The sequence below is a fragment of the Pseudophryne corroboree genome, chromosome 3 (assembly GCF_028390025.1).
Source record: "Pseudophryne corroboree isolate aPseCor3 chromosome 3, aPseCor3.hap2, whole genome shotgun sequence".
In the NCBI taxonomy this organism is placed as follows: Eukaryota; Metazoa; Chordata; class Amphibia; order Anura; family Myobatrachidae; genus Pseudophryne; species Pseudophryne corroboree.
The window spans coordinates 786,758,759-786,830,569 of NC_086446.1; the positions used below are offsets into that span (position 1 = coordinate 786,758,759).

General features: G+C 49.0%; 1 protein-coding gene across 2 annotated transcripts; it reads left to right on the forward strand.

Annotated features, from left to right (window-relative positions):
• Window positions 1–8,970: 8,970 nt before the first annotated feature.
• On the forward strand, window positions 8,971–38,335 carry SMNDC1 (survival motor neuron domain containing 1). Of its 2 annotated transcripts, none has more exons than XM_063962637.1 (6): window positions 8,971–9,079; window positions 10,559–10,678; window positions 11,677–11,819; window positions 13,672–13,833; window positions 14,604–14,757; window positions 36,685–38,335. In XM_063962637.1, exons 2-6 carry the CDS (start codon window positions 10,559–10,561, stop codon window positions 36,820–36,822), a joined length of 717 nt encoding a protein of 238 aa, XP_063818707.1. In that variant the 5' UTR covers window positions 8,971–9,079; the 3' UTR covers window positions 36,823–38,335. The 2 variants fall into 2 exon arrangements, with proteins under 2 accessions (XP_063818707.1, XP_063818708.1); XM_063962638.1 differs by lacking the exon at window positions 8,971–9,079 and adding an exon at window positions 9,101–9,252.
• The last annotated feature ends 33,476 nt before the right edge of the window (window positions 38,336–71,811 follow it).

The following is a 71,811-nucleotide window of genomic DNA, read 5'->3' on the forward strand; positions in this document are numbered from 1 at the left end:
GGGGGGGAGTGCTGTGTCTCTGTTGTACAGTATGTGCACAGGAGCTCCTGCTGTATGTGTGTGTAGGGGGTGATGTGTGCCCCAGCTGTGGGTGTGGATGGGGGTGATATGTGTCCCTGCTGTGGGTGTGGATGGGGGGGGGGGGCTGTGTGCCCCTGCAGTGGGTGTGGATGTATGTGTGTGGGTGTGTGACTGTGTGCCCCTGCTGTGTGAGTGATTTGTGATGGCCTCCACATGCCCCTGGGCCCCCACATACCCGACTGCTGTCCATAGCGCCCAGCCACCGCCGCCGATCTGTGTCTCCCCCCCCCCCTACCTCCCGCAGGCACCAGGTCAGAATGAGCCCCCCTCCCGCAGGCACCAGGTCGGAATGAGCCCCCCTCCCGCGCAGGCACCAGGTCGGAATGAGCCCCCCTCCCGCAGGCACGAGGTCGGAATGAGCCCCCCTCCCGCAGGCACTAGGTCGGTATGAGCCCCCCTCCCGCGCAGGCACCAGGTCGGAATGAGCCCCCCTCCCGCAGGCACCAGGTCGGTATGAGGATGACAGCTGCTGCGTTGATGAGACTGAGGAGCGGGATACTGCGGGAGCTCTGCTCACACTTGCTCCGGCTATCTGTCTTTGTGCCGCGGCTCCTGTGTGACAGCCTCACACAAGAGCCGCAGCGCTAAGACAGATAGCCGGAGCAAGTGTGAGCAGAGCTCCCGCCGTGTCCCGCTCCTCAGTCTCATCAACGCAGCAGCTGTCATCCTCATACCGACCTGGTGCCTGCGGGGGGACGACGACACTGATCGGCGGCAAACGTGAGTGTGTGTGGGGGGGGGGGGAAGATGCAGTGACCTGATCCCACTGGATGCAGGATCAGTAGGAGACACACGGGGAAAGGAAACTAGACGCTACCGACACAGATGACACAGATTCTGGAGTCACTGTCGGAGACCGTTTCCGAAGCCCTGCCCACTGCCCAATCACATTGACAGGGGTGTGCTTTCATATGAGCTAAAAGCACACCCCTGTCAAAGCGGCACTGCTATTAGGTGCCGCTTCTGCTGCTTTTCTGAATGGGCTTTCACTGCCCAACGCTTGGCCCCGCCCCCCTCTTCCGGTCCTTTCACATAGACTGCGGGAGGCACCTACAGCGGTGCCTCCAAAGCACATTTAATACTGTTTCATAGATGGTAACAATAATTACAATAATATAAAGAGTAAACCAGATACTTATGACACAGAACAAGTGTCATAAGTATCTTCTTTGTATTATTTTACACATTACTGACAGGGGAGGCACTGCCTCCCCTGACTGCACGTCCCTGTTTTCTAGGAGCTCAGGAGAGCCCCTAGTGTGCAACCAGCTCGGCCGGGCACAGAATTCTAACTGAGGTCTGGAGGAGGGGCATAGAGGGAGGAACCAGTGCACACCAGGTAGTCCTAATTCTTTCTTAGATGTGCCCAGTCTCCTTCGGAGCCCGCTATTCCCCATGGTCCTTACGGAGTTCCCAGCATCCACTAGGACGTCAGAGAAATTTACCTCAGCTTTCTTCCCCTTAACATGTGTACCCTTGTGTCAGGGACAAATGAGTCATTAGTGATATGCAAATCCTCTTTTATTACAATAATCATATATTGAATACCTTTCAGCTATTTTGGCTGTAACTTTGCATTATCGTAGTCGACACTGGAGCCAAACTCCGTGTCGATATCAGTGTTTATTATTTTGGATAGTGAACATAGAGACACTCTGAAGGTCTCTGTGACATAGGGACAGACATGGGTAGATTTCCTGTCTGTTCTCTAATCTTTTGTGCAATAAATTCACCTCAGCACTTACACATATCCAAACAGGTGTCGGCGTTGTCGACGGAGACACCCTCTCACACACACATTTGCCCTATCTCCTCCTTAGGGGAGCCTTTTACCTCAGACATGTCGACACAAGCGTACCGACACACCACACACACAGGGGATGCTCTATTTGAAGACAGTTCCCCCACAAGGCCCTTTGGAGAGACAGAGAGAGAGTATGCCAGCACACACCCCAGCGCTATATGACCCAGGAATCACACAGTAACTTAGTGTTAACCCAGTAGCTGCTGTATATATTGCTTTTGCACCAAATTTATGTGCCCCCCCCCTCTCTTTTTACCCTCTTCTATTGCAGGGGAGAGCCTGGGGAGCTTCTCTCAGCGGATCTGTGGAGAGAAAATGGCGCTGGTGAGTGCTGAGGAAGAAAGCCCCGCCCCCTCAGCAGCGGGCTTCTGTCCCGTTTCTGTGTAAAAATAATGGCGGGGGCTCGTACATATATACAGTGCCTGACTGTATATATGTATAATTTTGTCAAAAGGTATCTTAATTGCTGCCCAGGGCGCCCCCCCCCCTGCGCCCTGCACCCTACAGTGACCGGAGTGTGTGGTGTGCTGTGGGCGCAATGGCGCACAGCTGCAGTGCTGTGCGCTACCTTAAGTGAAGACAGGAGTCTTCTGCCACCGATTTCGATGTCTTCATGCTTCTGCTGCTTCTGTTCTTCTGGCTCTGCGAGGGGGACGGCGGCGCGGCTCCGGGGACGGCGGCGCGGCTCCGGGAACGGACGATCAAGGTTAGGTTCCTGTGTTCGATCCCTCTGGAGCTAATGGTGTCCAGTAGCCTAAGAAGCGCTACCTAGCTGCCGTGAGTAGGTTTGCTTCTCTCCCCTCAGTCCCTCGTAGCAGAGAGTCTGTTACCAGCAGAAGCTCTCTGAAAATAAAAAACCTAACAAAATACTTTCTTTTCTAGCAAGCTCAGGAGAGCCCACTAGGAGCACCCAGCTCTGGCCGGGCACATATTCTAACTGAGGTCAGGAGGAGGGGCATAGAGGGAGGAGCCAGTGCACACCAGATAGTACTCAATCTTTCTTTAGAGTACCGCTATTCCCGATGGTCCTTACGGAGTCCCCAGCATCCACTAGGACGTTAGAGAAAATAAGATTTTACTTATCGATAAATCTATTTCTCGTAGTCCGTAGTGGATGCTGGGACTCCGTCAGGACCATGGGGATTAGCGGCTCCGCAGGAGACAGGGCACAAAAATAAAGCTTTAGGATCAGGTGGTGTGCACTGGCTCCTCCCCCTATGACCCTCCTCCAAGCCTCAGTTAGGATACTGTGCCCAGACGAGCGTACACAATAAGGAAGGATTTTGAATCCAGGGTAAGACTCATACCAGCCACACCAATCACACCGTACAACTTGTGATCTGAACCCAGTTAACAGTATGATAAACGTAGGAGCCTCTGAACAGACGGCTCACAACAATAACAACCCGAATTTTTTGTAACAATAACTATGTACAAGTATTGCAGACAATCCGCACTTGGGATGGGCGCCCAGCATCCACTACGGACTACGAGAAATAGATTTATCGGTAAGTAAAATCTTATTTTCTCTGACGTCCTAGTGGATGCTGGGACTCCGTCAGGACCATGGGGATTATACCAAAGCTCCCAAACGGGCGGGAGAGTGCGGATGACTCTGCAGCACCGAATGAGAGAACTCCAGGTCCTCTTTAGCCAGGGTATCAAATTTGTAGAATTTTACAAACGTGTTCTCCCCCGACCACGTAGCTGCTCGGCAGAGTTGTAATGCCGAGACCCCTCGGGCAGCCGCCCAGGATGAGCCCACCTTCCTTGTGGAATGGGCCTTGACAGATTTAGGCTGTGGTAGGCCTGCCACAGAATGTGCAAGTTGAATTGTGCTACAAATCCAACGAGCAATCGTCTGCTTAGAAGCAGGAGCACCCAGCTTGTTGGGTGCATACAGTATAAACAGCGAGTCAGATTTTCTGACTCCAGCCGTCCTTGAAATATATATTCTCAATGCCCGGACAACGTCCAGCAACTTGGAATCCTCCAAATCGCTAGTAGCCGCAGGCACCACAATAGGCTGGTTCAGATGAAACGCTGACACCACCTTAGGCAGAAAATGAGGACGCGTCCGCAGTTCTGCCCTGTCCGAATGGAAAATCAGATATGGGCTTTTATACGATAAAGCCGCCAATTCTGATACTCTCCTGGCTGAAGCCAGGGCCAGTAGCATGGTTACTTTCCACGTAAGATATTTCAAATCCACCGATTTGAGTGGCTCAAACCAATGGGATTTGAGAAATTCCAAAACTACATTAAGGTCCCACGGAGCCACAGGGGGCACAACCGGGGGCTGTATATGTAGTACTCCTTTAACAAAAGTCTGGACTTCAGGAACTGAAGCCAATTCTTTCTGGAAGAAAATCGACAGGGCCGAAATTTGAACCTTAATGGACCCCAATTTGAGGCCCATAGACAATCCTGTTTGCAGGAAATGTAGGAATCGACCCAGTTGAAATTCCTCCGTGGGGGCCTTCCTGGCCTCACACCACGCAACATATTTTCTCCAAATGCGGTGATAATGTTGTGCAGTCACCTCCTTCCTGGCTTTAACCAGTGTAGGAATGACCTCTTCCGGAATGCCTTTTTCCCTTAGAATTCGGCGTTCAACCGCCACGCCGTCAAACGCAGCCGCGGTAAGTCTTGGAATAGACACGGTCCCTGCTGAATCAGGTCCCGTCTTAGAGGTAGAGGCCACGGATTTTCCGTGAGCATCTCCTGAAGTTCCGGGTACCAAGTTCTTCTTGGCCAATCCGGAGCCACGAGTATCGTTCTTACTCCCCTTTGCCGTATAATTCTCAGTACTTTGGGTATGAGAGGCAGAGGAGGAAATACATACACTGACTGGAACACCCACGGTGTTACCAGAGCGTCCACAGCTATTGCCTGAGGGTCTCTTGACCTGGCGCAATACCTGTCCAGTTTTTTGTTGAGGCGAGACGCCATCATATCCACCTTTGGTTTTTCCCAACGGTTCACAATCATGTGGAAGACTTCTGGATGAAGTCCCCACTCTCCCGGGTGTAGATCGTGTCTGCTGAGGAAGTCTGCTTCCCAGTTGTCCACTCCCGGAATGAACACTGCTGACAGTGCTATCACATGATCTTCCGCCCAGCGAAGAATCCTTGCAGCTTCTGCCATTGCTCTCCTGCTTCTTGTGCCGCCCTGTCTGTTTACGTGGGCGACTGCCGTGATGTTGTCCGACTGGATCAACACCGGCTGACCCTGAAGCAGGGGTTTTGCCAGGCTTAGAGCATTGTAAATCGCTCTTAGCTCCAGTATATTTATGTGAAGAGACATCTCCAGGCTTGACCATACTCCCTGGAAGTTTCTTCCCTGTGTGACCGCTCCCCAGCCTCTCAGACTGGCATCCGTGGTCACCAGGACCCAGTCCTGTATGCCGAATCTGCGGCCTTCTAACAGATGAGCACTCTGCAACCACCACAGAAGAGACACCCTTGTCCGTGGCGATAAGGTTATCCGCTGATGCATCTGCAGATGCGATCCGGACCATTTGTCCAGCAGATCCCACTGAAAAGTTCGTGCGTGGAATCTGCCGAATGGCATTGCTTCGTAAGAAGCCACCATCTTTCCCAGGACTCTTGTGCATTGATGCACAGACACTTTTCCTGGTTTTAGGAGGTTCCTGACAAGTTCGGATAACTCCTTGGCTTTCTCCTCCGGAAGAAACACCTTTTTCTGAACCGTGTCCAGAATCATTCCCAGGAACAGCAGACGTGTTGTCGGGGTCAACTGAGATTTTGGAAAATTCAGAATCCACCCGTGTTGTTGCAGCACTACTTGGGTTAGTGCTACTTCGTCCTCCAGCTGTTCTCTGGACCTTGCCCTTATCAGGAGATCGTCCAAGTAAGGGATAATTAATACGCCTCTTCTTCGCAGAAGAATCATCATTTCGGCCATTACCTTGGTAAAGACCCGAGGTGCCGTGGACAATCCAAACGGCAGCGTCTGAAACTGATACAGTTTTGCACCACGAACCTGAGGTACCCTTGATGTGAAGGGCAAATTGGGACATGCAGGTAAGCATCTTTTATGTCCAGGGACACCATAAAGTCCCCTTCTTCCAGATTCGCTATCACTGCTCTGAGTGATTCCATCTTGAACTTGAATTTTTGTATGTACAGGTTCAAAGATTTCAGATTTAGAATAGGTCTTACCGAGCCGTCCGGCTTCGGTACCACAAATAGCGTGGAGTAATACCCCTTTCCCTGTTGTAGGAGGGGTACCTTGACTATCACCTGCTGAGAAAACAGCTTGTGAATGGCTTCCAATACCGTCGCCCTGTCTGAGGGAGACGTTGGCAAAGCAGACTTTAGGAACCGGCGAGGGGGAGACTTCTCGAATTCCAACCTGTAACCCTGAGATACTACCTGCAGGATCCAGGGGTCCACCTGTGAGCAAGCCCACTGCGCGCTGAAATTCTTGAGTCGACCCCCCATCGTTCCTGAGTCCGCTTGTAAAGCCCCAGCGTCATGCTGAGGGCTTTGCAGAACCCGCGGAGGGCTTCTGTTCCTGGGAAGGAGCTGCTTGCTGCCCTCTCTTACCCTTTCCTCTGCCTCGGGGCAGATATGACTGTCCTTTTGCTCGCTTGTTCTTATAGGACCGAAAGGACTGCGGCTGAAAAGACGGTGTCTTTTTCTGTTGGGAGGGGGTCTGAGGTAAAAAGGTGGATTTCCCGGCAGTTGCCGTGGCCACCAGATCCGATAGACCGACGCCAAATAATTCCTCCCCTTTATACGGCAATACTTCCATGTGCCGTTTGGAATCTGCATCACCTGACCACTGTCGTGTCCATAAACTTCTTCTGGCAGATATGGACATCGCACTTACTCTCGATGCCAGAGTGCAAATATCCCTCTGAGCATCTCGCATATAAAGAAAAGCATCCTTTAATTGCTCTAAAGTCTGTAAAATACTGTCCCTATCCAGGGTATCAATATTTTCAGTCAGGGAATCCGACCAGACCACCCCAGCACTGCACATCCAGGCTGAGGCGATGGCTGGTCGCAGTATAACACCAGTATGTGTGTATATACTTTTTAGGGTCGTTTCCAGCCTCCTATCAGCTGGATCCTTGAGGGCGGCCGTATCAGGAGACGGTAACGCCACTTGTTTTGATAAGCGTGTGAGCGCCTTATCCACCTTAGGGGGTGTTTCCCAGCGCGCCCTAACCTCTGGCGGGAAAGGGTATAATGCCAATAACTTTTTTGAAATTAGCACTTTTCTATCTGGGTTAACCCACGCTTCATCACATACATCATTCAATTCCTCTGATTCAGGAAAAACTACAGGTAGTTTTTTCACCCCCCACATAATACCCCTTTTTGTGGTACTTGTAGTATCAGAGATATGCAAAGCCTCCTTCATTGCCGTGATCATATAACGTGTGGCCCTACTGGAAAATACGTTTGTTTCTTCACCGTCGACACTAGATTCAGTGTCTGGGTCTGTGTCGACCGACTGAGGTAAAGGGCGTTTTACAGCCCCTGACGGTGTCTGAGACGCCTGGGCAGGTACTAACTGGTTTGCCGGCCGTCTCATGTCGTCAACTGATTTTTGTAATGTGCTGACATTATCACGTAATTCCATAAACAAAGCCATCCATTCCGGTGTCGACTCCCTGGGGGGTGACATCACCATTACCGGCAATTGCTCTGCCTCCACACCAACATCGTCCTCATACATGTCGACACACACGTACCGACACACAGCAGACACACAGGGAATGCTCTATTGAAGACAGGACCCCACTAGCCCTTTGGGGAGACAGAGGGAGAGTTTGCCAGCACACACCCAAGCGCTATAATATATATGGGAACAACCCTATATAAGTGTTGTATCCTTATAGCAGCTTAAATATAGTAATATCGCCAAAAAAAGTGCCCCCCCTCTCTGTTTTACCCTGTTTCTGTAGTGCAGTGCAGGGGAGAGTCCTGGGAGCCTTCCTCACAGCGGAGCTGAGCAGGAAAATGGCGCTGTGTGCTGAGGAGAATAAGCCCCGCCCCCTATTTCGGCGGGCTCTTCTCCGGAGTTTGTGAGATCTGGCAGGGGTTAAATACATCCATATAGCCTCAAGGGCTATATGTGATGTATTTTTAGCCATAAAAAGGTATTATACATTGCTGCCCAGGGCGCCCCCCCAGCGCCCTGCACCCTCCGTGACCGCTGTGTGAAGTGTGCTGACAACAATGGCGCACAGCTGCAGTGCTGTGCGCTACCTCAGGAAGACTGAAAAGTCTTCTGCCGCCTGCTTCTGGACCTCTTCCATCTTCGGCATCTGCAAGGGGGGTCGGCGGCGCGGCTCCGGGACCGGACTCCATGGCTGGGCCTGTGTTCGATCCCTCTGGAGCTAATGGTGTCCAGTAGCCTAAGAAGCCAATCCATCCTGCACGCAGGTGAGTTGACTTCTCTCCCCTAAGTCCCTCGATGCAGTGAGCCTGTTGCCAGCAGGACTCACTGAAAATAAAAAACCTAAAAACTTTTTCTAAGCAGCTCTTTGGGAGAGCCACCTAGATTGCACCCTGCTCGGACGGGCACAAAAACCTAACTGAGGCTTGGAGGAGGGTCATAGGGGGAGGAGCCAGTGCACACCACCTGATCCTAAAGCTTTATTTTTGTGCCCTGTCTCCTGCGGAGCCGCTAATCCCCATGGTCCTGACGGAGTCCCAGCATCCACTAGGACGTCAGAGAAAGGATGATAATAATAATGAGAGGGGGGGGGCGAGATATGATATTGGGCACTTGATCATTTTGGGACCGGGGACAGTCCAGGGACACGTGGTCCCTGAGCTCTCTGGGTCTGGGCCTGTATTACCCTAACCCCTGCAGTTACGCCAAGGATGGGGAACCTTCAGCCCTCCAGCTGTTGTTGAACTACACATACCAGCATGCCTTGCTACAGTTTTGCTATTTGGCCATGCTAAAACTGTCGCTGGGCATGCTGGGATGTGTAGTTCAACAACAGGTGGAGGGCCGAAGGTTCCTCCATCCCTGTACTACGCCATCGCACAGTCGCCATGACAACCGCACACGTGGCGTCACCCCCGACGCTGCCTCCGAAGTCACGCCCCCAGTATCGCGAGAGTACCCGGCTCAGGAGGAAGTCTCGCGAGAGGAGGCCGCCGCTGCCGGGAACGTGAGGGGAGCGAGGCTGTGAGCTCGGAGACGGTGAGTACGGGGAAAGCGGGGTGGTCCCGGGGTGCCTCCCGGTACCGGACACACGGGGAGGGCGTGGAGCGGTGCGGGGGAAACCTGAGGGGAGATGAGAGGACGAAGAGCGGCCTGAGGCCTAATTTCCGGCGAAGCCTCCAGCACAGGCCGTAACCGCGTCCCGGGCACTGGTGAGGCGACTGGCTAAACCCCCCCCCCCCCCCCCCCCCTACTGTACAGCCCTGTACCCCCATATAATGTCTCTTATATCCCTGTACCCCCATAGTGTGCCCCTCTGTATAACCTTATACCCCCCATAGTGTGCCCCTCTGTATAACCTTATACCCCCCCATAGTGTGCCCCTCTGTATAACCTTATACCCCCCCATAGTGTGCCCCTCTGTATAACCTTATACCCCCCCATAGTGTGCCCCTCTGTATAACCTTATACCCCCCCATAGTGTGCCCCTCTGTATAACCTTATACCCCCCCATAGTGTGCCCCTCTGTATAACCTTATACCACCCCATAGTGTGCCCCTCTGTATAACCTTATACCCCCCCATAGTGTGCCCCTCCGTATAACCTTATACCCCCCATAGTGTGCCCCTCCGTATAACCTTATCCCCCCATAGTGTGCCCTTCTGTATAACCTTATCCCCCCATAGTGTGCCCTTCTGTATAACCTTATCCCCCCATAGTGTGCCCTTCTGTATAACCTTATCCCCCCCCCCCCCCTAGTGTGCCCCTCGGTATAACCCTATACCCCCCCCCCCATAGTGTGCCCCTCTGTATAACCTTATACCTCTCCATAGTGTACCCCTCTGTATAACCTTACCCCCCCATAGTGTGCCCCTCTGTATAACCTTATGCCCTCCCATAGTGTGTCCCTCTGTATACCCTTATACCCCCCATAGTGTGCCCCTCAGTATAAGCTTATACCCCCCCATAGTGTGCCCCTCTGTATAACCCTATACCCCCATACTGTGCCCCTCTGTATATCTCTCTACCCCCATATGGCATGCCCCTGCGTATAACCTCATAATGTGCCTGTCTATATAAACCTGGCCCCCCCAGTAGTGTTCCCTTCTGTATAGTCCTATAACCCCACCACATGCATCATTCGTTGTAGGATCATCACTACATACTGTATTTGGCTCATGCAGGTTTCTGTGAGGTTTTGCAGCATTACTAGACAGAAGAGAGAGAGGATACGGTTATAATGACCTATATACACCTATACACAGTTGGAATAGATTAGAAGGCAAGGTCTTTTCCTATTTTGTGGGAGTCTGCCCAAATCACTTGCAGTGTCCCAGATTCCAGCATCAGTGTTTTAGTTTATCTGATAAGTAGACGCATAATTGCCACCACTTGCTGTACACGACAGTGTCAGTCTACCTCCTGCATCCATGTATCCCGGGCTCTTAGCAGTCGCAATGTAATAAGTGTAACGTGGTCACTAAACCCTCTGCTTTGGCTACTGCTTTTTTTGTGCAGATGGCTGAAGAACTGGCAAAACAGCTAGCTGGCTACAAAGCCCAACTGCAGCAGGTGGAGACAGCGCTAACAGCCAATGGAGAGAATGAGGACCTGCTGAAGCTGAAGAAAGATTTACAGGTGAGTGTTCCAGCTATCCGACTGTGCCTGTACTATAAGTTCTCACTGGCAGGGCCCTCCGCCCTCGTTTCTCACCCTGCACTATCCTTAGCTCCACTCCGTCAGCAGCTGTGATCCTGTCTCGAGGCACCGATTGCAATTGTTATCTGTCACTTGATTGTGTAGAAATGTCACTGTTTCACAACACTCCCCCCTTCCCAAGTACTGTTTGTATATATTGTGGTGTTTGTATTTTATTGTCATTTTCCCTGAATGGAAATAGACTGCATTACAGTTAAGCTCTCCTGTCATTCTTGAGACCGCTGTCTGTGGCTGGCCCGCTCTGCACCGAGTGGTGCAGTCGTTCTAAGCAGTATAGATCAATTCTCACTACTTTGTGTAAAGGCGTAGCCATTGGAAGGTTATACAGTGGAGGGGGCAGGCTGTTGTTGTTACAGAGGTCCTCTGAAAGTGACAGAAGAGGGGAGTTCTGCATACACTCAAGTAGTGTTTATATAGAGACTGTTTATATAGAGATCATATAGTAGTCTGTTGTAGAGTTTGGGAAGCCGCATTATAATGTCTAGGGTAACTTTGGGCAGTACGGATTGTGTAATGGTTAGCATTACTGCCTCACAGCACTGAGGTCATGGGTTCAATTCCCACCATGGCCCTAACTGTGGGGAGTTTGTATATTCTCCCCATACTTGCGTGGGTTTCCTCCGGGTACTCCGGTTTCCTCCCACAATCCAAAAATATACTGGTAGGTTAATTGGCTCCCAACAAAATTAACCCTAGCATGAATGTGTGTGAGTGTACATGTGATAGGGAATCTAGATTGTAAGCTCCACTTGGGCAGGGACTGATGTGACTGGCCAAATATTCTCTGTAAAGCGCTGCAGAATATGTGTGCGCTATATAAATAACTGGTAATAAATAATAAATAAATAAACTCCAGACTATCTGGCTGTAAGTCATGCCTAAAATATTTACTAGTGACCCATTTCCTTCATTCTCAGGAAGTTATCGAATTAACTAAAGACCTTCTGTCATCACAACCTTCCGAAGCCCCCGACAGTTCAGATGACGTCACTTCCGCAGGCGGCAGCCATTCCTGGAAAGTGGGGGAGCGGTGTATGTCCGTTTGGAATGACGATGGACAGTAAGTGGAAAGCGGCAATCTCTGTACATTTGCTAAGACACGGTTCAGTGAGACGGTAAGAGGGGAGGAGAGGGGTGAGTCGCCGATAATTTTGCACTATGAGCCATGTTCACAGTCAGCTACAGGCCTGTGCCCTGCTTTCAGCGCAATGCCCTCAAGGCAAAGGCAGGAGAACTTAAGTACAAACAGCTCTGGTTGTGGCTGACATCTGTAGAGAGAACATACTAACAGTCGGGATGATTCTGAGACGGAATCAAACAAAATAAAGGTGTAACTACGCACCTGGGTAACACCATGTTTGGGGGTGGGGGGCTGCGGATGTAATATGGAGGGGTGGTCTAAATTCAAACCTGAATAGCTGTGTAAATATAAAGCTGCCCAGCATTTGTGGGCTGCATGCAAAAGCATCCAGTATTTACTCTTCATACAAACAATACATATATTTGCTCCCCCTTGCCACAATGCAGCATGGTCTGCCTCAGTGGAAAGTTCCTCTTTTGTTCTCTTTGCTTCTAACCCTGACTCATCTTCAATACCATAGACTTAGAAATATTGCTGTACTGTTATTTGCCCACGTTAAGCAGCCGCTTAGAATGTCCCTGTAACTTCTTCCGGTTCATGCTGTGTATGGAGGTATTTGTCAGTGTCTAACCTCTACGCAGGTGTGGAAATGGTGACACCGGCTGGCTGCAAACATTAATACGCTGGCCACACTGAAACGCGTTGCGCAGTGAAATATCGCAAGTAGTCCGTTTACGCCTTGTTTTCCTAAATACGTAACCTTGTGACATGCCCTCGTCTCAAGATTTACATGTTACATTTAAGAGTTCTTTAGTGTTATTCTAGTGTGGAAGTATAAGCGCTGGCAGTATGGGAGACCAGGGTGGTCATTCCAGGTTGATCGCTAGCTGCATTCGTTCGCTGTGCAGCGATGAGGGAAAAAAAGGCACTTCTGCGCATGCGGCGCAATGCACACGTGTGACGTACTATTAAAACGAACGATGTAGTTTCACACAAGGTCTAGCGAAGCTTTTCAGTCGCACTGCTGGCCGCAGAGTGATTGACATGAAGTGGGCGTTTCTGGGTGTCAACTGACCGTTTTCAGGGAGTGTTCGGAAAAACGCAAGCGTGCCAGGTAAAACGCAGGTGTGGCTGGGCGAACGCAGGGCGTTTGTGATGTCAAAACAGGAACTGAACAGTCTGAAGTGATCGCAAGCGCTGAGTAGGTTTTGAGCTACTCTAAAACTGCACAAAAAAACTTTGCCGCCGCTCTGCGATCCTTTCGTTCGCACTTCTGCTAAGCTAAAATACACTCCCAGTGAGAGGCGGCATAGCGTTTGCACGGCTGCTAAAAACTGCTAGCGAGCGAACAACTCGGAATGACCACCCAGGTGCATTACATCTGAGGATGACCCCTGGTTAGAGCAATCCTATCCTCTTTCTGTCTGATATAAATGTATCCTGTATGAATGTGACCAGATGGATGTATGTCTGTCTTTTCTTCCTCTCTGATAAGTTTCCCTGTATATTGGAATTAAATAAGAACTACCTTTATTATATGCTGCCCAAAGAAGCACTACATGTCCCAGGAAAAAAAATAAACGTATCAAATGTAATTGGATTATTATTATTTTTTTTTTTTTTAAATGTTTGAACCTGACTCATGTGAAACACATAAAAATGGGTGTGGTCATTGAGGCACACTCACCCCCCAGACGTGAATGATGAGTGAGCTCCTCCGCACGGGGGCTCCTTGCATCGGTATTGTAGTGGACAGATTGCACTGTATGCTGTTGGTCACATATTATTCCAAACCATTACTCACATGCTTACAGCCCTGATCTCTTTACAGGTGGTACGAGGCTGAGATCGAAGAGATAGACGAGGAGAACGGCACAGCGGCCATCACCTTCATGGGTTATGGAAACGCCGAAGTCATATCGCTGCTGAACCTGAAGCCGTTGGAGGAGGGACGGAAAGCCAAGGAGGACAGCAGCAGTCTTCCTATGTCTAAGTGAGTATCTCTCTGAACCAACAAACCCGGGAGCTGCTCTGTCCGTCTGTAACTAAATCTGGGGGGGTTGGTCCTTGAAAATGTTTTTTATTGGGGGGCGTCCCCCTGCCTCATGCCTTTGACTTCTCTGCTTTGCTTGCATCCTGCCATCAGGCTACCTCCCGCTTGCTTGCACCTCAGGTCATCTGTCTGTCACCCCTTCCCACTAGATTGTTAGCTCTTCAGAGCAGGGCCCTCTTTCCTCTTGTTATCTAAGCCCTCTTATCGACACCTGTCACTCGCAGCCCTCTCCTACTCAGCGATCATCTTTACCTGCTTTTCTCCTGCTGGTAAAGGCTCCTCTCTATCTATGGCCGCCAGCCCCAAGTAGTACAATGATTACTCCCTCACTACTTACATCTTAGCTGTATTATGTATGAGAATGTGTGGTGATCTTTATTACCTGTACTCTATTTCTGTTATTTATTTACTGTAATGATAAGTTCTGTCTCCCTGTACTGTCCTTTGTACGGCGCTGCAAAACACTTGTGGCGCCTTCTATAAATACTCCTAAAATGTAATAATAATCTTTCCTGCATGTCTGGTTGCTGGCTTGGTTCCTTCTTCTCATTAACGTTTCCCATGGGGTAATTGGGATTGTCACAGACCGTATGGGGCTTGTGACGTTGTCGTTAGATGCATTTTGGGGATAGTTAGCGTGTGTGAAAGTTTACTCGCCCCCAGGCTGCAGTGCTGCGAATTCCGGGAAAGTGACGGATACTTTGTTTCAGGAAAGAAATGATTGCGCAGCAGAGAGAGTACAAGAAGAAGAAAGCCTTGAAGAAAGCGCAGAGGATAAAGGAACTGGAGGCGGAGCGAGAAGACCAGAAATCTAAGTGGCAGCAATTCAATAACAAGGCGTATTCTAAAAACAAGAAGGGACAGGTACACACTCTCATCATTTATCTGTGTACAGGGGTCTCGCATGTCACCAGCTTGCTGTTTGTTCCTTTCAATGTGGCCCCCAAACGGAGTGTGCCTGCCAGATGCAGGAAGCGATTAGTTTTGTTTGCTGTCGACAGCATTATATTGGCGGGACAGTGCTGACACTGTGGTAATGTTTATGTAACGGTCGACATTAGAACTTGATCATCTCGTTTAAAATGAAGCCGACACTATTATAATGAGTTAAACAATGCATTGTTCCGTCGATATAATTCTGCCGACACATTGACTGTACAGAGCATGTACGGTTATATCCCCTAAATACTGCGTTGTACTATGTAATCACAGACTAGGGTGGCCAATTCCGAGAATCCTGGGATTGACCATTTCTCTTACGTCCTAGTGCTGGCTCCTCCCCTCTATGCCCCTCCTACCAGACACCGTTTAGAAAAATGTGCCCAAGGAGCCGGGTGCATTTTCTCTGGAGCTCCAGAGATTTTTATTTCAAATTTAATTTAGTTTATTATTTTCAGGTAGCTCTGCTTGGCAGACAGACTACCTGCTTCGCGGGACTTAGAGGGGAGACCGAACCAGCCTCCTGAGGGTTAATGGTTCGTAATCCCAGCTGACAGGACACTGAGCTCCTGAGGTGCTGATCACTCATCGTCAGTATGTGTGCCCACACCAGCAGCTAGCCGCCACCCTCTAACAGATGCTAAAGACCAGGTGTGCTGAGTGTTTCACCGGGGCCCCGGTTAGCGGGTCCCCGATGCAGTTTGGCGGCATGTCACGCAGCGGTCACAGGCCCAGAGCTGCGGTGCCCGCCGCAGACTAAACTGGCTCAGGACTATTGCCCAGCAGTGCTCACTGTCATCTAAGGCTTTGTGTGGACTGTTACAGACATTTCTGATGTATTGTACACTTGTGGCCAGTATAATCGTGTAAGAGACCGCTCGCCATTGCAAGTGGTGGGGCTTCCCGCTGCGGGACTAGCGTCGGGAAGGCGCCATTTCCTGCTGCTGCGGATCATCAAGGCTGCATGCACGCTGCTCCTCCAGGACCCACGCTGTTACAGACTGTCTGAACTGGTAATAGGGGGTCGTAGACGGGGAGCACGCCAGCGGGATCACCGCTGCACTGCTATTACATACTCTTATTTACACACATTGTGCTGCTGTGTTCTTTGTGCTGGGTCCACTCCTCTGTGTCACTCCAAAGGGCTCTCTAGGGTCTGTGTGGGGTGTTGGGCAAAGGGCTGTGCTGTAATTTACTGTATAATGTCTGAAGACTTGGTTATGTGTGCTGCTTGTAATTCTACCCCGTCTTCAGCTGAGTCTCTCATGTGTGAGCAATGTTCCTTGTCTCTTCAAGGAACCAGCTCACATGCAGCTGACTGGTTGTATAGCTTTAAGAGCATGATTCACAATGTAAATTCTGAACTAGCTGCAGCTAAAAGAGAGAGACAGGTGTTAAAACACTCAATTGATTGTGTGACTAAGGCAGCAGATTCTAAGAAGGCTTCGCAGCCCACTCTAGTGGCTTCTCATAAACGTTCATTGCCACAGGTTTCTCTAACGTCCTAGTGGATGCTGGGGACTCCGTAAGGACCATAGGGAATAGACGGGCTCCGCAGGAGACAGGGCACCCTAAGAAAGAATTAGGAATACTGGTGTGCACTGGCTCCTCCCTCTATGTCCCTCCTCCAGACCTCAGTTTGAATATGTGCCCGGACGAGCTGGGTGCACTTTAGTGAGCTCTCCTGAGCTTGCTAAATAGAAAGTATTTTGTTAGGATTTTTTATTTTTTTTTCAGAGAGATCTGCTGGCCACAGACTCTCTGCTACGTGGGACTAAGGGGAGAGAAGCAGCCCTACTCACTGTGGATAGGTCATGCTTCTTGGGCTACTGGACACCATTAGCTCCAGAGGGATCGTACACAGGAACGCACCCTTGGTCGTCCGATCCCAGAGCCGCGCCGCCGTCCCCCTCGCAGAGCCAGAAGCCGGCGTGAGAAGCAAGAAGACTTCAAAAGCGGCGGCAGAAGACTCCAGTCTTCATATGAGGTAGCGCACAGCACTGCAGCTGTGCGCCATTGCTCCCACATTAAACCCACACACTCCGGTCACTGTAGGGCGCAGGGGGGGGCGCCCTGGGCAGCAATTAGAGACCTCTTGGCAAAGTGGGCATATATACAGTTGGGCACTGTATATATGCATGAGCCCCCGCCATTATTTTACACAAAATCGCGGGACAGAAGCCCGCCGCTGAGGGGGCGGGGCTTCTTCCTCAGCACTCACCAGCGCCATTTTCTCTCCACAGCTCCGCTGAGAGGAAGCTCCCCAGGCTCTCCCCTGCAGATTCACGGTAGAAAGAGGGTTAAAAGAGAGGGGGGGCACATAAATTTAGTGCAAAATCAGTATATATAGCAGCTACTGGGTAAACGCTAAGTTACTGTGTAATTCCTGGGTCATATAGCGCTGGGGTGTGTGCTGGCATACTCTCTCTGTCTCTCCAAAAGGCCTTGTGGGGGTTCTGTCCTCAAATAGAGCATCCCCTGTGTGTGTGGTGTGTCGGTACGCTTGTGTCGGCATGTTTGACGAGGAAGGCTATGTGGAAGCAGAGCAGGTGGTGGTAAAGGTTCCCCTCCTTCAACAGGGAAGGGGTTACTATTCGACAATGTTTGTGGTACCGAAACCGGACGGTTCGGTCAGACCCATATTGAATTTAAAATCCCTGAACAGTTACCTGAAAAGGTTCAAGTTCAAGATGAAATCGCTCAGATCGGTCATTGCAAGCCTGGAAGAGGGGGATTTTATGGTGTCTCTGGATATAAAGGATGCTTACCTGCATGTCCCCATTTATCCACCTCATCAGGAGTACCTCAGATTTGTGGTACAGGACTGTCATTACCAATTCCAGACGTTGCCGTTTGGTCTATCCACGGCACCGAGAATATTTACCAAGGTAATGGCAGAAATGATGGTGCTTCTGTGAAAGCAAGGAGTCACAATTATCCCATACTTGGACGATCTCCTCATAAAGGCGAGGTCCAGAGAGCAGTTGCTGATCAGCGTAGCACACTCTACGGAAGTGTTGCAACAGCACGGCTGGATTCTGAATATTCCAAAGTCGCAGCTGATTCCTACGACGCGTCTGCCCTTCCTGGGCATGATTCTGGACACAGACCAGAAGAAGGTTTTTCTCCCGATGGAGAAGGCTCAGGAGCTCGTGACTCTGGTCAGAGACCTCTTAAAACCAAAACAGGTGTCGGTGCATCACTGCACGCGAGTCCTGGGAAAGATGGTGGCGTCATACGAGGCCATTCCCTTCGGCAGGTTCCATGCGAGGACCTTTCAGTGGGATCTGTTGGACAAGTGGTCCGGATCGCATCTTCAGATGCATCGGCTGATCACCCTATCCCCCAGGGCCAGGGTGTCTCTTCTGTGGTGGCTGCAGAGTGCTCACCTTCTCGAGGGTCGCAGGTTCGGCATTCAGGACTGGGTCCTGGTGACCACGGACGCAAGCCTCCGAGGGTGGGGGGCAGTCACACAGGAAAGAAATTTCCAGGGTCTGTGGTCAAGTCAGGAGACTTGTCTGCACATCAATATCCTGGAACTAAGGGCCATATACAACGCCCTAAGTCAAGCGGAACCTCTGCTTCGCAACCATCCGGTGCTGATTCAGTCAGACAACATCACCGCAGTGGCTCATGTAAACCGCCAAGGCGGCACAAGGAGCAGGGTGGTGATGGCGGAAGCCACCAGAATTCTTCGCTGGGCGGAGAATCACGTAAAAGCACTGTCAGCAGTGTTCATTCCGGGAGTGGACAACTGGGAAGCAGACTTCCTCAGCAGGCACGACCTCCATCCGGGAGAGTGGGGACTTCATCAAGAAGTCTTCACACAGATTACAAGTCGATGGGAACTGCCACAGGTGGACATGATGGCATCCCGCCTCAACAAAAAGCTACAAATGTATTGCGCCAGGTCAAGAGACCCTCAGGCGATAGCTGTGGACGCACTGGTGACACCGTGGGTGTTCCAGTCGGTTTATGTGTTTCCTCCTCTTCCTCTCATACCCAAGGTGCTGAGAATCGTAAGAAAAAGAGGACTGAGAACAAAACTCATTGTTCCGGATTGGCCAAGAAGGACTTGGTATCCGGAACTGCAAGAAATGCTCACAGAGGACCCATGGCCTCTGCCTCTCAGACAGGATCTGTTGCAACAGGGGCCCTGTCTGGCCCAAGACTTACCGCGGCTGCGTTTGACGGCATGGCGGTTGAACGCCGGATCCTAGCAGAAAAGGCATTCCGGATGAGGTTATTCCTACGCTAGTAAAGGCTAGGAAGGATGTGACGGCTAAACATTATCACCGTATATGGCGAAAATATGTTGCTTGGTGTGAGGCCAGGAATGCCCCTACAGAGGAATTCCAGCTGGGCCGTTTCCTGCACTTCCTACAGTCGGGAGTGACTTTGGGCTTAAAATTGGGGTCCATTAAGGTCCAGATTTCAGCCCTATCCATTTTCTTTCAAAAGGAACTGGCTTCTCTTCCTGAAGTTCAGACGTTTGTAAAGGGAGTGCTGCATATTCAGCCCCCTTTTGTGCCACCAGTGGCACCTTGGGATCTTAACGTGGTGTTGAGTTTCCTGAAATCACACTGGTTTGAGCCACTTAAAACCCTGGAGTTAAAATATCTCACGTGGAAGGTGGTCATGCTATTGGCCTTAGCTTCGGCTAGGCGTGTGTCAGAATTGGCGGCTTTGTCACATAAAGTCCCCTATCTGGTTTTTCATATGGACAGATCAGAATTGCGGACTCGTCCGCAATTTCTGCCAAAAGTGGTGTCCTCTTTTAATTTGAACCAACCTATTGTGGTGCCTGCGGCTACTCGTGACTTGGAGGATTCCAAGTTACTAGATGTAGTCAGGGCTTTGAAGGTTTAGGTAGCCAGAACGGCTGGAGTCAGGAAAACTGAGTCGCTGTTTATCCTGTATGCATCCAACAAGCTGGGTGCTCCTGCTTCAAAGCAAACTATTGCTCGCTGGATCTGTAACACGATTCAGCAGGCTCATTCTGCGGCTGGATTGCCACCTCCAAAATCAGTGAAAGCCCATTCCACAAGGAAGGTGGGCTCATCTTGGGCGGCTGCCCGAGGGATCTCGGCATTACAGCTTTGCCGAGCAGCTACTTGGTCGGGTTCAAACACTTTTGCAAAGTTCTACAAGTTTGATACCCTGGCTGAGGAGGACCTTGTGTTTGCTCATTCGGTGCTGCAGAGTCATCCGCACTCTCCCGACCGTTTGGGAGCTTTGGTATAATCCCCATGGTCCTTACGGAGTCCCCAGCATCCACTAGGACGTTAGAGAAAATAAGATTTTACTTACCGGTAAATCTATTTCTCGTAGTCCGTAGTGGATGCTGGGCGCCCGTCCCAAGTGCGGACTTCTTCTGCAATACTTGTATATAGTTATTGCTTAAATAAGGGTTATGGTATGGTTGCATCAGGTTTATCTGGTGCTCTGTTGTTGTTCATACTGTTAACTGGGTAAGTTTATCACGAGTTATACGGTGTGATTGGTGTGGCTGGTATGAGTCTTACCCTGGATTCCAAAATCCTTTCCTTGTACTGTCAGCTCTTCTGGGCACAGTTTCCTTAACTGAGGTCTGGAGGAGGGACATAGAGGGAGGAGCCAGTGCACACCAGTATTCCTAATTCTTTCTTAGGGTGCCCTGTCTCCTGCGGAGCCCGTCTATTCCCCATGGTCCTTACGGAGTCCCCAGTATCCACTACGGACTACGAGAAATAGATTTACCGGTAAGTAAAATCTTATTTTTTCAGTCCGATTCTGATCAGCCAGATGATGATGATGATGATGATGATGATGATATGGGCGAGGACAACTCTGTCCCCTGGGGTGCAGGCTCTCATTTATGATATAAGAGAGGTCCTTCACATACTGGACCTGGAGGCGAAACCATAATGAGGAGTTATACTTTAATGTAAGACCCAAGAGTTGAGCTACCTTTCCGATGTCTAAAGACCTGGCCAGGAAGTCTTGGTTAAACCCTGATAAAAAAAAAATTAAAATTCCACATTTTTATCTACCTTTCCCCTTCCAGATGAGGATAGGAAGGTCTGGGAAACCCCCCTGTCGGTCGATACGTCTGCATCCAGACTGTCAAAAAAATTGGTACTGCCTGTCCCTGGGGCTGTTTCCCTGAAGGAGCCTGCTGACCGTAAAATTGAGACAACGCTCAAGGCCTTTTATACGGCAGCAGGTGCAGCACAGCGCCCCACAATAATTTGTGGGTGGATCTCCAGGGCTGTGGTAAAGTGGTCTGATGATGTTATTGATGGTTTAGAGAGACTACCCCGGGATGAGGTAGTTACTCTGCTGCAACATATACCGGAAGCTGCAAATTTTATGAGCGATGCTATAAAGGAGTTGTGTAAGATTAATGGCCGCACTACTGCTAGGTGATGCCTTATTTGGAGACGACTTGAATAAATCTCCCAAGCAACGGCGGGTAAGTCTATCTATCTGCTGTCTGCTACGCCACCTGCTAGACGTTCTTACACCGGACCCTCCTTGCAGTCCTTTCGTGTGGCAAGGTTCAGAGGCAGGGGCCGAGGGGTCTCCAACACTTCCAGAGGTTCTCGTGGTAAGTCCCGTAAACCTGCACCTGCTGTCTCCCTGGACCAGACCACTGGATCTCCTGCCGCTAAACCCTCCGCGTGACGGTTGGCCCCAGCAACAAGCGACTTTCGGGTAGGTGCTCGCCTTCATCACTTCGCCCACGTGTGGGCAAAGTCCAGCTGGGATCCTTGTGTGAGGGACCTAATTTCCCACGGGTACTGGCTGGAATTCCAAATACTGCCTCCTCAAAGGTTTTTCAAGTCGGGCTTACCAGCTTTACCCGCAGCAAAAGTTACCTTGCAGGAGGCTATTCAAAAACTTTTGCAGACAGGGGTGGTAGTTCCTGTGCCGCCTCCGTTACGCAACGGGGTTTTTACTCCAGTCTTTTTGTCATTCCCAAACCAGACGGTTCGGTGCGCCCTATCTTGAACCTGAAGTCTCTCAACCCGTATCTGCGGGTGTTCAAGTTCAAGATGGAGTCCCTGAGGGCGGTGGTGTCCGCTCTGGAGGAGGGGGAGTTCTTAGTGTCTCTAGATGTCAAGGACGCTTACCTTCACATTCCCATGTGGCTCCCTCATCAGGCTTACCTCAGGTTCGCCATATTGTACGACCATTTCCAGTTTCAGGCCTTACCTTTCGATTATCCACAGCTCCGAGGGTCTTCACCAAGGTCATGCCGGAGATGATGCTGCAACTCCAAATGATGGGAGTATACATAATCCCCTACTTGGACGATCTCCTAATAAAGGCGGTGTCCAGGGGACGTCTACTACTCGCGGATCATGGGTGGATCTTAAATTTCCAGAAATCTCACCTGGAACCGACCCCAGCGTTTTCAGTTCCTGGGAATGATACTAGACACTGTATCCCAAAAGGTGTTTCTCTCGATGGACAAGGCCTCGGTTATCCAGGCTATGGTCCGCCCGGTATTCAGTCCTCGCAGGGTGTCTATACATCTTTGCATCAGATTACTGGGCAAGATGGTGGCTGCTTATGAGGCAATCCAATGCGGCAGGTTTCATGCCCGGCCATTTCAACTGGATCTGCTGGACAAGTGGTCGGGTTCTCACCTGCATATGCATCAGGAAGTGACCCTATCTCCGAAAGCCCGGATTTCTCTATTATGGTGGCTTCAAATTCCTCACCTGGTAGTGGGCAGATGTTTCAATATCCACTCGTGGCTTCTACTGATAACGGATGCCAGCCTCCGGGGTTGGGGAGCGGTGACCCAAGGGGCCCAGTTCCAAGGGTTGTGGTCAGTTCAGGAATCGACTTTACCGATAAACTTTCTGGAACTCGGGGCAGTTTACAATGCCCTTCTACAAGCCTCCCATCTCCTGAAGGGTCAGGCGATCCAGGTTCAATCGGACAACGCCACGGTGGTGGCGTACATAATCTGACAAGGGGGAACAAGAAGCAGAGCGGCGTATGCAAGAAGTGTCCAAGATCCTCTTCTGGGCGGAGGTCAACACAAGGGCCATCTCAGCCATATTCATTCCAGGAGTGGACAACTGGGAAGCAGACTTCCTCAGCAGGCATGACCTCCATCCGGGGGGATGGGGCTTACATCCCCAGGTGTTTCAACAGCTACTTCACTGGTGGGTCTGTCCACAGATAGATCTGATGGCTTCTTGTCTCAACAAGAAGTTATGCTGTTACTATTCCAGAACGAGGGATCCGCAAGCTGTAGCAGTGGACGCACTGACTGCACTATGGACGTACCATTATGTGTACCTGTTCCCTCCTTTACCGTTGCTCCCAAGGGTGCTAAGAAGGGAAAGCGTTCTGGCAATTCTAATTGCCCCGGATTGGCCTTGACGAGCGTGGTACTCTGACCTCCTGGCCATGACTCTGGAGGATCCCTGGCCTCTGCCACTCCAAGACTATCTTCTTCAGCAAGGTCCGTTCATCTATCCAGACTTACAGCGGCTCCCTTTGACATCTTGGAAGTTGAGAGGGAGATTCTAGCGAGAAAAGGTCTTCCCTCTCGGGTTATTTCCACCATGGTCCAGGCCAGGAAGATGGTTACGTCAAAACATTCTCATCGTATCTGGAAAAAGTATGTTTCCTGGTGTGAAACTAGAAAGGTTTCTCCCGTGGAATTTAGAATTGGTCGTTTTCTACTTTTCCTGCAAGAGGGAGTTGAAATCGGCCTCCGCTTGGGCTCCATCAAAGTCCAGATTTCGGCGCTCTCTATTTTCTTCCAGAAACAGCTTGCCATGTTGCCTGAAGTACAGACTTTTCTGAAAGGTGTTCTTCATATGCAACCGCCCTTTGTACCTCCCACGGCTCCGTGGAACCTCCATGTGGTTCTGTCTTTTCTCCAATCGGATTGGTTTGAACCCTTACATAGGGTGGAGTTGAAATTTCTCACCTGGAAGACGGTGATGTTATTGGCTTTGGCATCTGACAGGTGTGTCTCTGAATTAGGGGCCTTATCCTGTAAGAGCCCTTATTTGATGTTTCATGTAGACAGGGCGGAACTGAGGACCCGTCCTCCATTTCTGCCGAAAGTGGTGTCCGCTTTTCATTTGGATCAGCCTATTGTGGTTCCGGTGTTATCTGACGCTTCCATTGGTCCTGAGTCCTTGGATGTGGTCAGGGCTCTGAAAATTTATGTCAAAAGGACGGCCCGTCATGGAAATCTGCCCGCTGTTTGTCCTTTATGATGCCTCCAAGATTGGTCGGCCAGCCTCTAAGCAATCTGTTGCTTGTTGGCTCCGGTTGACCATTCAACAGGCCTATACTTCGGCGGCTCTGCCTTTGCCGTCGTCTATTCAGGCCCACTCGACTAAGTCGGTGGGCTCTTCCTGGGCGCCTGCCCCCGGGGTATCTCGGCCCTCCAATTGGGCCGAGCTGCAACTTGGTCTGGTTCAAACACGTTCGTCAGATTTTATAGGTTCGATACCTTGGCTAAGGATGACCTTCAGTTTGGTGAGGCGGTTTTACAGGGGTCTCAGTACTCTCCCACCCATTTGGGAGCTTTGGGACTTCCCCATGGTACTAAAGTACAAGACCCTAGTATCCACTAGGACGTAAGAGGAAATAGGAATTTAATACCTACCAGTAATTCCTTTTCTCCTAGTCCGTAGTGGATACTGGGCGCCCGCCTCAGTTCTTCACTCCTGCTTACCTGTGTAAGTAGTTGGCTGGACGGGCGTTGCAGTCCCATTTTGTTGTTGGGATAGCCGTGCTATCTGGTTTAGGTTGGTGTTGCTACCCTCTGTTCGGGTTAGCGACACCCTTTCATTCAGGTTTGTGTGTTGGCTTGTTGCCTCACCGCTGTTGTATTGTTCTTCTCTCATATTATGTCCGTCTCCTCGGGCACAGTTTTCCTAGACTGAGTCTGGTAGGAGGGCATAGAGGGGAGGAGCCAGCACACACATACGCACACTAAAAGTTTTAAAGTGCCAGGCTCCAGTGGACCCAGTCTATACCACATGGTACTACAGTACAAGACCACTACGGACTAGGAGAAAAGGAAATACCGGTAGGTATTAAATTCCTGTTTATTCAGTCCAGATACCCAGGATTGAAAAAATGGGCCGGGATTGGCCACCCTATCACAAGACATGTGATATGTGTTACAACATCCATAGTAAGAGCACAAGTGCAGGTTGAGTATCCCTTATCCAAAATGCTTGGGACCAGAGGTATTTTGGATATGGGATTTTTCCGTATTTTGGAATAATTGCATACCATAATGAGATATCATGGCAATGGGACCTAAATCTAAGCACAGAAGGCATTTATGTTACATATACACCTTATACACACAGCCTGAAGGTAGTTTTAGCCAATATTTTTTATAATTTTGTGCAGTAAACAAAGTGTCTACATTCACACAATTCAATTATGTTTCATATACACCTTATATACACAGTCTGAAGGTCATTTAATACAATATTTTTTAATAACTGTGTATTAAACAAAGTTTGTGTACATTGAGCCATCAAAAAAACAAAAGTTTCACTATCTCACTCTAGCTCAAAAAAGTCCGTATTTCGGAATATTCCGTATTTCGGATATTTGGATATGGGATACTCCACCTGTACATAGTATTCCAGAACAGAGTTATATTCCTGGCTCATTGCAGAGTAAGTGACTTGTCTGTAACACATTAGTACTAAGTATCGCCCATATTCATAGAAAATCTGAGTTATCTCATTTGAAGGGCATTTTTCCTTGTGGGCGACCCTGTTACCTCATTCTGTATTATATATGTGATATAACAGCGCGCAGTGAGTGCATAGTGTGTTGTACTGCAGTTTATCTTCGAAATGGCTTGTTTGGCCTCCAGTACCTGCAGGGGGTATGTGCTTTCTATGCTAGATAGTGTAGACAGAGGACACTTACTGTCCCTTTTATTATATATCATTTTCCTAATTCCTAGAGTATCAAAATGTTTTGGATGTGATGTACTCTGTCCATTTCTACTAAGCTATGCAAGCTTTCATTCACTACTACAGATAGAACTGTAAATCAGATAGGTGTATTACTTTGCTATACAGGTTGAATATCCCTTATCCAAAATTCAAAATCCCACATTTTTGGGTCCACTACTGAGATAATGATACATATCTATATTTCTCTAACGTCCTAAGTGGATGCTGGGGACTCCGTAAGGACCATGGGGAATAGCGGCTCCGCAGGAGACTGGGCACAACTAAAGAAAGCTTTAGGACTACCTGGTGTGCACTGGCTCCTCCCACCATGACCCTCCTCCAGACCTCAGTTAGATTTCTGTGCCCGGCCGAGCTGAATGCACACTAGGGGCTCTCCTGAGCTCCTAGAGAGAAAGTATATTTTAGGTTTTTTATTTTACAGTGAGATCTGCTGGCAAAAGACTCACTGCAGCGAGGGACTAAGGGGAGAAGAAGCGAACCTACCTAACTGGTGGTAGCTTGGGCTTCTTAGGCTACTGGACACCATTAGCTCCAGAGGGATCGACCGCATGGAACCGGCCATTGATGTTCGGTCCCGGAGCCGCGCCGCCGGCCCCCTTACAGAGCCAGAAGCAAGAAGAGTCCGGAAAATCGGCGGCAGAAGACATCAGTCTTCACCAAGGTAGCGCACAGCACTGCAGCTGTGCGCCATTGCTCCTCATACACACTTCACACTCCGGTCACTGAGGGTGCAGGGCGCTGGGGGCGCCCTGAGCAGCAATAAAAACACCTTGGCTGGCAAATATATCACAATATATAGCCCCAGAGGCTATATATGTGATAAATACCCCTGCCAGAATCCATAAAAAAGCGGGAGAAAAGTCAGCGGAAAAGGGGCGGAGCTATCTCCCTCAGCACACTGGCGCCATTTTCTCTTCACAGTGCAGCTGGAAGACAGCTCCCCAGGCTCTCCCCTGTAGTTTTCAGGCTCAAAGGGTTAAAAAGAGAGGGGGGGGCACTAAATTTAGGCGCAATATTGTTTATACAAGCAGCTATTGGGGGAAAAATCACTCAGTTATAGTGTTAATCCCTGCATTATATAGCGCTCTGGTGTGTGCTGGCATACTCTCTCTCTCTGTCTCCTCAAAGGACTTTGTGGGGTCCTGTCCTCAGTCAGAGCATTCCCTGTGTGTGTGCTGTGTGTCGGTACGGCTGTGTCGACATGTGGGATGAGGAAGGTTACGTGGAGGTGGAGCAGAGGCCGATAAATGGGATGTCGCCCCCTGTGGGGCCAACACCAGAGTGGATGGATAGGTGGAATGTATTAACCGACAATGTCAACTCCTTACATAGAAGGCTGGATGACGTAAAACAGATGTGGGACAGCCGGCTTCTCAGCCCGCGCCTGCCCAGGCGTCTCAAAGGCCATCAGGGGCTCAAAAAACGCCCGTTACCTCAGATGGCAGACACAGATGTCGACACGGAGCCTGACTCCAGTGTCGACGAGGTTGAGACATATACACAATCCACTAGGAACATCCGTTACATGATCTCGGCAATGAAAAATGTGTGACGCATTTCTGACATGAACCCAAGTACCACATAAAAGGGGTTTTATTTTTGGGGAGAAAAAGCAGCCAGTGTTTTGTTCCCCCATCAGATGAATGAATGAAGTGTGTAAAGAAGCGTGGGTTCCCCCGATAAGAAACTGGTAATTTCTAAACAGTTACTGATGGCGTACCCTTTCCCGCCAGAGGATAGGTCACGCTGGGAGATATCCCCTAGGGTGGATAAGGCGCTCACACGTTTGTCAAAAAAGGTGGCACTGCCGTCTTAGGATACGGCCACCTTGAAGGAGCCTGCTGATAAAAAGCAGGAGGCTATCCTGAAGTCTGTATATACACACACTCAGGTTCTATACTGAGACCTGCAATTGCCTCAGCAAAATAGTGCTGCTGCAGCGTGGTCTGATACCCTGTCAGATGATATTAATACCCTAGACAGGGATAATATTTTGCTAACATAGAGCATTTTAAAGACGTCGTCTTATATAGGAAGGATGCACAGAGGGATATTTACCGGCTGACATCCAGAATTAATGCAATGTCCATTCTGCCAGGAGGGTATTAGAAACCCGGCAGTGGACAGGTGATGCTGCCTTTAAAAGGCACATGGAGATTCTGCCTTATAAGGGTGAGGAATTGTTTGGGGATGGTCTCTGGGACCTCGTATCCACAGCAACAGCTGGGAAGAAAAAAATTTTACCTCAGGTTTCCTCACAAAAGCCTAAGAAAGCACCGTATTTTCAGGTACAGTCCTTTCGGCTTCAGAAAAGCAAGCGGGTCAAAGGCGCTTCCTTTCTGCACAGAGACAAGGGAAGAAGGAAAAAGCTGCTCCAGGCAGCCAGTTCCCAGGATCAAAAATCTTCCCTCGCTTCCTCTGAGTCCACCGCATGACGCTGGGGCTCCACAGGTGGAGACAGGTGCGGTGGGGGCGCGTCTCGGGAACTTCAGGGACCAGTGGGCTTGCCCACAGGTGGATCCCTAGGTTCTGCAAGTAGTATCACAGGGATACAGGCTGGAGTTCGAGGCGACTCCCCCTCGCCGTTACCTCACATCAGCCTTGCCTGCTGCCCTCGGAGAAAGGTAGTACTGGCGGCAATTCACAAGCTGTACTTCCAGCAGGTGAAATCAAGGTGCCCCTCCTTCAACAAGGCCGGGGTTACTATTCCAAAATGTTGTGGTACCGAAACCAGACGGTTCGGTGAGACCCATTCTAAAATTGAAATCCTTGAACACTTATATACGAAGGTTCAAGTTCAAAATGGAATCGCTCAGGGCGATTATTGCAAGCCTGGAGAATTTCATGGTATCACTGGACATCAAGGAGGCTTACCTGCATGTCCCTATTTACCCTCTTCACCAGGTGTACCTCAAAATTGTGGTACAGGAGTGTCATTACCAATTCCAGACGTTGCCGTTGGTCTGTCCCCGGCACCGAGGGTATTTACCAAGGTAATGGCCGAAGTACTTATCCCGTACTTGGACGATCTCCTTATAAAGGCGAGGTCCAGGGAGCAGTTGTTCGTCGGAGTAGCACTATCTCGGGAAGTGCTACAACAGCACGGCTGGGTTCTGAATATTCCAAAGTCGCAGCTGGTTCCTACGACGCGTCTACTGTTCCTGGGTATGGTTCTGGACACAGAACAGGATAAAAAGGGTTTCTCCCGGAGGAGAAGTCCAAGGAGTTGGCGTCTCTAGACGGAGACCTCCTAATACAAATACAGGTGTCGGTGCATCAATGCACGCGAGCCTTGGGAAAGATGGTAGCTTCTTACGAAGAAATTCCATTCGCCAGGTCCCATGCAAGGATCTTCCAGTGGGATCTGTTGGACAAGTGGTCCGGGTCGCATCTTCAGATGCATCGGCGGATAACCCTGTCTCCAAGGGCCAGGGTGTCGCTGTGGTGGTGACTGCAGAGTGCTCATCTTCTAGGGGGCCGCAGATCCGGGCATACAGGACTGGGTCCTGGTGACCACGGATGCCAGCCTTCAAGGCTGGGGGGCAGTCACACAGGGAAGAAACTTCCAAGGCCTATGGAAAAGTCAGGAGACTTCCCTACACATAAATGTTTTGGAACTATGGGCCATTTACAATGCCCTGGGTCAGGCTAGACCCCCTGCTTCAACACCGGCCGGTGCTGATCCAGTCAGACAACATCACGGCGGTCGCTCAGGGAAACCGACAGGGCGGCACATGAAGCAGGATGGCGATGGCAGAAGCCACAAGGATTCTCCGATGGGCGGAAAATCATGTGTTAGCACTGTCAGCAGTGTTCATTCCCGCAGTGGACAACTGAGAAGCAGACTTTCTCAGCAGACACGACCTCCACCCGGGAGAGTGGGGACTTCATCCAGAAGTCTTCCAAATGATTGTACACCGTTGGGAAAGGCCACAGGTGGACATGATGGCGTCCCGCCTCAACAAAAAGCTACAAAGATATTGCGCCAGGTCAAGGGACCCTCAGGCGATAGTTGTGGACGCTCTGGTAACACCGTGGGTGTACCAGTCGGTGTATGTGTTCCCTTCTCTGCCTCTCATACCAAGGGTAATGAGAATAATAAGAAGGAGAGGAGTAAGAACTATACTCATTGTTCCGGGTTGGCCAAGAAGAGCTTGGTACCCAGAACTCCAAGAAATGATCTCAGAGGACCCATGGCCTCTGCCGCTCAGACAGGACCTGCTGCAGCAGGGGGCCTGTCTGTTCCAAGACGTACCGCGGCTGCGTTTGACGGCGTGGCGGTTGAACGCCGGATCCTGAAGGAAGAGGGCATTCCGGAGGAAGTTATCCCTACGCTATTTAAGGCTAGGAAAGAAGTGAACGCAAACCATTTTCTCTGACGTCCTAGTGGATGCTGGGAACTCCGAAAGGACCATGGGGAATAGCGGCTCCGCAGGAGACTGGGCACAACTAAAGAAAGCTTTTAGGTCACCTGGTGTGCACTGGCTCCTCCCACTATGACCCTCCTCCAAGCCTCAGTTAGATTTTGTGCCCGGCCGAGGTTGGATGCACACTAGGGGCTCTCCTGAGCTTCTAGAAAGAAAGTATATAATTAGGTTTTTTATTTTACAGTGAGACCTGCTGGCAACAGGCTCACTGCAGCGAGGGACTAAGGGGAGAAGAAGCGAACCTACCTGCTTGCAGCTAGCTTGGGCTTCTTAGGCTACTGGACACCATTAGCTCCAGAGGGATCGACCGCAGGACCCGTCCTTGGTGTTCGTTCCCGGAGCCGCGCCGCCGTCCCCCTTACAGAGCCAGAAGCATGAAGATGGTCCGGAAAATCGGCGGCAGAAGACTTCAGTCTTCACCAAGGTAGCGCACAGCACTGCAGCTGTGCGCCATTGCTCCTCATACACACTTCACACTCCGGTCACTGAGGGTGCAGGGCGCTTGGGGGGGCGCCCTGAGCAGCAATAAAAACACCTTGGCTGGCAAAATAATCACAATATATAGCCCCAGAGGCTATATATGTGATAATTACCCCTGCCAGAATCCATAAAAAAGCGGGAGAAAAGTCAGCGAAAAAGGGGCGGAGCTATCTCCCTCGGCACACTGGCGCCATTTTCTCTTCACAGTGTAGCTGGAAGACAGCTCCCCAGGCTCTCCCCTGTAGTTTTCAGGCTCAAAGGGTTAAAAAGAGAGGGGGGGCACTAAATTTAGGCGCAATATTGTTTATACAAGCAGCTATTGGGGAAAATTCACTCAGTGATAGTGTTTATCCCTACATTATATAGCGCTCTGGTGTGTGCTGGCATACTCTCTCTCTGTCTCCCCAAAGGGCTGTGTGGGGTCCTGTCCTCAGTCAGAGCATTCCCTGTGTGTGTGCGGTGTGTCGGTACGGCTGTGTCGACATGTTTAATGAGGAGGCTTATGTGGAGGCGGAGCAGATGACGATAAATGGGATGTCGCCCCCTGTGGGCCGACACCAGAGTGGATGGATAGGTGGAAGGTATTAACCGACAGTGTCAACTCCTTACATAAAAGGCTGGATGACGTAACAGCTATGGGACAGCCGGCTTCTCAGCCCGCGCCTGCCCAGGCGTCTCAAAGGCCATCAGGGGCTCAAAAACGCCCGCTCCCTCAGATGGCAGACACAGATGTCGACGCGGAGTCTGACTCCAGTGTCGACGAGGTTGAGACATATACACAATCCACTAGGAACATCCGTTACATGATCCCGGCAATGAAAATTGACATTAACCCAAGTACCACTAAAAAAGGGTTTTATGTTTGGGGAGAAAAAGCAGGCAGTGTTTTGTTCCCCCATCAAATGAGTGAATGAAGTGTGAAAAAGCGTGGGTTCCCCCGATAAGAAACTGGTAATTTCTAAAAAGTTACTGATGGCGTACCTTTTCCCGCCAGAGGATAAGTTATGCTGGGAGATATCCCCTAGGGTGGATAAGGCGCTAACACGTTTGTCAAAAAAGGTGGCACTGCCGTCTTAGGATACGGCCACTTTGAAGGTACCTGCTGATAAAAAGCAGGAGGCTATCCTGAAGTCTGTATTTACACACTCAGGTACTAGACTGAGACCTGCAGATAGTGCTGCTGCAGCGTGGTCTGTAACCCTGTCAAACAGGGATACTATTTTGCGAACATAAGACGTCGTCTTATATATGAGGGATGCACAGGGGGATATTTTGCCGGCTGGCATCCTGAATTAATGCAATGTCCATTCTGTCAGGAGGGTATTAGAGACCCGACACTGGACAGGTGATGCTGACTTTAAAAGGCACATAGAGCCTTATAAGGGTGAGGAATTGTTTGGGAATGGTCTCTGGGACCTCGTATCCACAGCAACAGCTGGGAAGAAAAATTTTTACCTCAGGTTTCCTCACAGCCTAAGAAAGCACTGTATTATCAGGTACAGTCCTTTCGGCTTCAGAAATGCAAGCGTGTAAAACGAGGGAAGGGGGAAAAAGCTGCACCAGTCAGCCAGTTCCCAGAATCAAAATTCTTCCCCCGCTTCCTCTGAGTCCACCGCATGACGGGGGGGCTCCACAGGCGTAGCCAGGTACGGTGGGGGGCCGCCTCAAAAATTTCAGCGATCAGTGGGCTCGCTCACAGGTGGATCCCTAGATCCTTCAAGTAGTATCTCAGGGGTACAAGCTGGAATTCGAGGCGTCTCCCCCCCGCCGTTTCCTCAAATCTGCCTTGCCGACAACTCCCTCAGGCAGGGAGACTGTGCTAGAGGCAATTCACAAGCTGTATTCCCAGCAGGTGATAGTCAAGGTGCCCCTACTTCAACAAGGGCGGGGTTACTATTCCACACTGTTTGTGGTACCGAAACCGGACGGTTCGGTGAGACCCATTTTATATTTGAAATCCTTGAACACATACATAAAAAAATTCAAGTTCAAGATGGAATCGCTCAGGGCGATTATTGCAAGCCTGGAGGAGGGGGATTACATGGTATCCCTGGACATCAAGGAGGCTTACCTACATGTCCCCATTTACCATCCTCACCAGGAGTACCTCAGATTTGTGGTACAGGATTGCCATTACCAATTCCAAACACTGCCGTTTGGACTGTCCACGGCACCGAGGGTCTTTACCAAGGTAATGGCAGAAATTATTATACTCCTTCGAGAAAGGAAGTTTTAATTATCCTGTACTTGGACGATCTCCTTATAAAGACGAGGTCCAAGGAGCAGTTGTTGGTCGGAGTAGCACTATCTCGGGAAGTGCTACAACAGCACGGATGGATTCTATACATTCCAAAGTCACAGCTGGTTCCTACCACACGCCTACTGTTCCTGGGGATGGTTCTGGACACAGAACAGAAAAAAGTGTTTCTCCCGCAGGAGAAAGCCAAGGAGCTGTCATCTCTAGTCAGAGACCTCCTGAAACCAAAACAGGTATCGGTGCATCACTGCACACGAGTCCTGGGAAAAATAGTAGCTTCTTACGAAGCAAAATTCCATTCGGCAGGTTCCATGCAAGAACTTTTCAGTGGGACCTCTTGGACAAGAGGTCGGGATCGCATCTTCAGATGTATCGGCTGATAATCCTGTCTCCAAGGACCAGGGTATCTCTACTGTGGTGGCTGCAGAGTGCTCATCTTCAAGAGGGCCGCAGATTCGGCATACAGGACTGGGTCCTGGTAACCACGGATGCCAGCCTTCAAGGCTGGGGGGCAGTCACACAGGGAAGAAATTTCCAAGGACTTTGGTCAAGTCAGGAGTCGTCCCTACACATAAATATTCTGGAACTGAGGGTCATTTACAATGCCCTAAGTCTGGCAAGGCCTCTGCTTCAAAAACAGCCGGTACTGATCCAATCAGACAACATCACGGCAGTCGCCCATGTAAACCGACAGGGCGGCACAAGAAGCAGGATGGCGATGGCAGAAGCCACAAGGATTCTCCGATGGGCGGAAAATCACGTCTTAGCACTGTCAGCAGTGTTTATTCCGGGAGTGGACAACTGGGAAGCAGACTTCCTCAGCGGACACGACCTACACCCGGGAGAGTGGGGACTTCATCCAGAAGTATTCCAACTGTTGGTAAACCGTTGGGAAAGGCCACAGGTGGTCATGAAGGCGTCCCGCCTAAACAAAAAACTGGAGAGATATTGCACCAGGTCAAGGGACCCTCAGGCGATAGCTGTGGACGCTCTAGTGACACCGTGGGTGTACCAGTCGGTTTATGTGTTCCCTCCTCTGCCTCTCATACCAAGGGTACTGAGAATAATAAGAAAACGAGGAGTAAGAACAATACTCGTGGTTCCGGATTGGCCAAGACGAGCGTGGTACCCGGAACTTCAAGAGATGATCTCAGAGGACCCATGGCCTCTGCCGCTCAGACAGGACCTGCTGCAGCAGGGGCCCTGTCTGTTCCAAGACTTACCGCGGCTGCGTTTGACGGCATGGCGGTTGAACGCCGGATCCTGAAGGAAAAGGGCATTCCGGAGGAAGTCATTCCTACGCTGATTAAAGCCAGGAAAGATGTAACTGCAAAGCATTATCACCGCATATGGCGGATGTATGTTGCTTGGTGTGAGGCAAAAAAGGCCCCAACAGAGGAATTTCGACTGGGTCGATTTCTGCATTTCCTACAAGCAGGAGTGACTATGGGCCTGAAATTAGGCTCCATTAAGGTACAGATCTCGGCTCTGTCGATTTTCTTCCAGAAAGAACTAGCTTCACTACCTGAAGTTCAGACGTTTGTTAAGGGAGTGCTGCATATTCAGCCCCTTTTGTGCCTCCAGTGGCACCTTGGGATCTCAACGTGGTGTTGAGTTTCTTAAAATCACATTGGTTTGAGCCACTTAAAACCGTGGATCTAAAATATCTCACGTGGAAAGTGGTCATGTTATTGGCCTTGGCTTCAGCCAGGCGTGTGTCAGAATTGGCGGCTTTGTCATGTAAAAGCCCTTATCTGATTTTCCATATGGATAGGGCAGAATTGAGGACTCGTCCCCAGTTTCTCCCTAAGGTGGTATCAGCTTTTCACTTGAACCAACCTATTGGGGTGCCTGCGGCTACTAGGGACTTGGAGGATTCCAAGTTGCTGGACGTAGTCAGGGCCTTGAAAATTTATGTTTCCAGGACGGCTAGAGTCAGGAAAACTGACTCGCTATTTATCCTGTATGCACCCAACAAGCTGGGTGCTCCTGCTTCTAAGCAGACTATTGCTCGCTGGATTTGTAGCACAATTCAGCTGGCGCATTCTGCGGCTGGACTGCCGCATCCTAAATCAGTAAAAGCCCATTCCACAAGGAAGGTGGGCTCATCTTGGGCGGCTGCCCGAGGGGTCTCGGCTTTACAACTTTGCCGAGCTGCTACTTGGTCAGGTGCAAACACGTTTGCGAAATTCTACAAATTTGATACCCTGGCTGAGGAGGACCTTGAGTTCTCTCATTCGGTGCTGCAGAGTCATCCGCACTCTCCCGCCCGTTTGGGAGCTTTGGTATAATCCCCATGGTCCTTTCGGAGTTCCCAGCATCCACTAGGACGTCAGAGAAAATAAGATTTTACTCACCGGTAAATCTATTTCTCGTAGTCCGTAGTGGATGCTGGGCGCCCGTCCCAAGTGCGGATTGTCTGCAATACTTGTACATAGTTATTGTTAACTAAAGGGATTCAAAATCCTTCCTTATTGTGTCAGCTCTTCCGGGCACAGTATCCTAACTGAGGTCATGGTGGGAGGAGCCAGTGCACACCAGGTAGTCCTAAAGCTTTCTTTAGTTGTGCCCAGTCTCCTGCGGAGCTGCTATTCCCCATGGTCCTTACGGAGTCCCCAGCATCCACTACGGACTACGAGAAATAGATTTACCGGTGAGTAAAATCTTATTATATTAGATTATATATCTATATAATGTATCTATATATACACATAATATATATGTCATTATCTCAGTAGGGGACTGAAAAATGTGGGATTTTGAATTTTGGATAAGGGATACTCAACATGTATTACGTTCTAAAGCTGGGTACGCATCTATACAGTTTATATTAGGTGAATGGGCTGACTATTATATATGCAGGTGCGTTGCAGGAGCACTAGCCAATACAAGGCGTATAACGATCAGGAAGTGGCATCTTACGTGCTTTTTAATACTTATCAGCCTATCCTCCTGATTCCCATAGAAGCCTGGGCACACTCTGCTATCTCTATCACAGTATGTATGGGGCTCACACACGGGGGTAAGCTGGGGGCACGGTACTCGATCAGAAGCGTTTACCCGATCGGCTGAGTTATCACAAAGGTGGCTCGCCAGCTAAACACTGTATCAAATTATCCAGCTGCTTCCGTGTATGTAGTAGATCTTATATTGTAATGGCCAATCCTGATGAAGACATTTTATAGTACGTCCCGGACTATGGACTGTCTTTTTAGTATTTTATTGTGTTGATTTGCAAAGGAGTGCATGGTATTGTCGGTAATGAGTCTGCTCCACTGGTATAATGTAGTGTATTAGGAACCAATGACCAGTCACTCACCTTACTGTTTATATGGCAATAGCAGCCAGAATAACCTGTGCCAGTGTATAATCTGCTTTCCAAAGAGGAACACCACAAAATAAGATATAGCCTGCTAATTGGTGATTCCAGACGCTGTGTAAGTTTTGCTTGTGAATTATCTATAGCGCTCCCAGAGCCTCTGTTTAGGGGCGTAGTCACATGATCGCTGTGCGCAGTGACTTGTTTCAAGCCTGCCGACAATGAGACGCATCCATAGCGCTCTGTCGCTCCTGAGAGGTGATGGGGGAAGGGTTAGATGTTACTCTCTGAAGACTGAGACGCTGCTACAGCTCAGGCTTCCCCCACAGAACCATTCAGAGGGGCCAGAGAAACTTTGCACTACATACAAGTTTATTGATGGTTTTTGTTTTCTTGCAGGTGAAAAGAAGCATCTTTGCCTCCCCCGAGAGCGTCACCGGCAAGGTCGGAGTGGGCACGTGTGGCATTGCGGACAAACCGATGACACAGTACCAAGACACTTCCAAATACAACGTGCGGCACTTGATGCCGCAGTAACACGCGTCAGACCCCCAGACCGGCATTTACCTTTTTATTGTTCTATTTTTCTAAAACTAAATTATTTGTTGTCCTCTGAGGGATCAGCTCGGCTCTGTGATCATTACTTGGTGTGAAGTGTGAGGATGCTGGAAACTAGGGAGGCAGGTTTTGTGCTACTTCCACCCCCCGCGCAGAGCCCTGTGTGTAATTTATGAGGCTGCATTATGGAGCATTTAACTCCTACCCATCACCTATATGCAGCTGGGGGAGGGGGCTTCATCCCTATGAGAAAGCAACCTGTTTATTCTTTGCGATCTAGTGACACAACTGAGGCACATGGCACCGCAGACCTCATGCCTCTAATATACCTAGAAAAGCGACAGTCGTTTAGTGAGCAGAACCAGTGTTCAGCTGATATCCACTTTGACACTCTAACAATCCCGCTGATGATACGTTCTTTGTGATCAGGTGAAGGTTACACGCCTGCAGACTTTTCCAAATTGCCGTGAGGCGGTGCAACGGGTGTCCGAGAATTGTCATTTCTCAAGTGACTCTCTTTTTTGTTTTGTTTTTTTGAGCGGGGAGTTAAGGAATTCAGCAAATTTGTTGGACTCTGTTCTGTAGAGTCTTTTGAAGCTCAGTTTTTTATCTCCTAGAAAGTGTTTTTTGTTTTATTTGGTCTGGAAGTGCATCAGCAAGTGCACTGTAGCAAAATCTGCGCTGCAGCTCCCATTAGCGCGATGTAAAAACATGGTCGGGGTTCCGGGGGCACCCTACAGGAATCCACGGGAAAGTAGTTTGTTTAATGAACAAATATTCTATTTTTTGGGTCACCTGTTCTTCACACAGAGCTCAGTTCAAACCTGGAATTGGTTTCTTCGGGAGAGAGCTGGTAGCCTGGTGTGTTTTGTAGATAACATTTCTGTATATATGTGTAGTTGGTTGTGTGATGTTCCAGTCCATGGGCAAAGATTGACCTGTCCTCCGTTCTTGTGTAAATAGGACGCCTGTACCCCCTGTATTAATGATACCCTGTACAGATTCCGAGAGGTTTCCCCTGCGAGTCAGCAGTTTGGTTGCACAACAATGACTCAGTCCAGATGCTAAGGAGCCATCTTCTCATTTTTTGTTTTTGAATAGTCCTATCCAGCCCTCCTAGTTCTTGTCAGCTTACTATATGGCTCTTATTGTATGAGACCGTCCCATATTTATCCTCGCTCATCTGCGGCGAATGTGAGACGGCATTTCATAATTTCCTGCCTCGTCTAGGAGAACGCCATGCAGTGTGAAAGGGGCAGTTGGGGGGGTAATTAGCAAGGTTTAACTTCCACATCTGCAACAAGCAGGTAAACTATTATATTGCTGGATGGTGACTTTTGTATTACAAGTGTGATTTTCAGTTTTGTATGTATCTTTTTATGAAATAAAATATTTTAAAAGCCACAAAACACACACACCACTACATCAGGGCCTACAAAAGTCACAGTATTTTGTAACATCGTGCAATAAATGCAAACTTCCGTGTACCGTATTGCCTGTCTGTGATGCTAAATAGCTGATATGTGTTTATCGAGAGGGACATGTCACCCGCCACGGCCATTCTGTTCCAGGGAGTGTACGGCATGGGTGGCAGAACCTGGGATGCCGTGGGATACATTGAAAAAAAGTGACTAACAGGTTGAACTCGGACAATTTGTCTTTTCAACCTCAGAAACTGTTACTTACTATGATTACCAGGTATATGTCACTATTTTCTCTTACAGGTGTCAGTGGCAGCCCTTAACAGGCAGCAACCGAGCAATACTAGAGGGAGATCCATATAATAAACCATTGCGCTGTATATGCTCCATAGTCGAACATTTATACAAGTGCTTGTGGGTGAAAGTGTTGTCCAAACGGAGTCACCAGGGGATAGTAGACGTCCATCGTGCTGCTTTGTAAAGTTCTATAACAACCCCTGAGCGCAGTGTGCTCTTACTGTTTCTGGCACTTGAGTCACATTTCTTGTCTACCTCTACGGCCACTTCTCTGGTCCATCTAGAAGGGACATGATATTTTAGAGTTCCAACGGGTGGGCATTAAGCGGACCTCCAGCTGTTGTTGAACTACACATCCCAAAATGCCCTGCCACAGTTTTAGCATGCCCTTATAGCAAAACTATAGCAAGGCATGCTGGGATGTGTATTCCCACAACAGCTGGGGGGATGCTTATTGCCCACCCCTCTTCCTAAATACATTGAGGTATATTTACTAAGGTGTGGGGTGTGTTTTTTTTTTGTGTTTTTTTTTAAGTGGAGCCATTGCCTATAGCAACCAATCAGATTCCACTTAACATTTATCTAGCTGCTTCTAGAAGATAGTATAGAAGATTTTCTCCTGACAAAGTATTATGGACTCCAATATTCCTTTATCGCTGAGATGTTCTCCCTCAGTTTGAAAATGTATTTGCTTCTGGGTCCAGCCTTTCATCCATATTATGTGCAGCATCAGGTCTGAGCAAGGAGGTAGAGGCCACGATTCCTCCAGTTCTGGTGCATCTGCCAAGCCACAGGAAACCTACTGGCCTAGTGACCACAATTTTTCTATTCCTTCTTCGTGGAAACGGAGGGAAGACGAAGGCTGTGTTTTCATCTTTTCTGCCACTGTACCTTTGGGGTATGCTTACACAGTGGTGGCTTTGACCTTGAAATTTAAAGTGGAACTAATATTCGATGTTTACATTTCAAAGGTAAAAGCCATCACTTTGTCCATATACCTCTTTGTGTTGAGAAAAAAATAAGCCTTGGTACTTTGGCATGCTGGCTTATTGCCAGCGGTGTAGCAGCAGTATTCCGGGAACCACGTGCCCGCCGTGACGTGTATTCTGCTCCTGCACTCTACTTCCCTGCCCTATGGAATGCTGGCGGTTTCTTTCCGTCCGAGATTTGCTATATCTTATGTCATAGTTCTGCTTCTCCAGCTTTATGCTGTTGTCATTTCCTCAGCAAACTGATGAACTGCGCTTCTTCCCGATCCATATACAGCCCTTGTAGAGTGCCAGGCTGATGTAACATCCCATGATCTAGCACCTACCTGTGTTGAACTGGAACATGGAAGGAAGAATTTTGGCAGCGCTATGGCTGTGAGAGAGTCCCCTGTGCTGATAGCAGAGAGGTTACAATTCCCAGATCCCATTTGGAATGGTCTGACAATGACAAATTGTCTCCTCAGGCCCAGAGTTGTGTGATAAGTGGAACTTTTTGTTTTGACAAGAAAAATTCTGGAATAAAAATCCTCTGACCCCCTTCTGTGAAGGAACCAGGGCTCTTGCTATGATAAAGGCATGTAGGATTGTTCTGCAAGGCCGATGGTGGTCTAAACCGGACAACGACATTTCCCTCTGGATGCTGATGAATCTGTCTTATATCTATTAGGGTGTCTACAACCCATTGGTCATTGAGATAATGTGTCTATAATACCTTACTTGTTTTAGAGGGGACTGAGGCAGACCCTGGTCATCGGGGATTCTATATTCTATCTTTCCTAATCCTGAAGGCTGGGAAAGGTTGCCATGGGGTAGAATGAACGTTCTGTGTATTGTATTGCCCTCCAGGCTTATAGTTCTCACTTGCTGATTGTGATAATGAAGGAGGCTGAAATTAATAAATCCTGGATGTTGGCTCTTGTGGAAATAAATTTGATTTCCCTCCAAGTAGATTCATTATCGTGGAAACCAACTTTCGCATATGTCCTAGAGGATGCTGGGGTCCACTCAGTACCATGGGGTATAGACAGTTCCGCAGGAGCCATGGGCACTTCAAGACTTTTTCAGAGTGTGAACTTGCTCCTCCCTCTATGCCCCTCCAGACCTCAGTTTACAAAATGTGCCCAGGCAGACTGGTTGAACTCTAGTGGAGCTCTACTGAGTTTCACTAAAAAGACTGTTAGGTTTTTTATTTTCAGGGAGAACTGCTGGCAACAGTCTCCCTGCGTCGTGGGACTGAGGGGGCAGAAGTAGGAACCAACTTCTTGAATAGTTTCATGGCTCTGCTTCTGGCTGACAGGACGCCATTAGCTCCTGAAGGGTACTGAACACTAGCTGCGGCTATGCGCTCACTCCCACAGCACGCCGGCACCCCCCTAACAGAGTCAGAAGACGGGTGAGTGCTATTACCGGAGATCTGCAAGAGGGACCTCCGGTCATCGTGACGGCTCAAGGTACATGCTATCCATTACATAGCGCACAGAAGGGGGGGGGGGGGGGGGGGGGGGCAGCATGAAACCTACTCTTAGACTGGCAAAAGTAGTATATTATGCCATGGCACAATCCTACACCGCCACCAGTATAAATATTTTTGTGATGAATTCTGAGGGGAAGCGCGCCATTACAGGGGGCGGGGCTTCCTCCTCAGCCAGCACACTCTTCAGCGCCATTTTCTCCAAGCAATGCTGCAGGGGAAGAAACGCTGGTCCTCCTCCACTTCAAGTATCAGGGTGCAAATAGGGGGGGGGCACAACGTAAATTGGTGCTTAATTATAGATGTTTGGCATTATAAAAGTGCTACAGGTCTTTGTGTACATTTTATTTCTCTAACGTCCTAGTGGATGCTGGGGACTCCGTCAGGACCATGGGGAATAGCGGCTCCGCAGGAGACAGGGCACAAAAGCAAGCTTTTAGGATCACATGGTGTGTACTGGCTCCTCCCCCTATGACCCTCCTCCAAGCCTCTGTTAGGTTTTTGTGCCCGGCCGAGAAGGGTGCAATCTAGGTGGCTCTCTTAAAGAGTTGCTTAGAAAAAGTTTTTAGGTTCTTTATTTTCAGTGAGTCCTGCTGGCAACAGGCTCACTGCATCGAGGGACTTAGGGGAGAGATTTTCAACTCACCTGCGTGCAGGATGGATTGGATTCTTAGGCTACTGGACATAGCTCCAGAGGGAGTCGGAACACAGGGCTCGCCCTGGGGTTCGTCCCGGAGCCGCGCCGCCGACCCCCCTTGCAGATGCTGAAGATGAAGAGGTCCGGAACCAGGCGGCAGAAGACTCTCAGTCTTCATCAGGTAGCGCACAGCACTGCAGCTGTGCGCCATTGTTGTCAGCACACTTCACACAGCGGTCACGGAGGGCGCTGGGGGGGGGCGCCCTGGGCAGCAATGTATAATACCTGTATGGCGAAAAATACATCACATATAGCCCTTGAGGCTATATGGATGTATTTAACCCCTGCCAGATATCTAAAACTCCGGAGAAGAAGCCCGCCGAAAAGGGGGCGGGGCCTATTCTCCTCAGCACACAGCGCCATTTTCCCTCACAGAAAGGCTGGTGGGAAGGCTCCCATGCTCTCCCCTGCACTGCACTACAGAAACAGGGTTAAAACAGAGAGGGGGGGCACTGATTTGGCGATATGTATATATATTAAAATGCTATAAGGGAGGAACACTTATATAAAGGTTGTCCCTGGATAATTATACCGTTTTGGTGTGTGCTGGCAAACTCTCCCTCTGTCTCCCCAAAGGGCTAGTGGGTCCTGTCCTCTATCAGAGCATTCCCTATGTGTGTGCTGTATGTCGGTACGTGTGTGTCGACATGTATGAGGAAAATATTGGTGAGGAGGCGGAGCAAATTGCCTGTAATGGTGATGTCACTCTCTAGGGAGTCGACACCGGAATGGATGGCTTATTTATGGAATTACGTGACAATGTCAACACGCTGCAAGCCGGTTGACGACATGAGAGGGCCGGCGAACAGTCCAGGCGTCTCAAACACCGTCAGGGGCTGTAAAATGCCCATTTACCTCAGTCGGTCGACACAGACCCAGACACGGACACTGATTTCAGTGTCGACGGTGAAGAAACAAACGTATTTTCTTTTAGGGCCACACGTTAAGGGCAATGAAGGAGGTGTTACATATTTCTGATACTCCAAGTACCACAAAAAAGGGTATTATGTGTGAGGTGAAAAAACTACCTGTAGTTTTTCCTGAATCAGATAAATTAAATGAAGTGTGTGATGATGCGTGGGTTTCCCCCGATAGAAAATTATTGGCGGTATACCCTTTCCCGCCAGAAGTTAAGGCGCGGTGGGAAACACCCCTCAGGGTGGATAAGGCGCTCACACGCTTATCAGAACAAGTGGCGGTACCATCTACGGATAGGGCCGTACTTAAGGAGCCAGCTGATAGGAGGCTGAAAAATATCCTAAAAAGTATACACACACATGCTGGTGTTATACTGCGACCAGCGATCGCCTCAGCCTGGATGTGCAGAGCTGAGGTGGCTTGGTCGGATTCCCTGACTAAAAATATTGATACCTTTGACAGGGACAGTATTTTATTGACTATAGAGCATTTAAAGGATGCATTTCTATATATGCGAGATGCACAGAGGGGTATTCCTACCAAGTTCTCAGCATGACGCTGGGACCGTACAGGACCCCTGGATCCTACAAGTAGTATCCAAGGGGTACAGATTGGAATGTCGAGAGGTTTCCCCCCTCGCAGGTTCCTGTAGTCTGCTGTACCAATGTCTCCCTCCGACAGGGAGGCAGTATTGAAAACAATTCACAAGCTGTATTCCCAGCAGGTGATAATAAAATGACCCCTCCGACAACAAGGAAAGGGGTATTACTCCACACTATATGGTGGTACTGAAGGCTAGGTGAGACCTATTCTAAATCTGGAAAATTTGAACACTTACAAGGGTTCAAATCCAGATGGAGTCACTCAGAGCAGTGATAGCAAAGAACAAGGGGACTATATGGTGTCCCGTGACATCAGGGATGCTTACCTCCATGTCCCAAAATTTGCCTTTTCTCACCAAGGGTACCTCAGGTTCGTGGTACAGAACTGTCACTATCAGTTTCAAGACGATGCCGTTGGATTGTCCAAGGCACCCCGGGTCCTTACCAAGGTAATGACCGAAAGGAGGATTCGTCTTCAAAGAAAATGGACGACCTCCTGATAAGAACAAGGTCCAGAGAACAGTTGGAGGTCGGAGTAGCACTATCTCAAGTAGTTCTACGACAGCACGGGTGGATTCTAAATATTCCAAAACCGCAGTTGTTCCGACGACACGTCTGCTGGTCCTAGGGATGATTCTGGACACAGTCCAGGAAAAGGTGTTTCTCCCAGAGGAGAAAGCCAGGGAGTTATCCGAGCTAATCGGGATCCTCCTAAAACCAGGAAAAGTGTCAGTGCATCATTGCACAAGAGTCCTGGTAAAAATGGTGGCTTATTACGAAGCGCTTCCATTCTGCAGATTTCACGCAAGAACTCTTCAGTGGGATCTGCTGGACAAATGGTCCGGATCGCATCTTCAGATGCATCAGCGGATAACCCTATATCCAAGGACAAGGGTGTCTCTCCTGTGGTGATTACAGAGTGCTCATCTTCTAGAGGGCCGCAGATTCGGCATTCAGGATTGGATGCTGGTGACCACGGAGGCCAGCCTGAGAGGCTGGGGAGCAGTCACACAAGGAGTGTGATCAAGTCTGGAGAATTCTCTCCACATAAATATACTGGAGCTAAGAGCAAATTTATAATGCTCTAAGCTTAGCAAGACCTCTGCTTCAAGGTCAGACGGTATTGATCCAGTGGGATAACATCACGGCAGTCGCCCACGTAAACAGAAAGGGCGGCACAAGAAGCAGGAGGGCAGTGGCAAAACTGCAAGGATTTTTCGCTAGGCGGAAAATCATGTGATAGCACTGTCAGCAGTGTTCATTCCGGGAGTGGACGACTGGGAAGCAGACTTCCTCAGCAGGCACGACCTCCACCCGGGAGAGTGGGAACTTCATCGGGAAGTTTTCCGCATGATTGTGAACCGTTGGGAAAGACCAAAGGTGGACATGATGGCGTCCCGCCCGAACAAAAAATGGGACAGGTATTGCGCCAGGTCACGAGACCTTCAGGCGATAGCTGTGGACGTCCTGGTAACACCGTGGGTGTAACAGTCGGTGTATGTGTTCCCTCCTCTGCTTCTCATAACCAAGGTATTGAGAATTATAAGACATAGAGGAGTAAGAACTATACTCGTGGCTCCGGATTGGCCAAGAGGGACTTGGTAACCGGAACTTCAAGAGATGCTCACAGAGGACTAATGGCCTCGGGAGCTAAGAAGGGATTTGCTTTCAGCAAGTACCATGTCTGTTCCAAGAGGAACCGTGGCATCGGCCTTTAAGAAAGGACCTGCTCCAGCAGGGACCTTGTCTGTTCCAAGACTTACCGCGACTGCGTTTGACGGCATGGCGGTTTGAACGCCGGATCCTAAGGGAAAAGGCATTCCGGAAGAGGTCATACCTACCCTGGTCAAAGCCAGGAAGGAGGTGACCGCACAACGTTATCACCACATGTGGTGAAAATATGTTGCGTGGGTGAGGCCAGGAAGGCTCCACGAAAAAATTTCAACTAGGTCGTTTTCTGCACTTCCTGCAAACAGGAGTGTCTATGAGCCTCAAATTGGGGTCCATTAAGGTTCAAGTTTCGGCCCTATAGATTTTCTTCCAGAAAGAATTGGCTTCAGTTCCTGAAGTCCAGACGTTTGTCAAGGGAGTATTGCATATACAGCCCTTGTGTGCCTCCAGTGGCACCGTGGGATCTCAACGTAGTGTTGGGATTCCTCAAATCATATTGGTTTGAACCATTCAAATCTGTGGATTTGAAATATCTCACATGGAAAGTGACCATGCTGTTGGCCCTGGCCTGGGCCAGGCGATTGTTAAAATTGGCGGCTTTGTCTTACAAAAGCCCATATTTGATTTTCCATTCGGACAGGGCAGAACTGCGGACTCGTCCCCAGTTTCTTCCTAAGGTGGTGTCAGCGTTTCACCTGAAACAACCTATTGTGGTGCCTGCGGCTACTAGGGACTTGGAGGACTCCAAGTTGCTAGACGTTGTCAGGGCCCTGAAAATATATATATATATAATTCCAGGACGGCTGGAGTCAGAAAGTCTGACTTGCTGTTTATATTGTAGGCACCCAAAAAGCTGGGTGCTCCTGCTTCTAAGCAGACTATTGCTCGTTGGATTTGTAGTACAATTCAGCTTGCACATTCTGTGGCAGGCCTGCCACAGCCAAAATCTGTAAATGCCCATTCCACAAGGAAGGTGGGCTCATCTTGGGCGGCTGCCCGAGGGGTCTCGGCTTTACAACTTTGCCGAGCAGCTACTTGGTCAGGGGCAAACACGTTTGCAAAATTCTACAAATTTGATACCCTGGCTGAGGAGGACCTGGAGTTCTCTCATTCGGTGCTGCAGAGTCATCCGCACTCTCCCGCCCGTTTGGGAGCTTTGGTATAATCCCCATGGTCCTGACGGAGTCCCCAGCATCCACTAGGACGTTAGAGAAAATAAGATTTTACTTACCGATAAATCTATTTCTCATAGTCCGTAGTGGATGCTGGGCGCCCATCCCAAGTGCGGATTGTCTGCATTACTTGTACATAGTTATTGTTACAAAAAATCGGGTTATTATTGTTGTGAGCCATCTTTTTTAGAGGCTACTTCATTGTTATCATACTGTTAACTGGGTTCAAATCACAAGTTGTACGGTGTGATTGGGGTGGCTGGTATGAGTCTTACCCGGGATTCAAGATCCTTCCTTATTGTGTACGCTCGTCCGGGCACAGTACCTAACTGAGGCTTGGAGGAGGGTCATAGGGGGAGGAGCCAGTACACACCATGTGATCCTAAAAGCTTGCTTTTGTGCCCTGTCTCCTGCGGAGCCGCTATTCCCCATGGTCCTGACGGAGTCCCCAGCATCCACTACGGACTATGAGAAATAGATTTATCGGTAAGTAAAATCTTATTATTACACAGGAATTTCTCTGACGTCCTAGTGGATGCTGGGAACTCCGTAAGGACCATGGGGAATAGACGGGCTCCGCAGGAGACTGGGCACTCTAAAAGAAAGATTAGGTACTATCTGGTGTGCACTGGCTCCTCCCACTATGCCCCTCCTCCAGACCTCAGTTAGATTTCTGTGCCCGGCCGAGCTGGATGCACACTAGGGGCTCTCCTGAGCTCCTAGAAAGAAAGTTTATTTTACAGTGAGACCTGCTGGCAACGGGCTCACTGCATTGAGGGACTAAGGGGAGAAGAAGCGAACCTACCTGCTTGCAGCTAGCTTGGGCTTCTTAGGCTACTGGACACCATTAGCTCCAGAGGGATCGACCGCAGGACCCGTCCTTGGTGTTCGTTCCCGGAGCCGCGCCGCCGTCCCCCTTACAGAGCCAGAAGCAAGAAGAGTCCGGAAAATCGGCGGCAGAAGACATCAGTCTTCACCAAGGTAGCGCACAGCACTGCAGCTGTGCGCCATTGCTCCTCATACACACTTTACACTCCGGTCACTGAGGGTGCAGGGCGCTGGGGGGGGGGCCCTGAGCAGCAATACAAAACACCTTGGCTGCCAAATATATCACAATATATAGCCCCAGAGGCTATATATGTGATAAATACCCCTGCCAGAATCCATTAAAAAAGCGGGAGAAAAGTCCGCGAAAAAGGGGCGGGGCTATCTTTCTCAGCACACTGGCGCCATTTTCTCTTCACAGTGCAGCTGGAAGACAGCTCCCCGGGCTCTCCCCTGTAGTTTGCAGGCTCAAAGGGTTAAAAAGAGAGGGGGGGCACTAAATTTAGGCGCAATATTGTATATACAAGCAGCTATTGGGAAAAATTCACTCAATATAGTGTTAATCCCTAAATTATATAGCGCTCTGGTGTGTGCTGGCATACTCTCTCTCTCTGTCTCCCCAAAGGGCTGTGTGGGGTCCTGTCCTCAGTCAGAGCATTCCCTGTGTGTGTGTGGTGTGTCGGTACGGCTGTGTCGACACGTTTGATGAGGAGGCTTATGTGGTGGCAGAGCAGATGCCGATAAATGTGATGTCGCCCCCTGTGGGGCCGACACCAGAGTGAATGGATAGGTGGAAGGTATAAACCGACAGTGTCAACTCCTTACATAAAAGGCTGGATGACGTAACAGCTGTGGGACAGCCGGCTTCTCAGCCCGCGCCTGCCCAGGCGTCTCAAAGGCCATCAGGGGCTCAAAAACGCCCGCTCCCTAAGATGGCAGACACAGATGTCGACACGGAGTCTGACTCCAGTGTCGACGAGGTTGAGACATATACACAATCCACTAGGAACATCCGTTACATGATCCCGGCAATAAAAAATGTGTTACACATTTCTGACATTAACCCAAGTACCACTAAAAAAAAAAAAAGGGTTTTATGTTTGGGGAGAAAAAGCAGGCAGTGTTTTGTTCCCCCATCAAATGAGTGAATGGAGTGTGAAAAAGCGTGGGTTGCCCCGATAAGAAACTGGTAATTTCTAAAAAGTTACTGATGGCGTACCCTTTCCCGCCAGAGGATAAGTTACGCTGGGAGATATCCCCTAGGGTGGATAAGGCGCTCACACGTTTGTCAAAAAAAGGTGGCACTGCCGTCTTAGGATACGGCCACTTTGAAGGTACCTGCTGATAAAAAGCAGGAGGCTATCCTGAAGTCTGTATTTACACACTCAGGTACTAGACTGAGACCTGCAGATAGTGTTGCTGCAGCGTGGTCTGTGACCCTGTCAAACAGGGATTCTATTTTGCGAACATAAGAGCATATTAAAGACGTCGTCTTATATATGAGGGATGCACAGAGGGATATTTTGCCGGCTGGCATCCAGAATTAATGCAATGTCCATTCTGTCAGGAGGGTATTAGAGACCCGACACTGGACAGGTGATGCTGACTTTAAAAGGCACATAGAGCCTTATAAGGGTGAGGAATTGTTTAGGGATGGTCTCTGGGACCTCGTATCCACAGCAACAGCTGGGAAGAAAAAATTTTACCTCCGGTTTCCTCACAGCCTAAGAAAGCACTGTATTATCAGGTACAGTCCTTTCGGCTTCAGAAAAGCAAGCGGGTCAAAGGCGCTTCCTTTCTGCACAGAGACGAGGGAAGAGGGAAAAAGCTGCACCAGTCAGCCAGTTCCCAGAATCAAAATTCTTCCTCTGAGTCCACCGCATGACGCGGGGGCTCCACAGGCGTAGCCAGGTACGGTGGGGGGCCGCCTCAAAAATGTTGGCGATCAGTGGGCTCGCTCACAGGTGGATCCCTGGATCCTTCAAGTAGTATCTCAGGGGTACAAGCTGGAATTCGAGGCGTCTCCCCCCCGCCGTTTCCTCAAATCTGCCTTGCCGACAACTCCCTCAGGCAGGGAGGCTGTGCTAGAGGCAATTCACAAGCTGTATTCCCAGCAGGTGATAGTCAAGGTGCCCCTACTTCAACAAGGACGGGGTTACTATTCCACACTGTTTGTGGTACCGAAACCGGACGGTTCGGTGAGACCCATTTTAAATTTGAAATCCTTGAACACATACATAAAAAAATTCAAGTTCAAGATGGAATCGCTCAGGGCGGTTATTGCAAGCCTGGAGGAGGGGGATTACATGGTATCCCTGGACATCAAGGATGCTTACCTACATGTCCCCATTTACCATCCTCACCAGGAGTACCTCAGATATGTGGTACAGGATTGCCATTACCAATTCCAAACACTGCCGTTTGGACTGTCCACGGCACCGAGGGTTTTTACCAAGGTAATGGCAGAAATGATGATACTCCTTCGAAAAAAGGGTGTTTTAATTATCCCGTACTTGGACGATCTCCTTATAAAGGCGAGGTCCAAGGAGCAGTTGTTGGTCGGAGTAGCACTATCTCGGGAAGTGCTACATCAGCACGGATGGATTCTATACATTCCAAAGTCACAGCTGGTTCATACCACATGCCTACTGTTCCTGGGGATGGTTCTGGACACAGAACAGAAAAAAGTGTTTCTCCCGCAGGAGAAAGCCAAGGAGCTGTCATCTCTAGTCAGAGACCTCCTGAAACCAAAACAGGTATCGGTGCATCACTGCACACGAGTCCTGGGAAAAATGGTAGCTTCTTACGAAGCAAAATTCCATTTGGCAGGTTCCATGCAAGAACCTTTCAGTGGGACCTCTTGGACAAGTGGTCGGGATCGCATCTTCAGATTCATCGGCTGATAACCCTGTCTCCAAGGACCAGGGTATCTCTACTGTGGTGGCTGCAGAGTGCTCATCTTCAAGAGGGCCGCAGATTCGGCATACAGGACTGGGTCCTGGTAACCACGGATGCCAGCCTTCGAGGCTGGGGGGCAGTCACACAGGGAAGAAATTTCCAAGGACTTTGGTCAAGTCAGGAGTCGTCCCTACACATAAATATTCTGGAACTGAGGGCCAATTACAATGCCCTAAGTCTGGCAAGGCCTCTGCTTCAAAACCAGCCGGTACTGATCCAATCAGACAACATCACGGCAGTCGCCCATGTAAACCGACAGGGCGGCACAAGAAGCAGGATGGCGATGGCAGAAGCCACAAGGATTCTCCGATGGGCGGAAAATCACGTCTTAGCACTGTCAGCAGTGTTCATTCCGGGAGTGGACAACTGGGAAGCAGACTTCCTCAGCAGACACGACCTACACCCGGGAGAGTGGGGACTTCATCCAGAAGTCTTCCAACTGTTGGTAAACCGTTGGGAAAGGCCACAGGTGGACATGATGGCGTCCCGCCTAAACAAAAAACTAGATATTGCGCCAGGTCAAGGGACCCTCAGGCAATAGCTGTGGACGCTCTAGTGACACCGTGGGTGTACCAGTCGGTTTATGTATTCCCTCCTCTGCCTCTCATACCAAAGGTACTGAGAATAATAAGAAAACGAGGCGTAAGAACGATACTCGTGGTTCCGGATGGGCCAAGAAGAGCTTGGTACCCAGAACTTCAAGAAATGATATCAGAGGACCCATGGCCTCTACCGCTCAGACAGGATCTGCTACAGCAGGGGCCCTGTCTGTTCCAAGACTTACCGCGGCTGCGTTTGACGGCATGGCGGTTGAATTCCGGATCCTAAAGGAAAAGGGCATTCCGGAGGAAGTCATTCCTACGCTGATAAAAGCCAGGAAAGAAGTAACCGCAAACCATTATCACCGTATTTGGCGAAAATATGTTGCGTGGTGTGAGGCCAGGAAGGCCCCAACAGAGGAATTTCAGCTGGGTCGTTTTCTGCACTTCCTACAGTCAGGAGTGACTATGGGCCTAAACTTGGGTTCCATTAAGGTCCAGATTTCGGCTCTGTCGATTTTCTTCCAGAAAGAACTGGCTTCACTGCCTGGAGTTCAGACATTTGTAAGGGAGTGCTACATATTCAGCCCCCTTTTGTGCCTCCTGTGGCACCTTGGGATCTCAACGTGGTGTTGAGTTTCCTAAAATCACATTGGTTTGAGCCACTTAAAACTGTGGATTTGAAATATCTCACGTGGAAAGTGGTCATGTTATTGGCCTTGGCTTCGGCCAGGCGTGTGTCAGAATTGGCGGCTTTGTCATGTAAAAGCCCTTATCTGATTTTCCATATGGATAGGGCAGAATTGAGGACTCGTCCCCAGTTTCTCCCTAAGGTGGTATCAGCTTTTCACTTGAACCAACCTATTGTAGTGCCTGCGGCTACTAGGGACTTGGAAGATTCCAAGTTACTGGACGTAGTCAGGGCCTTAAAAATTTATATTTCCAGGACGGCTGGAGTCAGGAAAACTGTCTCGCTTTTTATCCTGTAGGCACCCAACAAAATCGGTGCTCCTGCTTCTAAGCAGACTATTGCTCGCTGAATTTGTAGCACAATTCAGCTGGAGCATTCTGCGGCTGGATTGCCGCATCCTAAATCAGTAAAAGCCCATTCCACGAGGAAAGTGGGCTCATCTTGGGCGGCTGCCCGAGGGGTCTCGGCTTTACAACTTTGCCGAGCTGCAACTTGGTCAGGGGCAAACACGTTTGCTAAATTCTACAAATTTGATACCCTGGCTGAGGAGGACCTTGAGTTCTCTCATTCGGTGCTGCAGAGTCATCCGCACTCTCCCGCCCATTTGGGAGCTTTGGTATAATCCCCATGGTCCTTACGGAGTTCCCAGCATCCACTAGGACGTTAGAGAAAATAAGATTTTACTCACCGGTAAATCTATTTCTCGTAGTCCGTAGTGGATGCTGGGCGCCCATCCCAAGTGCGGATTGTCTGCAATACTTGTATGTAGTTATTGCCTAACTAAGGGTTATTGTTGAGCCATCTGTTGAGAGGCTCAGTTATATTTCATACTGTTAACTGGGTATAGTATCACGAGTTATACGGTGTGGCTGGTATGAGTCTTACCCGGGATTCAAAATCCTTCCTTATTGTGTCAGCTCTTCCGGGTACAGTATCCTAACTGAGGTCTGGAGGAGGGGCATAGTGGGAGGAGCCAGTGCACACCAGATAGTACCTAATCTTTCTTTTAGAGTGCCCAGTCTCCTGCGGAGCCCGTCTATTCCCCATGGTCCTTACGGAGTTCCCAGCATCCACTACGGACTACGAGAAATAGATTTACCGGTGACTAAAATCTTATTTTTAGTTATTGGCGCTGAGTTGTGAACTTACAAGTCCTTCTGTGTCCTTCTGACAGATTTTACTGTGGGTCTGTCCCCTATAAGCCCCGAAGTGTCTGTGGTGTGTTTGTGCACTTGTGTGACATGTCTGAGGCATTGAGCTCTTCCCCTGAGGGAGCCATTTTAGGGACACAGCGTTGTAATGTGGTGGCGCTGCCGGCACACCATGAGCCTGAATGGGTGAAAGAATTACGTGATAGTGTGAATCATTATCAGTAAGAGATTAGATAAGTCTGAGTCTCATGTAGAAACCTGGAGAAAATCCGTGGAAGATGTGATTTTTTAATAGTTCTGCTCTTTCATCCACAGGGGACCCCTCTGGGTCACAAAAAAGGTCATTTGCACAAATAGTACAGACTGATACCGACACGGACTCTGATTCCTGTGTCAACACTAGTGATTCCAAGGGAATAGATCCTAAATTATCGAAAAACATTCAATACATGATTGTGGCTAAAAAGGAGGTCTTAGAAGTTACGGAGCCCCCTCCCTTACCACAGGAGGCTTAGGGTGCATACACACGGTGAGATTCGGACTTATCCGATTCTCACCGTGCGACAGGGGGCCGGGTCGGCACTTAGCCAGTATCGCAAGCACATAATGAGTGTGCTTGCGATGCGATTTTGGCTAAGTGTCAATCCTGACTATCTCTTCTATAGAGATAGTCAGGATTGACTTGCCTGCACAGCCTATTTTTTCGGCCGATGCCGACCGCGCGGGGCCGCGCATCGGATCGGGATCGAAAAAGGTGACTGTCACCTTGCGATCTGCACTATATTTTCTTCCGATTCTGACTATATAGTCAGAATCGGAAGAAAAAATCGACCCGTGTGTACACACCTTTACTTTTATAAAGAAAAGAAAATTAATGTAACTTTTCCTCCATCTCATAAGCTAAACAGTCTCTTTGAGGGAGTCTGGGCAAACCCTGAAAAGAAATTTCAGATTCCTAAAAGAATTCAGGTTGCTTATCCTTTCCCTGCAGAGGACAGGAAAAGGTGGGAGTCACCGCCCGTTTTAGACAGTGCCCTGTCACGTTTAACAAAACAGGTGATTCTCCCTGCGCCTGGGACGGCTTCACTAAAGGAGCCGGCAGACCGCAAGTTAGAGACTACGTTGAAATCTATGTGGCAAATGGGACACTACCATTGCCTGTGCGTGGGTGAGTAGTGCTATTGAAAAGTGGTCAGAAAACTTGTCATCAGACATTGACACACTAGATAGAGACGAGAGACTCCTAACACTAGGTCATATCCAAGACGCTGCTGCGTACATGCTAGAAGCCATGAAAGATATTGGTCTCTTGGGATCAAGAGCCGCTACCATGGCAATCTCAGCACGAAGGGTGTTGTGGATTCGCCAATGGAATGCTGACGCAGATTCCAAAAGAAATATGGAGGCTTTCCCGTACAAAGGTGAGGCCTTGTTTGGAGATGGGCTGGATGCTTTAGTTTCTGCGGCTACCGCAGGCAAGTCGACATTCTTGCCTTATGCTCCTGCACCGGTAAAAAAAGGCACATCACTCTCAGATGCAGTCCTTTCGGCCCAATAGATGCAAAAAGGGTAAAGGTTCCCCTTTCTTTACGGGTAGAGGAAGGGGAAAAGGAAAAAAGCCCACAGTGTCTCCGGGATCACAGGAGCAGAAATCAACCTCTGCTTCTGCAAAACCTGCAGCATGATGCTGGGGCTCCCTGCGTGAGTCCGCTCAGGTGGGGGCACGTCTGAAACTTTTCAGTCACTTCTGGGTTCAATCTGGCCTAGACACGTGGGTCGTACAAATAGTGTCCCAAGGGTACAAACTGGAGTTTCTAGACGTTCCCCCATGCCGGTTTTTTCAAATCGGCCTTGCCAGCTTCTGTCCCGGACAGTGAAGTGGCAGCAGCAGCAATACAAAAATTGTGTCAGGATCAAGTCATTGTCCTGGTTCCCTTGTTACAACAAGGAGAAGGGTTTTATTCAAGCCTATTTGTTGTTCCGAAGCCGGACGGCTCGGTCAGACCAATTCTAAACCTGAAAAATCTGAATCTCTACCTGCAAAGGTTAAAGTTCAAGAGGGAATCTCTGAGGGCAGTGATTTCCAGTCTGGAGGAGGGGGATTTCATGGTGTCAGTGGACATAAAAGATGCTTACTTACATGTTCCCATTTATCCCCCGCATCAAGCTTATCTGAGATTCACAGTACAGGATTGTCATTACCAGTTTCAGACGTTGCCGTTCGGACTCTCCACGGCACCGAGGGTGTTCACCAAGGTGATGGCGAAGATGATGGTCCTCCTTCGACAGCAAGGAGTCAATATAATTCCTTACCTGGTCGATCTCCTGATAAAAGCGAGGTCCAGGGAAAAGTTGGTGCAGAACATTGCACCCTCCCTGACAGTACTTCAACATCACGGTTGGATCATACATTTTCCAAAGCCACAATTGGAACCGATGACAAGATTGTCCTTTCTGGGGATGATACTGGACACAGAAGTACAGAGGGTATTTCTTCCAGTAGAAAAGGCTCTGGAAATCCAGAGAATGGTCAAACAAATTCTGAAACCAACAAAGGTATCAATTCATCAATGCATTCGGTTGTTGGGAAAGATGGTAGCGGCCTACAAGGCCATACAGTTTGGCCGATTCCATGCCAGAGTATTCTAGTGCGACCTATTGGACAAGTGGTCCGGATCCCATCTACACATGCTTCAGAGGATAATCCTGTCAGCCAAAGCCAGAATTTCGCTCCTGTGGTGGCTACACAGTTCTCACCTCGTAGAGGGATGCAGGTTCGGGATTCAAGACTGGATCCTGGTGACCACGGATGCAAGTCTCCTAGGCTGGGGAGCAGTCACACAGGGGGAGAGCTTCCAATGAAGCTTGTCAAGTCAAGTAACTTGTCTTCACATAATCTGGAGTTGAGAGCCATCTGCAACGGCCTTCTACAAGCGGTGCATCTTCTTCAAGATCAACCCGTACAGATCCAGTCGGACAATGTAACAGCAGTCGCATACATAAACCGTCAGGGTGGAAAGAAAAGCAGAGCGGCATTGGCAGAGGTGTTAAAGATCCTCCTCTGGGCAGAAAGACATGCAAAAGCTCTGTCGGCAATTTTTATTCCGGGAGTGGACAACTGGGAAGCAGACTTCCTCAGCAGACACGATCTCCATCCAGGAGAATGGGGCCTCCACCAAGAAGTCTTCGCAGAGTTGACAGGTCTTTGGGGAATTCCTCAAATAGACATGATGGCGTCTCGTCGCAACAAGAAGCTTCAGAGATATTGTTCCAGGTCGAGAGACCCTCAAGCAATAGCAGTGGATGCACTGGTGACCCAGTGGGTGTTTCGGTCGGTATATGTCTTCCCTCCACTTCCACTGATACCAAAAGTTCTCAAACTCAGAAGAAGAACAGGAGTTCGATCAATCCTCATTGCCCCAGACTGGCCAAGGAGGGCTTGGTATCCAGATCTTAAGGAGTTGCTCATAGAAGATCCTCGGCCTCTTTCTCATTGCGAGGACCTGCTGCAGCAGGGGCCGTGCGTGTATCAAGACTTACCGCGGCTACGTTTGACGGCATGGCTGTTGAACGCCGAATCCTAGCCCGAAAGGGTATTCCCAAAGAAATCATTCCCACTCTTATTCAGGCCAGGAAAGGGGTAACGTCTAAACATTACCACTGTATTTGGAGAAAATATGTGTCTTGGTGTGAAATCAAGAAGACTCCAACGAAAGAGTTTCAGTTAGGACGTTTTCTCCATTTTCTCCAGGCGGGTGTGTATGCGGGCCTACGATTGGGTTCAATCAAGGTCCAGATTTCGGCCTTGTCCGTTTTCTTTCAGAAACAATTGGCCTCCCTTCCAGAAGTTCACACATTCGTGAAAGGGGTGTTACACATCCAACCTCCATTTGTGCCTCCTGTGGCACCATGGGATCTTAACGTGGTGTTGCGATTCCTTCAGTCGGATTGGTTTGAACCTCTCCAGGAGATAGTTGAAATTTCTCACTTGGAAAGTGGTCATGCTGTTGTCCTTGGCATCTGCAAGAAGGGTGTCTGAGTTAGGGGCCTTGTCCCACAAGAGCCCTTACTTGGTTTTCCATGAAGATAGGGCTGAGTTAAGAACTCGTCCACAATTTCTTCCAAAGGTGGTTTCCTCTTTCCATATAAATCAGCCTATTGTGGTGCCAGTGGCTACTGACACCATCGCTGCTTCAAAGTCTCTGGATGTGGTCAGGGCTTTGAAAATCTATGTCACAAGAACGGCTCGCTTACGGAAAACAGAGGCTTTGTTTGTCCTGTATGCTCCCAACAAGATTGGGTGTCCTGCTTCTAAGCAGACTATTGCGCGCTGGATCAGAGGTACGATTCAGCACGATCATTCTACAGCAGGATTGCCGATACCAAATTCGGTGACTGCCCATTCTACTAGAGAGGTGGGCTCATCCTGGGCGGCTGCCGAGCAGCTACTTGGTCAGGGGCAAACACGTTTGCTAAGTTTTACAAGTTTGACACCTTGGCCGATGTGGACCTACAGTTTGGTCAATCGCTGCTGCAGGGTCATCCGCACTCTCCCGCCCGTACTGGAGCTTTGGTATAACCCCATGGTACTGAAGTGGACCCCACCATCCTCTAGGTCGTATGAGAAAACAGGATTTTAATACCTACCGGTAAATCCTTTTCTCCTAGTCCGTAGAGGATGCTGAGCACCCAGCCCAGTGCGTACTTGACCTGCAGTTGTTATTTTGTTAAAATTGTTGCAGCACGGTTGCTGTAATGTTCATGCCCGTTGGCATGTGTTTTGTTGAATGCCATGTGTGTGGCATGGTTGAAGTGTGAGCTGGTATGAATCTCACCATTAACTTAAAAGTAAATCCTTTTCTCTAAATGTCCGTCTCCCTGGGCACAGTTCCTATAATGAGGTCTGGAGGAGGGGCATAGAGGGAGGAGCTAGTTCACACTCTGAAAAAGTCTTGAAGTGCCCATGGCTCCTGCGGAACAGTCTATACCCCATGATACTGAAGTGGACCCCAGCATCCTCTACGGACTAGGAGAAAAGGATTTACGGGTAGGTATTAAAATCCTGTTTTTCTCCAAATGAAGGATTTCCTTCAATCAGGGTCACTTGGGTAACCTCCCCAAAGGCTTTTCTGGCTTCTTGCAGAAGAGTTGGATGTGCCCAAAGAAGCCTCCTTACTGTGTTATCCGAGGGTAGTTTACCTTGTCCTCAATATCCCTTAATACAGGTTGAGTATCCCATATCCAAATATTCCGGAATTTTTTGAGTGAGAGTGAAATAGTGAAACCTTTGTTTTTTGATGGCTCAATGTGCATAAACTTTGTTTAATACACAAAGTTATTATAAATATTGTATTAAATGACCTTCAGGCTGTGTGTATAAGGTGTACAGTGCATCTGGAAAGTATTCACAGCGCTTCACTTTTTCCACATTTTGTTATGTTGCAGCCTTATTCCACACTGGAATAAATTAATTTTTCCCTCAAAATTCTACACACAATACCCCATAATGACAACGTGAAAAAAAGTTTTGGGTGATTTTTGCTAATTTATTAAAAATAAAAAATCACACGTACGTAAGTATTCACAGCCTTTACCATGAAGCGCAACATTGAGCTCAGGTGCATCCTGTTTCCACTGATCAACCTTGAGATGTTCCTACGGCTTAATTGGAGTCCACCTGTGGTAAATTCAGTTGATTGGACATGATTTGGAAAGGCACACACCTGTCTATATAAGGTATCACACTTGACAGTGCATGTCTGAGCACAAACCAAGCATGAAGTCAAAGGAATTGTCTGTAGACCTCTGAGACAGGATTGTCTCGAGGCACAAATCTGGGGAAGGGTACAGAAAAAAAATCTGCTTTGAAGGTCCCAATGAACACAGTGGCATCCATCATCCGTAAATGGAAGAAGTTTGGAACCACCAGGCCTCTTCTTAGAGCTGGCCGGCCATCTAAACTGAACGTTCGGGGGAGAAGGGCCCTAGTTAGGGAGGTGACCAAGAAACCTTATGGTCACTCTGTCACATCTACAGCATTCCTCTGTGGAGAGAGGAGAATCTTCCAGAAGCACAACCATCTCTGCAGCAATGAACCAGTCAGGCCTGTACGGTAGAGTGGCCAGACGGAAGCCACTACTTAGTAAAAAGCACATGGCAGCCCACCTGGAGTTTGCCAAAATGCACTTGAAGGACTCTCAGACCATGAGAAACAAAATTCTCTGGTCTGATGAGACAAAGATTGAACTCTTTGGCGTGAATGTCAGGCGGCATGTTTGGAGGAAACCAGGCACCGCTCATCACCAGCCCAATACCATCCCTACAGTGAAGCATGGTGGTGGCAGCATCATGCTGTGGGGATGTTTTTCAGCGGCAGGAACTGGGAGACTAGTCAGGATAGAGGGAAAGATGAATGCAGCAATGTATAGAGACATTCTGGATGAAAACCTGCTCCAGAGCGCTCTTGACCTCAGACTGGGGCGACGGTTTATCTTTCAGCAGGACAACGACCCTAAGCACACAGCCAAGATATCAAAGGAGTGGCTTCGGGACAACTCTGTGAATGTCCCTGAGTGGCCCAGCCAGAGCCCAGACTTGAATCCAATTGAACATCTCTAGAGGGATCTGAAAATGGCTGTGCACCGACGCTTCCCATCCAACCTGATGGAGCTTGAGAGGTGCTGCAAATAGGAATGGGTGAAACTGCCCAAAGATAGGTGTGCCAAGCTTGTGACATATTCAAAAAGACTTGAGGCTGTAAGTGCTGCCAAGGGTGCATCAACAAAGTATTGAGCAAAGGCTGTGAATACTTATGTACATGTGCTTTCTTAGTTTTTTATTTTTAATAATTTAGCAAAATTCTCAAAAAAACTTTTTTCACGTTGTCAATGTGGAAAAAGTGAAGCGCTGTGAATACTTTCCGGATGCACTGTGTATGAAACATAAATGCATTTTGTGCTTAGACTTGGGTCTCATCGCCGTGATATCTCATTATGGTATGCAATAATTCCAAAATACGGAAAAATCCGTTATCCAAAATACTTCTGGTCCCAAACATTTCTGATAAGGGATACTCCAGGGGTTCTCAAACTCGGTCCTCAGGACCCCACACAGTGCATGTTTTGCAGGTAACCCAGCAAGTGCACAGGTGTATTAATTACTCACAGACACATTTTAAAAGGTCCCCAGGTGGAGCTAATTATTTCACTTGCGATTCTGTGAGGAGACCTGCAAAACATGCACCGTGTGGGGTCCTGAGGACCAAGTTTGTGGGATACTCAACCTGTATTGAAGTCCTAGCTACAGAGGCTATGGATACTTAGTTTCAATGAGGTTCCTTTGGAAATATTACATTATTATTATATATTTTTATTTTTATAGCACCTTTGATCTATAGAGCCTTTAAGAGGACCCTTATCTTCTAGATAAATTGTAGTTCTAAATAAAAAGCAAGTTATGGCTGACTCTATTTTTGGAACCTGACTCCATTTCAATGTCTTTGTCATCAAAAGGATACACACATTCCAGCATTAACCCCTTCTCCGCTGGCTTTCTCACACTTCCGTCTTCTAAGCCTCACAAAGAAAGACAATGGTTCTTGTTTCACCAATAATCCACTTTTCCAAAATACCAAGAAGCAGGAGGCTATGTGTAGGCTTCTGCACTTGGAATGAATTTTTAATTTTACGGTTTTGATTTAAACAGATTAGACTAACTTGTTTGAATTACTGTTTTCCAATGTTTGGGAGTAAATTGCTGATTGTCCTTTGCTCCCATCCATTACCAGATCTTCATTCCAACCGCCCATCGAGTTGGATGAAAGTTGGTCTAGTGCAGCCAATTCCCAAACTCGGTCCTTAAGGCGCACTAACAGGGCAGGTTTTAGTGATATCCTGGCTTCAGCACAGATGGTTAGATCTAAATAAGTGAGGTACTAATTAAGTCACCTGTCCTCAAGCCTGGGTATCACTAAAACCTGGACTGTTATAGGCCCTACACACATGCCGATTTGTTTGAAAGATATGAACGATCTCGTTCATATCTTTTAGTGTGGAGGCTCCAGCGATGAACGATGCGCGGCCCCTCGCTCGTTCATCGCTGGTCCCCCGTCGGCTGTGCATGCAGGCCAATATGGACGATCTCGTCCATATTTGCCTGCACTTCAATGGAGCCGCGTGACGGGGGGAGTGAAGAAACTTCACTCCCCCCGTCACTGCCCCCCCTCCGCCACCGGGTCGCTCGGCGGCCGTATCCGCCGTCGGGCAGCTCGGCGGCGGATCGGCCAGTGTGTAGGGCCCTTAAGTGTGCTTTGAGGACCGAGGTTGGGAATGCCTGATCTAGTGTTTGGGCAGCTTTAGAGAGAGAAAAAGAAAACACAGGACCCCGGGAAGGGACCGTGATGAGATAGTATGCAAAGATATGGGAAGCAGTCTGCATATTGCAGGTACCCGGCGTACATGGTAGCAACAGATGAGTAATAGGTGATAATGTTGAAAAATGAGCGAGGACCTACTGCAAAATACAACAATACTCCATGTCCTGCAATCATGGGTGGAGTAGAAGCATGCAACTGTAAACTCCAGTTACAACTCCTGTGCTTCTAAGGCTGGAAGGTGGCCAGTAGGCCTTTACAGTGATGGGGGCAAATGTTATAGCCAGTGACATTCAGGCTTAGGTGGGTCTGCCCAGCGGAAAATGGGGCGATCATTTAAAGAGCAATACTGACCAGTCACTCGTCCTCTCCCCTCTGTCAATAGCCACTGCGGTCTCCCGCATCCATGACTACACCGTGGTACCCCACACCTAGGGAGCTCAATCCTACGTCCATCCAGCCTATAGGGATTCAAACGCTCCCTAAAAACCTCACCTGTTCTTCAAAGCCTACCGGTGTGCCTCCTAACTACTTTTCCTGCTCTTACATCCTCCCTCTGTGTCACTCCATCTTGCATCAACCCCTCCACTTTAGAGTGTAAGCTCTCATCCTCGTTTTCTTGTCTGCCTCATTATGTCCACCTGTATGTCCTTGAACTGCTGCATGTTCTCTATGCAATCGTTTATTAAGGGGGTAATTCAAACCTGATCGATAGCAGGCGATTTTTGCACTGCTGCGATCAGATAGTCGCCGCCTACAGGTGGAGTGTATTTTAGCTGTGCAAGTGTGCGATCGCATGTGTAGCAGAGCTGTACAAACTGATTTTGTGCAGTCTCTGCGCAGCCCAGGACTTACTCAGCCGCTGCGATCACTTCAGCCTGTCCAGGACCGGATTTACATCAGACACCCTCCCTTCAAACGCTTGGACACGCCTGCGTTTTTCCAGACACTTTCTGAAGATGGTCAGTTTACACCCACAAACACCTTCTTCCTGTCAATCTCCTTGCGAACGCTCCTGCGATTGGATCCTTCGCACAAACCCGTCGCAGGCCGGCGATCCCCGTTGCAGCCGTGCGATGCACCGACACGGTGCATACACATGCGCAGTTCGGATCTGACCGTTCGCTGAAAACACACAGCCGCGATCAGATCTGAATTACCCCCCAAGTCTTATGTATCACATAGTTATATAGGCTGCACTCTTCCATTGTACGGTGCTGAGGACTTACGTGGTGACTTACAAATAAACCGTAATAATAATATTATACACTGGCAACAGTTTAGCGCTGAGACTGGTTTCCTGTGATCTGTACGTTAGTTTCATTGTGACATGTGAGTGAGGAGGTGTGTTACGTCTTGCTCAGACTGCTGCCGGATTCGCTTTGTACTCGCAAGACTAAAATAGATGTTTTTTCATTATCCGAAATAGCCAAGTGCGGAATAACAGCAGTGAAATGTTAATCTGGGGATTTGTGCTAATCTTTGGGGAATTTGTGCTGCTGGAGGAAATCTCAGCTGTCCAGGGGAAGCTGGTTATATAATATGTAAGGTTCTAAGAGCTTGTCCTCAGTAGACTGCAGGAGAGTCATTAAATTGTCCACAAATTATTTTTAAACTATTGAGCAAATTTTGTTTTTATTGGGAGGGGTTTTGTGGCGTGAGATATAACTTTGGAAAAAAAATGGTGACGTGTCAAATACTTTATAGGCCCTAATTCAATGTTGTTTGCAAAACAACATTTTCCTCTAATGGGCAAAACCATGTGCACTGTAGGTGGGGCAGATATAAGAGCCGGCCCTACTCAATATGATACCGTAGTCAAGATTTTGGCTGGTGCCCCCTAGCACCGCCGCTAGTTCTGCAGGAGATGCCTTGCATGAGTCAGTTGGCAGCTCTGCTAACGTTGGGCGCCTTTTGTTTATGAAAATGCATCTAATTTGCATTACTATGTGGCTAGGACGCACAAGCAGCTTCTGCTGATTAAAATGATATGCGACATGCCTATATTCTATGTGCGACTGCAGCTGTATCGGCATATGAAATGCTACATTACAGTGATTTCCAGGAATACACTGCAACGTAGCATTTCGTAAGCAGATACAGCCGCAGTCACACACACAGAATATAGGCATGCCGCATATCATTTTAATCAGCAGAAGCTGCTTGTGCCCCTAAGCATACCAAATGCCCTAGGCATTTGTCTAGTTTGCCTATGCCTAAGACCGACTCTGGCAGATATAACATGTGCAGAGAGAGTTAGATTTGGGTGGGTTATATTGTTTCTGTGCGGGGTAAGTACTGGCTGCTTTATTTCTACACTGTAATTTAGATTTCAGATTGAACACACCCCACCCACATCTAACTCTCTCTGCACATGTTACATTTGACCCACCTGCAGTGCACATGGTTTTGCCCATTAGAGGAAAATGTTGTGCCTAATCTGTACTGTTGATGTGACGCATTTTGCCCATTATAGTTGGTGACGAATACACCAATGTCCTCTCATTCTCGTGAGGGGGTGGTAATAATGATATATATGATATGTCCGTTTAAATATCCAACTCAATAGATTACATTGAATTTTTACACCAGTAGTGTAAAAACAATAAAGAAAGATCCACTAAGGAACAGTAATTGAAAATGGCTGTAGTTCCCTTCTCAGTTTGAGACATCTTGAAAGGATTTCCCCCTTCGCCTCCCCCCAATCTAGCACTGGATTAGATTTAGTTTTTCTCACTTCCTTTGGAACGCTAACATGCATTTTAGTTTATCGATTGTTTTGTTAGTTTTCTACTTGCTTTTTTATTGCTTTAGCCTAATACTTCAAAAAGATTGTCAAACACAATGAAAAAATAAAGATAAATTAAAAATAATCATCAATAAAACATAAAGATACCAGGAAGGTTCTACAAATAATACAGACAAAAACAAATAATGAAGAAGCTGCAGTTTGGACCAGTGCAGTCTTGTCCTGTGATATTTGATGGTTCTAAAAAGGGGGGTCGTTCCTAGTTGGACGCTAGCTGAAAATGTTCACTGTGCAGCGATGATGCAAAAAAATGTCACTTCTGCGCATGCGTATGCGGCGCAATGCGCAAGCACGACGTACTTTCACAACGGGCGATGTAGTTTCACACAAGGTCTAGTGAAGCTTTTCAGTCGCACTGCTGGCCGCAGAGTGATTGACATGAAGGGAGCGTTTCTGGGTGTTAACTGACCGTTTTCAGGGAGTGTTCGAAAAAATGCAGGCGTGCCAGAAAAAAACGCAGGCGTGGCTGGCCGAATGCAGGGCGTGTTCGTGATGTCAAAACAGGAACTGAATAGTCTGAAGTGATCGCAAGCGCTGAGTAGGTCTGAAACTGCACAAAATTATTTTGTAGCCGCTCTGCGATCCTTTCGTTCACTATTCTGCTAAGCTAAAATACACTCCCAGAGGGCGGCGGCATAGCGTTTGCACGGCTGCTAAAAACAGCTAGCGAGCGATCAACTCGGAATGACCCCAAGATCTTATAAAGTAACGTGTATTGCTCCTGAGTGCTGGAGAGTGCGCAACTCCGATTGATCCGAAACCTGGAGATCAGTCAGATAAAGTTTTTATAACATTTGTTTTAAACTTTCTCAGTCTCTGCACCGTGGCCTCTGGTGAGAAATCCCGGGGTATAGGATGTAAATAAATGAGGCACCTTCTGGAAATATACTGTAGATATATCTCTCTGGCAGGACAACTTGCAATGTCTTATGGTATCAGGTGCATGAATCATTCTAACACAGGCCCTCATTCAGACCTGATCTTTAGCACATCTACGATCAGCTTCCCTGACATGCGGGGAAGGGGGGGACGACACTCAGCACAGGCTAGTCCACCCCGCATGTCAGGGCCGATCCCCCGCACAAGTACAAAAGCATTGCACAGCGGCTGTGTGTGATGTCACGTAGCTGCCGCGGCCACCCCCCCAATGGTTCGGGCACGGCTGCGTTGCCCGGACGGCGCCTCTTAAACAGTGGCCAAACGCCGCCGGCCCGCCCAGCGACCGCCTCTGCCTGTCAATCAGGCAGAGGCGATCGCAGGGCTAAGACAGCCGTCGGCTGTCTGCCATGCGCCGGTGCACTGCGGTGCCGGCGCATGCGCAGTTCAGACCCGATCGCCCGCTGTGCGAAAACGCACAGCACCGATCGGGTCTGAATGAGGCCCACAGTCAGTAGAAGGTCTTCTTTTGCTTCTTCTCAACCAGTGGTTCTCACTGTCCTCTCATCTACCACCTGCTGTAAACACAAGATGGTCAGAGAGCAGAGACAGGGAGATCCAGACTCACTGGCCTGTCATTTCACACAGTGCTATCCAGTGCTTAACTCCCAATACATTCAGGAAGCAATCTATCCCCTATATTAACCCTTGGACAATTAATCACTAAATAGTTGTAAGTGTACTATATGTCCAATACATCTACTCATGTGTTCCCTGTTTGAGCCAACACTGATATAATTATCCTCAGGAGTACAAACAGCGGGGCAAAGGGGAAAGTAACCTGATCTTTTGGGACAAGAAAGTTCATTTGGTTATATACCCTATATCTGTTAACTTTAGAGTAAAATTGCAGAAACAGGGAAATCCAGATACACTGTTCTATTCTCCCTGCACTGATTTCTCTATACACTGGGGAGTCTATGCCCTCTTTTTGTATACATGGCTCCCGACAATTGAACGCTGTAGAGTGGTTACCAGCTAAACAGTTGTAAGTGTACTATATATCCAATACATCTACTCAGGAGTTCCCTGTTTGAGACAATACTCATATAATTATCCTTAGGAGTACAAACAGCAGGACAAAAGGGAAAGTAAACTCATCTTCTTGGACAAGGAAGTTAATTTGGTTATTGAGCCTACATCTGTTAATTTTAGAGTGAAATGGCAGTGACAGGGAAATCCAGATACACTGGCCTGTTCTCCCTGCATTGATTTCTCTATACACTCAGCAGTTTAATCCCCCTTTTTTGCATACATGTCTCCTGACAATTGAACACTGTGAAGCGGAAAACAGCAGATTAGGAAGCAATTCTAAAGTATATTTTATACCTAACACATCTACTCACGTGTTCCCTGTTTGAGTTATTGCTCACTGAATCAACCTCAGGAATACAAACAGCAGGGCAAAAGTGGTGTAACCTGATCATCTGAGACTCGGAAATTCACCTCGTCATTGGTGGTCATTCCGAGTTGTTCGCTCATTGCCGATTTCTCTAACGTCCTAGAGGATGCTGGGGACTCCGTAAGGACCATGGGGAATAGACGGGCTCCGCAGGAGATAGGGCACTTTAAGAAAGCTTTGGATTCTGGGTGTGCACTGGCTCCTCCCTCTATGTCCCTCCTCCAGACCTCAGTTTTACACTGTGCCCAGAGGATGAAGGGCGTACTGCAGGGAGCTCTCTTGAGTTCTTTGCTACAGAAAGCATTTTTGTTTGGATTTTTACTTTTTTCACAGGGAGCACTGCTGGCAACAGGCTCCCTGCATCGAGGGACTGAGGAGAGAAGGGCAGACCTACTTAACTGATAGGATCTGCTTCCTCGGCTACTGGACACCATTAGCTTCAGAGGGGGTGAACACAGGTTCGTCCTGGGCGTCCACCCCCGGAGCCACGCCGCCGTTCTCACAGAGCCAGAAGAACAGAAGCAAGAAGACATCTCAGGCGGCAGAAGTCTTCAGCTTTACAGAGGTAACGCACAGCACTGCAGCTGTGCGTCATTGCTCCACATTACCTCACACACTCCGGTCACTGTATGGGTGCAGGGCGCAGGGGGGGGCGCCCTGGGCAGCAATAATAACACCTCTTAGATGGCAAATAGGTATATACATGTACAGCTGGGCACTGTACATGTATATAATTGAGCCCCCGCCATTTTACACGATTTTGAGCGGGACAGAAGCCCGCCGCCGAGGGGGCGTGGCTTCTCCCTCAGCACTCACCAGCGCCATTTCTCTCTCCACAGAACGCTGAGAGGAAGCTCCCCGGACTCTCCCCTGCTTACACACGGTGAAGGAAGTTTAAAAAGAGAGGGGGGGGGGGGCACATAATTGGCGGATAAAGTATAATACAGCGCTGCTGGGGAAAAGCATTCTGTGTTGGTCTCCAGGTTGTTGCGCTGGGGTGTGTGCTGGCATACTCTCTCTCTGTCTCTCCAAAGGGCCTTTCAGGGGATACTGTCTTCAGAAAAAGTTTCCCTGGGTGTGTCCAGTGTGTCGGTACGTGTGTGTCGACATGTTTGATGAGGAAGGCTCGCTTAATGTGGAGGGGGAGTGCTTGAATGTCAGGTCGCCATCGGCAACGCCGACACCGGACTGGGTGGATATGCTGAATGTCTTGAATGCAAATGTAAATCTCCTGCATAAAAGATTAGACAAAGCTGAAGCTAGGGATCAGTCAGGTAGCCAGTCCGTGCCTGTCCCTGTGGTGCCAGGACCTTCAGGGTCTCAAAAGCGCCCCATATCCCAGGTCGCTGACACAGATACCGACACAGATACTGACTCTAGTGTCGACTATGAGGATGCAAAATTACAGCCGAAGGTGGCAAAAGGTATTCGGTACATGATTATTGCCATAAAAGAGGTTTTGCGTATCATGGAGGAACCCCCTGTCCCTGACATGAGGGTTCACATGTATAAAGGGAAAAAGCCTGAGGTCACGTTTCCGTCCTCATTTGAGCTAAGCGAATTATGCGAAAAGGCTTGGGAATCTCCAGATAGGAGACTCCATGTTCCCAAAAGGATTCTCATGGTGTATCCTTTTCCACAGAAGGATCGGATACGATGGGAATCTGCGCCTAAAGTAGACAAGGCGCTGACACGCTTATCCAAGAAGGTGGCACTGCCTTCTCCGGATACTGCTTCCCTCAAGGATCCTGCTGATCGCAAGCAGGAAATTACCATGAAGCACATTTACACACATTCAGGAACTATAGTTAGGCCGGCCATGGCGTCGGCCTGGGTTTGTAGTGCTGTCGTGGCATGGGCAGACTCCTTATCTACGGAGATGGACACCTTAGATAGGGATACCATTCTAATGACCATAGAGCATATCAGAGATGCTGCCTTGTATATGAGGGATGCTCAGAGAGACATTTGTTTACTAAGCTCCAGAATAAACGCTATGTCTGTTTCTGCTAGGCGGCTCTTGTGGACCCGACAGTGGACGGGAGACGCCGACTCAAAGCGGCATATGGAGTCATTGCCTTACAAGGGGGAGGAGTTGTTTGGAGAAGGCCTCTCGGACCTAGTCTCTACTGCTACGGCCAGTAAATCGAATTTTTTACCTTATGTTCCCCCGCAGCATTCTAAGAAGGTACCACATTATCAAATGCAGTCCTTTCGTTCCAATAAAAACAAGAAGGTATGAGGATCGTCCTTCGTTGCCAGAGGTAAAGGCAAGGGAAAAAAGCTGCACTCAGCTAGTTCCCAGGAGCAGAAGTCCTCCCCTACTTCCGCAAAGTCCACAGCATGACGCTGGGGTTTTCGCGGGGGGGTGGGGTGGGGGGTCAGATCAAGTGGGGGCACGTCTTCGTCTTTTCAGCCACGTCTGGGTTCAATCACAGGTGGATCCCTGGGCAATAGAGATTGTTTTCCAGGGATACAGACTGGAATTCGAAGACATGCCCCCTCGCCGGTTTTTCAAATCGGCTCTGCCGGCTTCCCCGTCAGAGAGGGAGCTAGTGTTAGCGGCAATTCACAAATTGCACATTCAACAGGTGATAATCAAGGTTCCTCATCTCCAGCAAGGAGAGGGTTATTGTTCATCCCTGTTTGTGGTACCGAAACCGGACGGTTCGGTCAGACCCATTCTAAATCTAAAATCCCTGAACCTGTACTTGAAGAGGTTCAAGTTCAAAATGGAATCGCTCAGAATAGTCATCGCCAGCCTGGAGGGAGGGGATTGGATGGTGTCCTTGGACATAAAGGATGCTTACCTTCATGTTCCGATTTCCCCCCCTCACCAGGCGTTTCTGAGATTTGCAGTACAGGATTATCACTACCAATTTCAGACGTTGCCGTTTGGGCTTTCCACGGCCCCGAGAATTTTCACCAAGGTAATGGCGGAAATGATGGTGCTCCTGCGCAAGCAGCGTGTCACAATTATCCCGTAATTGGACGATCTCCTTATAAAGGCGAGATCTCGGGAGAAGTTGCTGGACAGCGTGTCTCTGTCCGTGAAGACGTTGCAGATGCACGGCTGGATTCTCAATTTACCGAAATCCCAGCTAGTACCTGCAACGCGTCTGACCTTTTTGGGCCTGATTCTAGACACAGACCAAAAAAGAGTTTTTCTTCCGGTGGAGAAGACTCAGGAGCTCATAGCCCTGGTCAGGAACCTTTTAAAGCCAAAAAAGGTTTCGGTGCATCATTGCACAAAGGTTCTGGGGAAGATGGTGGCTTCATACGAGGCCCTCCCCTTCGGCAGGTTCCATGCGAGGACTTTCCAATGGGACCTATTGGACTAATGGGCCGGGTCCCATCTACAGATGCAGAAACGGATCACCCTGTCTCCCAGGGCCAGGGTATCTCTCCTGTGGTGGCTGCACAGTGCTCACCTCCTAGAGGGTCGCAGGTTCGGCATTCAGGACTGGATGCTGGTGACCACGGACGCGAGCCTCCGAGGTTGGGGGGCTGTCGCACTGGGAAGAAATTTCCAAGGTCTCTGGTCAAGCCTAGAGATTTGTCTCCACATCAATGTCCTGGAGTTAAGGGCCATTTACAACGCCCTACGCCAGGCGGAGGAGTGTCTTCAGAACAAACCAGTTCTAATTCAGTCGACAATATCACGGCAGTGGCTCATGTAAACCGCCAAGGCGGCACAAGGAGCAGAGTGGCCATGGCAGAGGCGACCAGGATTTTGCGCTGGGCGGAAGGCCATGTAAGCGCACTATCAGCAGTGTTCATCAACTGGGAGGCGGACTTTCTCAGCAGGCACGACCTGCATCCGGGAGAGTGGGGACTTCATCAAGAAGTCTTCACACAGATCGTGGATCGGTGGGGACTGCCTCAAATAGACATGATGGCGTCCCGTCTCAACAAACAGCTAAAGAGGTATTGCGCCAGGTCAAGAGACCCTCAGGCGGTAGCAGTAGACGCTCTGGTTACACCATGGGTGTTCAGATCGGTCTATGTGTTTCCTCCTCTGCCTCTCATACCCAATGTGTTGAGATTAATAAGACTAAGAAGGGTAAGAACAATTCTCATTGTTCCAGATTGGCCAAGGAGGACTTGGTATCCGGATCTGCAAGAGTTGCTCACAGAAGATCCGTGGCCTCTTCCTCTAAGGCAGGACCTGCTGCAGCAGGGGCCCTGTCTGTTCCAAGACTTACCGCGGCTGCGTTTGACGGCATGGCGGTTGAACGCCGGATCCTAGCTGAAAAAGGGATTCCGGAGGAGGTCATTCCTACCCTGATCAAGGCTAGGAAGGATGTGACATCGAAACATTATCACCGTATATGGCTGAAATATGTTTCTTGGTGTGAGGCCAGAGCTGCTCCTACGGAGGAGTTCCATTTGGGCCGTCTGCTTCACTTCCTTCAAACGGGAGTGAATTTGGGCCTAAATTTAGGGTCCATAAAGGTCCAAATTTCGGCCTTATCCATTTTCTTTCAAAAAGAATTGGCTTCTCTTCCTGAAGTACAGACTTTTGTGAAGGGAGTGCTGCATATTCAGCCTCCCTTTGTACCTCCGGTGGCACCTTGGGATCTTAACGTGGTATTAAGTTTCCTCAAGTCACCCTGGTTTGAACCACTCAAAACAGTGGAGTTGAAATACCTCACTTGGAAAGTGGTCATGTTGTTGGCCTTAGCTTCTGCAAGGCGTGTTTCGGAATTAGCGGCTTTATCATATAAAAGCCCATGCCTGATTTTTCACGTGGATAGGGCAGAGTTGAGGACTCGTCCTCAATTTCTGCCCAAGGTGGTCTCTTCTTTTCATATGAACCAACCTATTGTCGTGCCTGTGGCTACACGGGACTTGGAGGACTCCGAGTCCCTGGATGTGGTCAGGGCTTTGAAGATTTACGTGACCAGAACAGCTAGGATCAGGAAGACTGAAACTCTGTTTGTTCTGTATGCGGCCAACAAGGTTGGCGCTCCTGCTTCAAAGCAGACAATTGCTCGCTGGATCTGTTACACGATTCAGCAGGCGCATTCTACGGCAGGATTTCCATTGCCTAAATCGGTTAAGGCCCATTCCACTAGGAAAGTGGGCTCTTCTTGGGCGGCTGCCCGAGGGGTCTCGGCACTACAGCTGTGCCGAGCAGCTACTTGGTCGGGGTCAAACACCTTTGCAAAGTTCTATAAGTTTGATACCCTGGCTGAGGAGGACCTCCTGTTTGCTCAATCGGTGCTGCAGAGTCATCCGCACTCTCCCGCCCGTTTGGGAGCTTTGGTATAATCCCCATGGTCCTTATGGAGTCCCCAGCATCCTCTAGGACGTTAGAGAAAATAGGATTTTACTTACCGGTAAATCTATTTCTCGTAGTCCGTAGAGGATGCTGGGCGCCCGTCCCAAGTGCGGACTTCTTCTGCAAGACTTGTATATAGTTATTGCTTACATAAGGGTTATGTTATAGTTGGTCGGTCTTGAACCAAGGCTAGGTTACTTGTTCATACTGTTAACTGGGTAGTTTATCACAAGTTATACGGTGTGATTGGTGTGGCTGGTATGAATCTCGCCCTTAGGTTACATAAATCCTTTCCTCGTACTGTTCATATCCTCTGGGCACAGTTTCTCTAACTGAGGTCTGGAGGAGGGACATAGAGGGAGGAGCCAGTGCACACCCAGAATCCAAAGCTTTCTTAAAGTGCCCTATCTCCTGCGGAGCCCGTCTATTCCCCATGGTCCTTACGGAGTCCCCAGCATCCTCTACGGACTACGAGAAATAGATTTACCGGTAATTAAAATCCTATTTTTCGCTATACTGCGATTAGTCGCTTACTGCGCATGCGCAAGGTTCGCAGAGCGCATGCGGTTAGTTATTTTACACAAAAGTTAGGTATTTTACTCACGGCATAAAGCTTTTTCATCGTTCTGCTGATCGGTGAGTGATTGACAGGAAGTGGGTGTTTCTGGGCGGAAACTGACCGTTTTCTGGGAGTGTGCGGAAAAACGCAGGCGTTTCAGGGAAAAACGCGGGAGTGGCTGGAGAAACGGGGCAGTGTCTGGCCG

Coding starts and splice junctions, on each gene's coding strand:
- SMNDC1 (XM_063962637.1), top strand. CDS start 10,559: ATGGCTGAAGAACTGGCAAAACAGCTAGCTGGCTACAAAGCCCAACTG. Junction 10,679..11,676: donor AGCTGAAGAAAGATTTACAG/GTGAGTGTTCCA, acceptor CTTCATTCTCAG/GAAGTTATCGAATTAACTAA. Junction 13,834..14,603: donor AGCAGTCTTCCTATGTCTAA/GTGAGTATCTCT, acceptor ACTTTGTTTCAG/GAAAGAAATGATTGCGCAGC.